The sequence below is a fragment of the Carassius auratus genome, unplaced genomic scaffold (assembly GCF_003368295.1).
Source record: "Carassius auratus strain Wakin unplaced genomic scaffold, ASM336829v1 scaf_tig00015414, whole genome shotgun sequence".
Taxonomy (NCBI): domain Eukaryota; kingdom Metazoa; phylum Chordata; class Actinopteri; order Cypriniformes; family Cyprinidae; genus Carassius; species Carassius auratus.
The window spans coordinates 1-52417 of NW_020524589.1; the positions used below are offsets into that span (position 1 = coordinate 1).

The window sequence follows — 52417 nt, forward strand, 5'->3', positions numbered from 1 at the left end:
TAGATAGATAGATAGATAGATAGATAGATAGATAGATAGATAGATAGATAGATAGATAGATATTTAGATAAATGTCATAATTGTTGGGGAGCTATACCACATAGCATTGTTGGTCTACCTACATGACAGAAAAGGTTTTTAAATAGTAATAGAACTGAAGCAGTTGCATTTAAAATATTGATTAATAATAATGATAATAAACAAAACTTATGTTTTCTGTTCAAGAATTTCATCCCCTCAAAAATATATGGAGTAACCAATTTATTATGATATCAGTACGTTTTTTTTTTCTTTATGACACCTAAGAATATAAAAAAATTCAGAAATTAAAAATCATGCTCAATGTACAAGAGGTGTATTTTGGAGTGTTTATGTATTTTGAATAAATTAATAGATAAAAAAAGTAAAATTGCAGTAAAATCTAAACTTTTAATTGTTACAAAATATTTAAAAAATACAATAATTTTATCGTTTGAAAATGGACAGAAGACTTTAATATTTAGAGACTTATACTTAAGAAATTTAATAATAAAATATTTGAGCAAATATAAATGAGCAACCTAAAATTTATTTCAAAAGTTAAAATTACAGTAAAATCTAAACTTTTAATTGTTACAAAATATTTAAAAAAATACAATAATTTTATAGTTTGAAAATGGACAGAAGACTTTAATATTTAGAGACTTATACTTAAGAAATATAATAATAAATATTTTGAGCAAATTTAAATGAGCAACCTAAAAGTTAATTTCATTTTAGTTCCATAATATCACATTGTATTTCCATTCACTCATAAATAAATGCACTTGACCCGACTAACATGGCCTGACTGACTTACAAAGCATCTTTGTTTATTTGTTCCTCAGGAGGTTCACGCACAAGCAATTCAAGGAGATGTTCAGGCCATCAGTCAACCCAGAGGTTACCACAGCCTCTTTGGCCGCATCGCCTGACATTGATAAAGACGGACACTGCAAGACACTACTCACCCTTTGCCAGATCACCACAGGACATGCTGGCCTGAGGAACATCAAACCGATTTATCAATGACCAGGAGGCCACTGAGCCGCCAAAACACTGGTGTTTGGCTCTTAGTCTGACCCCAGGGACAGTCTATTTGTGGGGATGTCTCATTTTAAAGACAAAATGAAGATGGTTTTCACCAGTGAAAGGAGGTCAAGCTTCTCTCTTTTCCCTCAGGCGCAAAGGAGGCCCACAGCAGAAGCCTTTTGCCATGCAGCGCGTATCAGATATGGCCCAAATGCCCAAAAAAATGTCAAAAAGATGAAAGAGGGCATGCACTTTTGAGTGAATATTCAGTAGAAAGCTGCCTTCCAATGGAGATACATACGTCTTTCTGCACTTTGGAAGTGTGCTGTTAAGTCAATACAGTGCCTCAGGTGGTCTCTTTTTTCACTCGATTATGGTTTATCTCTGTTCAGTCAACCAAATCCTTTCAGCCATACTTCAACTCCACTTTCAAAAACAAAATGCTTGGGGTGATTTATATCTTCTCAGTGGTTTCCCCCGATAGCAATTCTGGAATTACTCCATTACAATAAAAATGCATGCCTGGCCCATCGCCAGGAAACTTGATTACAATGACTCTGTGAATTATCATTGATGCTGGACTGAGTAAGCTACTTAATTCAGTCAGATTAGTAGATTAGCATGTGGGAAATTTGCCCACTCTGTGTAACTCTAGAGGAATTCATTTATTCATTATGCTTTCAGTTCCCCCAACGAAAATGGAAATGTTGACATCATTTAGACACCCTTATGTCGTTCCCAAACTTCTTTTATCTGCAGAACACAACAAATACATTTGAAGAATATCTTTGTGTTTTTGCCCATACATAATTCATAAACATGAATAATCAAGTCAACATATTCCAAGGTTGCACAGTTGCCAGATCTTGCATGAAACTCATCCTTCTCACACAATCAACACTCATTGGGTCTCATTCATGAAACATTCGTAAATATACGAGTAAACGTCAGATGTGATAGTGAAATGTGTGTGTGTTTTAATGAATTCCAATCAGTCGTAAATGGGACGCGCGTGCACGCTCACTCTCAATTACCATAAATCCCGCCTATTAAATCCGACTGACAACTATATATGAGCATCATATTATGACACCAAACGAAGGATTTCAACATGTCTTCTCAAAAGCGACTGAAAAAGAAACATTTCTCAGCTGCAGAAATTGAAGTTTTATTATCAGAAGTTCATTCAAAATGCCACATTTTATTTTCAAGCGTACTAGTGGCGTATCAGATCCTAAAAAAGGAAGTTTGGCAGCATATTACAGATCCTATTACTGGCCTCTCATAATAAAAGTTAAAAGAAAAAACGTATGTAATTAATATATATAATATTTTTTTCAAAATGCTGTGTAAATATGTACCCGATTAAGGTGAATTAAAATGCAGCCGTATTAATGAGCAAAACGTTCAGACGTTAAACGCACTATTTACGCGTGGCTGGGAGCAGGTGTAGATTTCTTTCGTACCAACTAACATTTGGAAAATACGAACGTTTTTAATGAATCCAAAAATTTACGCCAAAACCACTTTACACGCGATTTACACAAAAATTTGTTCTGCTCGTGTTTCATGAATGAGACCCCTTACGTAAATTTCAGCCCATTTGTGACCTCAACTTGAATATCTGTTGATATCTGCGCAGGTTGTAGCCCGGGAAGAAAACAAGCATCATTAGTATAAACGGGAGGAGAAAACCCAGGTGGTACTCCGGCAAAAAACAAAACTAAACAAACATGTAAACTGAGATATAGCTTACACTTCAAAAGGCATTAATAGTTTAATTTATTAAAAATGAGCACTGCAAGTTTCAAAATCAGGTGCCGTGCTGCTTTGTTTACTGCAGTTACAGGGTAAACGCTTATATTTCTGGTGGATCGACAAGATAATGAATTATAAAAATCTAAAGATATAGCCTACACTAAGATTTATTTTTTATATTCATTTATTTATTCTATTTTTGTTACTACATGACCAAAAGCAGATGAAACATTCAATAAAACATTTTCTTTTTTACTCCCACAGAAGATGTTTGGAGTACATCACAGAAGATGTTTGGCACTGTGGCACGGGCTTTCATTTTTTGGTGAACCATCCATTTGATATTTAGACAGGTGAAGCCCAAGGACAGTTTGACCCCATCACCTCATGTAACGGGTTCACATGGCAGCCATGCCTCTTAACGTAACTGAGACTTCAGCAATTACACTGGATCACCCTGCTGAGGATGTGATAAAGTGTAGGGTTACGGGTCTACGCTGCTGGCCCAGCAGCCGCCTCTAGTGTTACCCCTGCCCGGCAGCAGGATCCATAATCTTAACATTAATTATTCAATCAGCAAGACTTCACAGCCAGTACTAAGCAACAAGGAGAGTGGTGTGTGTGTGTGTGTGAGTGTGTTATGCAATACATTAAGCCTTCGGTGAGGTCACACACTTTGACTCCATGTAGCCGAGCAAAGTCAATGTGGTGTACTACATGCAATGTTTTCAGACTCTCTCGTAACATTTCTAATTACTATTTTCAAGAAGAAATACTCAAAAGTTTCCTATACTTTAGCCACTTTTGCTTGGAGCTCAAATAATAACAGTATGCGCTGAATCCAAATTGCAGGCTTGACTTAATCTAATGGTCTGTCTACTTCTGTAACACCCTGTCTGATGAGACTGTGGTAAGCTTTGGTAATGTGCAGTCACATTTATCACAGCACATGACATGGTAGCAGAAGTAAACTCATGTCCCACGTAGCTCAAGTTGGCCAAGAAAAGCTGCAACTGATGCATCAACAGATTCAAACCATTCGCCTCTCATCTTTTTAAGGCTTTCTCTTGATGGTTTGGCTGGCAAGTGCACTATGGTATAAATTAAGAAAGTCAAAATGAGAAAACCGCACATAAACACAAAGCCTTTGAGCTGAATCATTTTGAAAATATCATAAATACTGTGAACATAGCAAAAGCATACCATACTAACTATGCACTAAGCAGGCAGCATTTAAAGGCAACATTAGACATTCTCAACTCAAAAACTGGGTCAATGTATGATATTCTTTATATACATACATATACATATACAGAATGGCCAATCTTACCAAGATTGATAGCTGTTACTAAAAAGCATTTAACAAACATTCAGAAGGCTCGTTTACACCAAGAATGAAAAATACGTAGTAGATATTGATGCACCTCACTATGTTTTGGAAAAGAGCCATTATGAATATTAGCAGTACTTAATTTCACTCTGTGTAGGTTACTGTACATCACTGCAATGAACAGTGTGGGTTTAAGCTAGGTCTATCTTAAGCTTGGCTCAAGGTCATTTGGGGTTATGCTGGACAAAGCTGATCAATTATGACTCAGCAACTTGGCAGGCTGACTTTCCTGTAGCGGTAACACCAAAAGCTCAGTCACTGCTTCATTATACTTTAAAAACTGATGAAGGATACTGAACCTGATACTGACCGAATTACGTGTTTGATCAGTTTAAAAAGGCACAATAATAACCAGACTCCATTGTGGTGCATAGGCTCATATGTGAATAATAAACTGAAGTAAACCACATTCAGTGTGGTGATAGTACACTGATATGTCGTAACAACACAACATACACATGAAGCAGCAGAAGCGAGACAACACACTCGGTTACCTCAGAAACCGACCTCATTCAGAAAGTTCTGGGAACCTTCAGGGCTCCCATATATGGACAGCTCAAAAGCCAATAATTGCCACTTGTGTTGTAGCCCCTCGAGTATTTTTAGAAGGGGCCGATATCCTGAACATCTCGAGGTTGGGAAACTTAAAACATTTAATAACTGAGTCTGGTTAAAACATACATCATTACATCTGAAGAGAGTATCTGAAGACCACAGCTTTTCGTTGGCGAGACACTCATTTGGTGAGCGTTGCCCAAAATGTTTCTGTTTATTTTGAAAGATACAGGGAACCTAGAATTAGTGCACAAAAGTGTGTATGTGACTGGGTGCCGAGAGGGTTGAAAACGAGCAGATGCCATTCTTTCTGAGGAATGAGAGCAGAGGATAAGAAAATATCCGCTCCGGATAACAAGAATGACCAAAAGCTGTGTTTCTTTATTGTCATATGTTACTTCTCAACCCAACATTAGCTTCTAGTGGAGGGACTACATGCCAATCAAGTCTGCTGGCCGGAGAGTAAAAAGAAAGAAAGCAAATCTCTCAAAGGTATTGTCCTTGGGCCGTCGTCTGACCCTTTCAACTTGAGCCAACTGCATCCTGCGTCCTTGTTCCAAAAAACACAATGACTTTTTCCCCCGCTCAATATATGGGTAGAGGACTAGAGAAAAGGTCTCATTGAATTTCACACGGTGAATGTTCCCGAGGCCGCAGAACTCCATGACCGATGGGCTACTGCAGCAAACAATGGATGAGAGTGAAGAGAAATGCACTTTCAAGGGATTAAACAAGGAAAAGCCTCTCAATGGCAGCGAAGAGAAGAAAAGCAAATTATAAAGCTTATTGCTTCATCGCATGTAGCCAGTCGGACCTTGGCTGAAATGCTAATTGCCTTTCTTTTCAGCTTCGCACACTGAATCGGGAGTGTGTGCGCTTGAGAAAGGCAGGGCACTCACGATTCAGAGACAGACGCGCACACACACTCTAAAGATTTTAGGAGACTGTGTTGTACTCTTTTTTTTTTTGCAACATTGTTTTCTCTAGTTTTTCTTCTTTTCCCACTCTTTTTTTAAAACGCGGGTACTTCAGCCTTCCAGTAGACCGAATCAAGCCCCCATTCAGACAGATAGTTCTCTTTCTCCCTCGGTTTTCCCTCCCATTCCTCATTTAACGAGCGAGAGATGTGGGAAATTTCTGTCCTGGCCTCTTCAATCTGCTGAGTTTGGCAGCCGCAGGACAGATGGCTGGATTGAGGACAGAGCAAATCCCCGATCAAGTATAGCTCCCTCACTGACTCTGAATCAGTGGCTGCGGACCCACTGAGTCTGCAGTAAAGTTTGGGTTCCCACGTTATTGTCCACTGTATCCTTAAAAATGTACACCTGTTCATGTTAATACTAGATCCTATCCTAAATTCAATGGCTGAGTTCAATGAGTGTTCAGGAAACCTTTTTGACAACAATCATTATTTTCACACTATTCTTTAGTGATGCTAGTGATGCATAAATTATACGCTTACCTTAAACAAAAACGACACCAAAAACATAATATCTACAAAACTGACTAAAGCAGCCACAAACAAATTTTTGTTTTACATACATGGTATATTATTGAAATCTTCTCAACCTAACAATGGTAAACATGAAAAATGCCTTTAGATAGCAATAATACTAAATAGACTATGCAGGGACATTTAATGCTGCTTAATATTTTTGACCTCTTAACTCTAACCACCATTTTTGAATACAGACGTGAAAGTCCTAAATTGTTATAATTCATGTCTCATTTACATGGTAATGCAATGTCGGATTTTAAAATGGTTCTCACAGGATGAATTTTGAGGTTTTAAGCATTCAATGGATATATAATTCATGATGATTACTAAAATGTGACTGAGGGACGGGTGACAGATAAGAAGCTAAACGATACTAAACGATGCTAAAAATAACTAGATGGATAGAAGAAAGAAAGAAAGAATTCAAAATGAATGTTTTTAGTTTTTTTATAATCAAAGGAAGAAGTAAGACAATGGCGTGGAATCCTGTGTACACACTAGTATAGATCCTGATCAACAGGTGGGAGGTGGGAAACTGACACAGTCCCAGTTTGTTAAATTCCTCCACTTCAGAAATTCCTTCACCATGACGAACCAAAATGGGGTAAATACTTGCAAGCAAAGGGACAGAAAGCAAGCGAGAGTCTGGAGTGAGGGGGTTGGAGGGGGGCATGGGGGAACACAGATGAGGGTCAGCAGGACATCTCCCCTCAGGGCCCACTGAAGATAACAGACCTCCAGCCTTCAAACTGCTTTATCTTTTGTGAATCAACAAACCGCTTTATGTACAAATCCTCAAAATGTATGCATGATGGATTCAGAGTTACGAGCCGAGTATGGATGAGTACACACTGGCAACTAAAAATGATCCCTGACCAGCATGCATTGTGGCAGGCAAGCTGCTTCACCAGGCAATAGCAAGATAAGACAAGAGGCTCAAGGAAGGGAAACAGGGCTCTATAGATTTGTGGCCCCCTGGGTATTAGGATAAATGCTAAGGAGATAAACAGCCAGGAGGAGGGTCCTTATCGCCCCAACCACATCTCAAGAGGGAGTTATGTAATTACAAAAGTCCTTAAAGTAGTTTCTGAAAGTAAATAAATAAATAAATACAATTAATAAAAATGCTTTTTTCTAGAATTATATGAAATTATATAAAAACGCATAACCACAACATGTTTATTATATACGAAACACATAATAATACCTTAAAGATTTACACAGACATAAAAACTTTATAACAAGTATTAAATTCCAATTCTGATCATTTATCATTAGTCCATTAAAAGATGTAGAAAGAGATCGGTTTCATTTTAATCTGAAAAAAAATGTTAAACTCGTAAACCAAGCAATTGTGTTTTTGTCAGATTACCACAGTTTACCACAGTCAATGATGACATGTAAAGTTCAGATAAATTAGAATATTTTTTCAAACCAATAAGGTTCTCAAATTTTTGACCATAAAAAAACAACAAACAAAAAACACACACTAACTACTTGTTTGTCATAACTTGGCAGGTTGGCATTATTTTCCATTATATACAAAATTTGAATTGTCATTTTGTTTGGTGTCAATAATGGCACAGAAATTACACACGTCAGCCAATGTTTAGCAGAACTTTGACAATTAAACACATCAACCATTTATGCAGGGAGAAGTACAGATTTAATTTTCATTTGAAAAGTGAAAAAGAAAAGGCACAGGAACTTTTTAAGCCAAATGATGGTGACTGATTACACCATCAGACTTACTGGAACGGTCTCAACCCTACGAAGTGTCTCATATGACCACCACAAATCAATCAACATTAAACCTTGGATGGATCAGATCTTTTCTGTTTATTTTAGCCATTTATGTAACAAATGTAACACTATCTACTTTGAGGACAATTGGACCGAATTCCTCAAGAGAACATTCATCAGGCAGAAATCTTGGAAAAGGTCTACAGAATAGCTTGTGGTATGGATTAATGCCCCATGTATCCGTGTTGAATAAATCACATTTAACAGAAGCGAGCAATCAAGCTCTGCGGGGGAGAACACAGTGTTCATGCGTTAAGAGGGCACAGCGTGACTCCACACCATGAAACGGTTTTAAGGACCGACAGTGAAGGTCACAGTTCAAGTTCAATACCCCACAGAAAAAAGGATAAAGCTTTCCTTTTGATGCTTAAAGTTGTTCTATAGAACCATGTGCAATAGAGAATGCATGCACGAGTTACAGAGCGAGTTAAGGGTTTTCACGCTATATTCAATTTGAATAGGAATCAAGCTTGTGATGCAACATTTTGCTGAAAAATATTTAAGAACAAGCTTGCTTATACCACAAGTAATAAAACAAAGTAAGATCAAATGAAGAGAATTGAATTTAAAACGATATAGAGAAAGAAAGAAGAAACAAGAGAGACTGAGCCATATGTAGACCAGTACAAGAACAAAATCAATTTCAGAAAGGTCAAAGAGAAGTGAATGTTGACCAAAGACAAACTCATGAGCAAACGCCATGGCACAATTGTGGCAGATCATGACAAATAATGAGACCTCAGGAATGCTGCTGGATCTGACCATTGCTTCAGAATATCCTGCCATACTTCCATTTTCAGCTCCAGAATAAACAGATTCTGAAATACTGTGCGTAATTTGTCAGCGTACGGCTGAAGATGCATACCGATTAGCATACCAAAAAAGGTCAATGTCTGCCTTTTATATAACATGGCCTGAATCATGTAATGTAGCAAAATCAGTTATTCAGGACAGAAAAAATGGCATAAACTTTTATGTTTCACCTTACAAAATGGAAAACTAGAAAATGAAATGTTTATATATAGAGTGTATATAGAACAACAACAAAGAGCTTTTTATGATTTTGCATTTTTCTGCATAATACTGAACAAAACGCTTGGTTAGGTGGAGTTTAAATAAGCAATAGAACAAAAGACAAAAAATGGACGAGATGAATGGTTTCTCACTGAGAACGGAATTAGGCAATGTATGATTCTTTATATAAACATTTTGCATGAATGACATTGATGGATTGTTACGAGTCAAGTGGTCTACATTTATCAAAATTGAAATTGAATTTAGCCTTGTCTGCGAATGAACTACCAACCCACTCGTCGAAGACCAGTGACATACTCCCACTGTGTTTTTTACTGCTTTGGGTCTGGGGTCTTTGTGTAGCATTTACAGAAGTGAATTCAGTTTCTCCACATGCTCGGTGACATGCGCAGGGATTTTGTTTTCGCAGAGGCCCCAGGCTGGTGGGAACCCTGCTAATTCTGCTAAGAAGGTGTGAAATTAGAAAACTGATTAAAAGTGATGTAAACCTGAAAAAATGCCTCGTATTCACCCGGTTTTTGTTTCTAAATGGATTTTTAAACTGACATTAAAAAGACAGGACAGGTTTCAAACAAACATGAAACTAGCCATTTACAAAAGCACTTTGATTTATCTATTTAAATATGTTAAGAAAAAAAGGTGGATGCATTCAATGTTACAACAATGGAGAAATACTTTAAGATGTTTTAGGTTTCTCGATATCAAAAAAAAGTGAAAAGTTTTATTTAACAAAAGGCTGTTTAAGAGAAATGTAAAAATTTGTATCATCATACCATATTTAAAACACATACTTAAATACACATACTTAATACACATAGAAAACAGTAAATCTCCAAAATATCAAACAAATACTCTATACTGGAACATGTGCGGTTTGTTTTGTTTCAGCTCCAGCTTTTTTGTTTCAGCTTTTACAAGTATGACTTTAAATTCAACCATTTAACTGAAAGCTACTTAATAAAAGCAGTATATCCATGCAGTTTATGTTGGATTTGGAGATACCAAATTCTAAGAAAACGTATATTTTGATCAACAGAAACAATTACAATTCTCTAATATAATATAATATAATATAATATAATATAATATAATATAATATAATATAATATAATATAATATAATATAATATAATATAATATAATATAATATAATATAATAAGCTAACTGAGAACTTCATGTTTGCCATATGGTGATTTATATGCACAGAAACCAAGCAAGTACGTCTGCTTTAATTCAGTGTCTACTTTGATGTTTCACATATCTTTTGTGAAAACAAAATGACAAAATATGGGTGAAATAATGTTCTAGGATCATTCGACGCAACAGATATAATTATGTACCACAGACTTATTATTCTGACCTGTACTAATTAAAATATACAGTATAAATGAATAGGGGATCATACTAAATTATATTGTATTTTTTAATTATTAAAAACGTATTGATGACAAATTGGTAAACCTAGTGGTCTGAAGGATAGTGGCAAAGATTTGGTAAATATTTAATATGACAATTAATTAGTATTTTGGGGCTACACTGTGATCCTTAAACAGAGTATTTTAATGTCATCTAATGATTCTTGTTCTAAATATGTCTGACAAGGGTTTTTGGTATTCAAACTATCGTTACACTGAATTACATGTCCCCTTACAAGAACATATTAGTAACTAAAGTGTACATACTTTGTACACTACCTGTCCTATATCCTACACATACACAAAAAGTAAGTCGTGCCAACTGGTTTGCAATAAAACACTGCCTCAAGAAAATCTGCTCAACACAATTGTGCTTCAGACATACGGAAGAGACGGCTTCTGTTGTCGATGAACAGACTCAGCTGGTCAAGTACAAAGGGAGAGTGCATTAGGAAAGAGCCATTGGGAAAACAATTAAGACAACAAGGCTGTTTAATGAAAAACACAACTAAAACATGTTTCTCTGCCGCAGCATTGCAGTCAATTCGAACAACAGCCTTCCCCATAAAAGAAGACTTGGATAGGCTTGTGTGGTGAGGGAGGTAGCTTCTTCAGCTTTAATGTGTATTCTTTTGTCTTAAGTCCACCTGTCTCATCAAGCAGGACCCTGTGTGGTCCGTTTCCTTGTGGCATCAATCACAGAGCGCTCCATCTGTGAGCAGCGCCTTCGCACATCTCACTGGATTTACTGTTTATATTGCATCCTCTCTGTTTTCTCAACATGTAAGGCCCTATTTAAGGGGAGGTACAAAAACAGGGGCTACCACTGCAAATGTTACACCCAGCCGTGAATCACATGCACTGAATGATGCTCAACTGAAGCTGTATAAGGGGGGTGCAAGAAGATCATTCAATCCATTGAGTCCACAGTGAATCTATTCAGTAGATAAAGGGCGCCCCTAATGAATTAAACACGAAACAGTATAAAACAGACTACCAAAGATGCCAGTTGATGCATTAAAACAGAAGAAAGACTGGATAAAACCGTGTTGAATGTGTCTAGTTTACAATAACTATAATATTGGCCAGTGTGGGTAGTAAGAAAACTACGTCATTTTGATCTTTTGTCCAAATAGGCTACAGGTAATATTATTTCAATTGACTTATGCATAATTAAACTACAGATATATTTCACTGCATATTAATTGTTAGGCCTATAAGGCAATAGCACCCAATAATAGTTGTGGCCACGGAATTTTTTTTTTTTTTAGTCAAAACAGTATAAGATCACTCTTGCGTATAAACAAAGAATTATAATCCAAAAGTAGCCAGATTGTCCTATAAAATATGACGTCACTTGTTTGTTACTGGCAATTAGCACCAGATAACATTTCAGAACTATGACTAATTCACGTAGTGTTACATAAAACTGAGAGAGAGAAAAAAAAATAGTGACACTAAAGTGAGAAGAGCCCTCGTATCATTAAAACGGACGAGGAGAGAAATCACAGTTTGAGTTTCGGATGACAGGGGGCTTCGCGAGCGCGTCCCATCTCAAAGCCCCTGAGTGGGGAGGAGCCCCGCCGACTGTTGTTTTATCTCAGTGGGAGCGCGAGGAGAGACACAAAGCGCGCTGAAGACCCTCACAGTAACCATGGAAGCGCAGGAGAATGGCCTCCCATCCGCAACCGATAGGAATTGATTGAACGTTAACATGTTTATAAACGATTGTATCTGATGTGTTTATTATCACGGGAGGAAGAAAAGACTATCAAACCAATCTGTCATAATTGGCTCAAGGAGGCGCAAGAAAAGTGTACGCGAGTTTAAAGAGCAGTGCGTTCTGACCATAAAGCCAAAGCAAATAGGCCTATAGGAACAATTTTAAAATAGTTCAAATTAAATATTTTGCCCATTATAGGATACGGCTTATTAAGCGTCCATCAGGTAAAAACAAGAAAGAAACCCTGCAAACGTATAATTCCAATATCTCGTGTAGAATGAACAGTTGTAAACTGACCGTTACGCTTTGAAGCCCTTGTGTCGCGCTGACCGGGGAACCCCATTTCACCAAATTGTTGCACAAAACAAGTTATAAGGACATGCAGTGCGATATATAAGTTACTTACCTAACACTTTGTTGTAACACTTCAAGGCAAACGACAAAAGGTCCGGGGTAAATTAAACCGTTCAGCGCTGTGTCCGTCAATGTGATGATAAATACATCGTACTGCGCTTCGACTGATCCTGGACAGAAGTTGTTCTTGAACAGCTCAATCAGTTTGGGTAAGAGAGGGTTTTCTTACAGGGTGCTGCGTGGATTCTCCAGTCCATGCGGTGTGAGTGTGGATGCGCGTAGGCTACAGCTCGACATGCGCTGCCATGCAGTCCGTTAGGCGCTTGTCCCGTCTCAACTAGTGGATTTGGGTAGAGCCCTTGTCTTGTCTGAGCAGGGATGTGCTAATCTCATTAACCTCCGGGCTTGACAGATCGAGGGAACAGCTCCACCCAGCGATCTGTCTTCCTCAGGCGGAGAGGCTATTTGGGGAGGTAAATGCCATTTCTAAAATCAACCTGTGGCTCACCGCTACACTGCAGCTCTCTGATGATTCCCACAAACACCCATGATTAGACAGGACTTTCACTAGCCCACTTTAATACATCAGCCTTGATTTAATAGAGGCTGGTGTATTTTAAAACAGACGTTTAAGTCTAACCTATTTTTGATTTGGGCTACAGTGCACTGTATAAATGAGCCAACCCCCATATTTAATGATGTATTTTCTTAATGACCACTAACAAAATCCATAGACAAAATGGCAAAATTCAAATGCATTCAACATACACTTAATAAAAACAGAGAAATGTGTGTAAAAAATCCATTTAAAATACATATAAAGTATATGTATAAATAAATAAATTAGCCGATGTTGTTTAAATGAAGGATTGCAGAAACACCCTAGATTTAAATGGGTCATATGATTCTTTTTTTTAAGATCATTATTTTGTGTATTTGGTATAACAGATTATGCTGACATGCTTTAATGTTCAAAAAACATTATTTTCAAATACTGCACATACTGCACAGACTGCATAAATACTGCCCCGCCTCTCTCAAATGGTAGTTTTCTACAAAGTCCCTCCTTCTGACAAGTGCAGTCTGCTCGATTGGCCAACTGATCCATAGCATTGTGATTGGCTGAACACAGCAAGCACTCATTGGAAATTCAACACCTCTTTACATAATCGAGAGCATTATCTTTTAAAATAAATGTAAAGACCGTTAATAATTTCCTTAGTTTTACCATCAGTTCAAACCGAAAGAGGAACAGAGTGGTGTGACAGACACAGTGATGAAGCTCATATGTGTTTGGAGTACACAAGCCACGGACGGGATAGCTGACTCCACTGTGTGACCATCTCTCTCTTTCTCTCTCTTTCTCTTTCTCTCTCTCTCTCTCTCTCTCTCTCTCTCTCTTCTCTCTCACACACACACACACACACATGCACACACAAACACACACGTGCATACACATACACGCATTTGAACATTCAAATGCTTAAACTAATAACAAAAGATACATACAACTGATTCAGAAGCGCTAGATTGTCAGAACAAAGTCAGAATAACCTCCTCTCCTAGGTTCATAAAATGCATTGCTGTTCTGTTGTAAGTAATCTTAAAGATTCCGAAATGCATCTGCTTTCAGAAGGCCAAATAAAGTTATTTTGCCTTCACGAGTCTTAACTTTGATAAAGAATATCTCTTTGTATTTGATACATAGTCTTTCCAACTTTACAGATCTTTTTTTATGCACCAAGAGTAACACTCCAAAGAGAACAATTCAAATTTGATCAAATGACCCTTTTAATACAACAAATGCATAATTTTCCAGTACTTAGTATGTTCTCTGTATTTTAAAGTATACCGCACTGACCCTTCTTGGCACTAAGTGTACAAATTCATGACAACATCTACCCTGTTTAACTTCTGGACGATTACCTATTTAACTGCTCTGGTTTTTAATGGGAAGTGTTGCATAACACATGTCCACTGAAGGTTTTTCACCTTGGGAGAATGCATAACATCATTGTCATGTTGAAAAATGCCCAAGAATGCAGGGAATCAGGAGAGAGTTGCATCTTCTGTTTCAAGTTTTTGTATTGCCTCATACAGTGGTGTGTGAGTTCATAACAGCATTGATAATGCATAACTCTCTCACGTCTTCAGCCCTATTCTATATAAGAGCTTTACTACTGAACTTCACTGTGGGAACCAGGCACTTCTCAGTGTAGCCTACTCCTGCTCTAGAAACACCACAACGTTTTAGATCCTGTTAGATTCAAAATGACTGACATGGTCTCATGACATGAGAAAATATAGTAGACGTTACAGAGCACAACCTTGTTTTGAACTTGAGGGAGTCTGTTTGTAGAATGACATTTATGAAACATAAAATAATTACTTACCTGTGGATTTCTCTATTTGATAACCATGTTGCAGCCTTCCTCTGTCATTCATATTGATTCACAATTACTGCCTTGAGCTGGGACTCAACATAAACCAGCATCTCTGGGAGACCCTCAACTGTCCTACACTGGTGGAAACAGAACATCTTGATGGACGTGTGCTCATCACTGATAGCTTTTCTACAACCAGCAGAAAAAGCTTTGTCCAGAAAAGAGCCCCTTCCGGAAGAATCTCAAAGAAAGAAGCCCCAACACAGAGTCTTTACAGTGGGACCTACTGTACAGTAAATACTGTACATAGTTTGTAGAGTATGTTTTTAGCACATTGCTATGTGGTTGTTTGGAAGTTTTTGGTGATTATCAGTGCACTGATTTCAGATGTTGTATGCAGTTCTTAAGCACATTGCAACATGGTTGTTGGTTGGTAGTTTCGTGTGTCCTGGCATGTATTTGCAAAGGTTTCTGATCAGATGTTAGTGTTTTGCTATGCAGTACTCTTCTGTTTTTAGTGTGTTGCTACATTGATGTTAGGGTGTTTTGAGTGGTTGGTTGACTTTGGTTGCTTTTGAAGAGTTAATTTAGGGTAGGTTAGGGTCACATGGTTTGCAGCTTGACATGCTGTGAGGGCTCGTGTGCATCAGCGATGTTGAGCTACGCCACTGGTACTTCACATTTACTGCTAGGGTCACTCATAGTGGACAGATCTCAGCTTAGATGCTAGTCGAAGACAAACCACCTGATTTTGGGCAGTAGCAAATCAGTCCTTCAGGTAAGACCCTCAGCAAGCTATACTGGGGAAGAGATGAAAACTGATCAGAGCTGGGTTTCCCAAAAGCATTGTAAACTTAAGTAAATTGTAGACCCATTGAAACCAATGCACAGTTAACTTACAGTGGCATGCAAAAGTTTGGAAACCCCTTGAAGAATCTGTGAAAATGTGAATGATTTTAACAAAATAAGAGAGATCATACAAAATGCATGTTGTTTTTTATTCAGTACTGTCCTGAGTAAAATATTTTACATAAATTATGTAGTCCACTAGACAAAAAAAATAATAATAATTTTTTTTTTTTTTTTTTTTTTTGTGATTTTTGTTCATAATTCCCTTGTTTGTTCGAAACAGTTAAACTGAGCTCTGTTCCTCAGAAAAATCCTCCACGTCCTGTGGAATCTTTAGTTTTCCAGCATCTTTTGCATATTTGAACCCTTTCCAGCAGTGACTCTATGATTTTAAGATCCATCTTTTTTACACTGAGGAAAACTGAGGCACTATTAAAAGATTCAAACATTCACTGATGCCCAGAAGGAAACACAATGAATTAAGACACGGTCTGTGATAACTTTTTGAATTTGAAGATCAAGGTAAATTGTACAAAATTTGTCTTCAACAAAATAAGGAAAATCTTTAAATTTTTATCCTGTTCAAAAGTTTTTATATTGTGTAATATTTCCTTTTGGAGCATCAGTGAATGTTTGCATCTGTCTATAAGCACTTTTTTCATTACATTAATTTATCACATTATACATATATCATTATTAATAGTGTTATGCTCAGTATGCACATTGAACAAATTGACATGGAATAATAATAATAATTTACTTTTTTCACTGAAATAATAAGAGGGTCATTCCTGGTATGCGGTAACATTTTGGCTTCATAAATGTTGGGAAAAAAGTAACATGATTTTTATGTTTTTTGAATTCACCTACATTGTTCAGACTCTGGCCATGAACATATTCCACCCTATTAGGGACATATAGATAGATAGTTACCACAACATGTTAAGAATGTAAATGTTACACAATAATAAGCTTTTCTTGGATAGTATGTCCCTTATGCCATCTTATTATTTATTTATTTTATTTGAAAAACAATAACAAAACAATTATTGATGGATAGAATATGTCTTAATAATTAAGAACAGGTACTTTTTGTGCCAATTTATGCTAACAGGGTTCTAAATAATAATAAAAAAAAATTGCTCAAAAATATATATATGCTGTTAGTGCTCCTCACCTCACAAAATTAGACAAAAGTATGCCAAACATTTAGCATTGCCATGAAATTATTATGTAAAATGACTTGTCTAACAGGGTGGAAAGGAGCACATAACAGGATGGAACACCAATGTTAACAGGTTCGTTATTAGAATTGTGGAAATTCCCTGTGGGACATTTTGAGCTTAATTAGCCATAGCTCATTAAGTGATCAACATTTTGCTAGCTAACCTTCTACAGATTAACATAAGTTTATAACTATGTCAGATTTGTTTTTAAATTTTTGATAAGACAAACATTGTCCATAATATAGCCTAACAGGGTGGAACTTAAAGAGTGGGACAAGCAGGATAACATTTCAATAACTACAAAAAAAGTTAGGAGGGAGAGTTGAAGCTTACCTCAGTTTGTACAGATGAATTCCAGTGGGAAAAATAAATTATGTCACTTATATAAAATGGTCTCAATGAAATTGCAGTCAGTTTTTGGAAGGTGACAAAGTTGGTACTAACAGGGTGGAAAATGATTTCAGGGACACAATTATTGAAGAACATTGTAAAAAAAATAACCATATTTTCAAATGATTTATATGTATGATTAGAGACAGTTTAGCCTAGTCTATAACATAATTAAAACATTTAAAAAAAAAACATTTTATGGTTTATATTTTCTTGTGGAAGTTGACTACTTTGCAATGAGGACATAATAAAATGTAATGCATATATCAATGAAAAGGTATGTCAAATACAAAATAATATTTATAATTTCTATTATCCCCTTTTAAGTGTTAAAGAAGACCTAAATATACAATTTAAATCATATCTAATAAATATGTGATTAATTTGAGAGAAAATATGATTAAATAAATAATTGGGACATAAAAGTCACTGTATAACAGGAATAACCCAAGAATAAGAATAATCATCATCTTTATACGTACCCGAAGTTGTTGATGATGTAAGGGAAACGCAGAGCGATGTCGATGATGTCAGTGCGTGCTCACGCTGTCTCTGTGTTGACGTGGCTTCTCAGTCTGTCTCCAGTAATCCAGCAGTTGAAGTAATGAGGCACATAGCGGAAACTGGAGAATGCTATAATCACTAAAGTCAAGCGGACCACATTCGTTTCTCAGGTAAACCGCACCAAAATGATAAACAGAAGATTATCTAGTTTATTACCTGAAATCGAAATGGATAGTAAATCACCGTTTGTTGATCTAAAGTTGGTTAGCATCATTAGCACGAGATCATTGACCCTGTTTACCAAAGATGATTTCAGGGTGCTAAGTATTGTTGAATAACAGGGTGATATGTTTACAGGAATTGCGTTTCTATTACTATTTCGTTTATTTATTCTGATGATATATTAAAGTTCTGTTGCGTAACGCTGGCTAAAATAAAATGCTAACTGAGCTACTTAGCCTTTTTTTATAAACCTTATAAAGTGATTTTATTCAGTACTCCGAAGTTAGCTGTTTAGCGTTTACTTCGTGTGCTTAAAAACTGTTAGGTCAGATGTCTTGGTTGTTTTCTTGAAGATAAAACGTGTATGTTAATCGTTTGAAGTCATGTTTACATGCTAATACATGTGTAACGTTAGCTGCTAGTCAGCGCTACCTGCGAGTGTCAGGCCACGTAAGAAATCCAGTTCACATGGAAAAACTGGTTAATATTTTTTGCGGTTTCAACATAAATTAGCTAGTAAAAATTCCTAAAATAGCTTCTGTCAACGTCGTCCAAGGTTGAATTTGGTTTTATCAGCAGTGCTAGCTGTTAGACACTGCAGAGTATGCCAAATAAGATATCCGTGCTTATCCAATTTTTCCTAACCTCAGCTATTTCCAAGTAACGTTAACCTCATAACCACCAAACAGAGTTTGTGAAGCACACACATGTCCAACAAAAACTTAGTTCATCTGCCTTTTGTTCCTTTTACAGTGAAAAATGACAGGAAGGAACCAGCACAATGGTTTCCAGTTTGCAACCACAGTGCAGCCTCCCACAGGTGGTCACATGTCTGCTTTTGGACACAACTCAGAGACTGACTACTCCGAGGAGGATGGAGAGACCTTTGAGCTGCGTTCCAGAGGCAGGGAGAGGCATCGCAGGAGCACATCTACAGATCGCAAGGACGATATTGTCTACTTGATACGGGACATAAAAGAGGGAGATACGCTGATCAGTATTTCTCTGCAATATTTCTGTACTGTAAGTCAGAGTTCCCTTGTTGTTTTTCTGTTTCAGTATGTTTATAGAAATGCAACAGGCATGACCATGAAATCTTATGTGAATGTAAAGTATATTGTTGTATAACATTATACTTGAAATCTAGAATAATAATTTTATTAATTCAACGTAAAAATGTAATTTCTAAAGGGACAGGTTTAGTCCAAAAATGAAAATGTTGTCATTGCTCACCCTCATGTTGTTCCAAACCTGTAAGACCCTGATTCATCTTAGAAACACGAATTAAGATATTTTTGATAAAATTTAAGAGCTTTCTGACCCTCCATAGACAGCAAGGGTACTACCACAGTCAAGGCACAAAACCATAGTAAGGACATCAGTGGTTCAACCGTAATTTTAGGAAGCTACAAGAATACTTTTTGTGCCCTAAGAAAACAAAAATAATGACTTTATTAAACAATTATTTTCCTCCGAGTTACTCTGGCACCATTTTGGAGAGTACGATGATGATATTTTGGTTTCCTCTGAATGTAAACAAAGTGCAGCACATGCGTGTTTTGTGTCAGTTCTACGTCATCAGACTATACCTGGAAAAATAATGATCTGATTAAACACTTACGTATCAAGTTTTGGCAATTTCTGCATAGTGCAGATGATATTTAATTCGTAAAAGTTGAAACTTCGGTATTAAGAGATCATACGGCTATAATGATTAAAATCAACAAAGGTGGTCCTAAAACAAACTATTTGAAATTAAATGAAACCTTGTTAAGAGAATGAACGGTTATTGTACCAATGTCCTTACTACGTTTCTGTGCCTTGACCGTGGTAGGACCGTGCTGTCTGTGAAGGGTCATATTCTTGGATTTCATAAAAAATATCTAAATTTATGTTCTGAAGATAAATGAAGGTTTGGTTGAACTATCCCTTTAAATCCCCCCCCCCCCCCCCCCCCCCGCAGTCACAAATTTTGTCCCTTAAAACTTGTCTTCGATAATCAAAGTTATGTCTTTTGTGTTACTTTTTAAATATGGGCTGAGCTTGCTTTTTTGTTTTTTAACTTAAAGTTATATTTTTAGCAAACGTGAAAGCCCTTTCACACCAAAAAGTGAAAGGAATAAGCCTCGGGCTGAAGGAAAAAATCCACGTCCGTACTGTAGAACACAAGTTGTTTCAACACACTTTAGCAATATTAATATTAATAAAAACAAAAACAATGATGCATAAATGTTAGTTTATCTAAATTTTTTGCTTATTATGGTTGAATTGGAATATTGAAGGTCAGCAGCAAAGACAGTGGTTAATAAAATGGGATTAAATACATAAGATATTGGTGTTAACATTTTATTTGGCAGTTTTGCGTCATAGTCATTACTTGTAATGCGTTACCCCCAACACTGATTGTAACTTTACACCTTTACGTCATTGAGGAGAGGTGGATCTATGAATATGCAAACTATTTCCATCTCCACTCGTTCACACAAGCCAAAACCTACTTCATTTTCCCTTAGTTAGAAAAAGTAATAAATGCTGTGGTAAACGTTACACAGTGGCAATCTTGGACTAATGGTTATCGCTGTCGTTCATTGCAGTTTTGAGAATTAATTAATGTATTTCAATTATAGCCTAGAAGGTGCTCTCCCCTAATAATCACAGAAAAGTTGTCACTGGTCTTACTTAGTTCTGAACCTCACAACGTTCCATTGTAATCCGTAAAGCTATACACTGTACATTATTGATTTTCATTCTTGTTATCTCAGGTTGCAGACATAAAGCGGGCCAACAACCTTCTAACTGAACAGGACTTCTTTGCTCTGCGTTCCATAAAGATCCCTGTGAGAAAGTTCAGCTCATTCACAGAAACCCACAATACCACTGCCCACAAAAGCAGCTCACCAGGCTGCACTCGTCGAATCTCAGAGATCATGATTTCTGGAGCTTCCTTAGATTCCACATCCTCTTCCTCATCTGTGGACAGTGTGGAGTGCTTCCTGCAGGAGAAGGACAAGGACATTCAACTTCTCATCAAGTCATCTGACCCTTCCAGGAGCGGCCTGAACGAGGTTGTGTCCTCGCTGGAGCAGCCGCTTTTGGGAGACCCTGAGCGGAGACCCGCCCAAAAGAAAGACCCATACTATGGCGCTGACTGGGGAATGAGATGGTGGACCGCAGTTGCCATCATGTTGGTCGTGGGCATAGTTACACCTGTTTTTTACCTGTTATACTATGAAGTTTTGATAAAAGCAGATGTTAGCAACCATACTACCATTGACTCTATCAGGCCTAGACCAACACAGGCAGCTGCTGCTGAGCCTCATGGGTTACCACGGACCAGTGCTGCCTCTCACCTACAGCCTGCTCCTAAACAGCAACATTTTAAGCATGAACAGGAAACATAACGGGGCACTTAAAATCACCAGGAATTGATTTGGAGAGATTAATGGAAGGTAGAAGCGGAACCACATTTTAAGTTAAATTAACTGAAACACGTGAGAGAATCGAGTAATCATGAAATGATTCCAGTCCTGTCAGCAATTGTCCTTGATGCATTTTGCAGTTGATTGCTGGTTTTGTTTTGTGTGTGTCCCTCATGAGCCAGTGTATCTCTGTACCTTTATTAAGCTCGTAGTTTGCATCAATGGCAAACAGATGATATGTTGTGTAGGATATTTGCTGCCACTGTCTGGTTGTCAGGGAAATAAACATGGTAATTTATTTTAGAAAATGTAGAATCCAGATTCAGTATTGCAAATGATGGTATAAAAAAAAAATTTGAAAAGTTGCTGGTTTTAATTTTTTTTTTTTTTTTTACTTTGCTTGTGAAAAAGAAAAAACTTAATGGAACCATAATGGATTCCTGTTTTTTGTTTCTTCTAGCAAGAGCACAGGGATGATTTGTAAAAGATTCTCAGACATGTTAGATTCCATTGAAGTAGCAGAGATGTAAGCATTTCTATGAAACATGGAGTACACTAATGACATTTGAACAGTATGTGCCTTCATCCTGTAGATGCAGGTTGAAAATAAAGGAATTATTTTAGTATCAGAATCTCCTAATTTTTAAGCTTTGAATTTTATAATCATTTATATTAAATGATACCATTATAGACAATCTATATAATTAATCTGAATCTTATTTTTATACCTATGAAACTGCTCTTTGAAGACATGAAGTGTATCAATTAAATCTAGTGCCTTTATATAGTACATACCTATTAATACATAATTCTTCTGCATGCTATGATTTAATGTTTTTTTTTTTTAATTGAGGGTATTTATTTATTATTTTTTTTTGCTAGTAAGTGGCTTCATCCATGTTGTCATCACTTCCTCCCCCGTAATCATCACCATCTTCAAAGTAGCTTGCTATGTAGTCATTTTCCTATGAGGAAAAAGAAAAAATTATTTGAACATGCATATGTTATTGATTATTCAAACATGACTGTCATGTACTAAAATACTCTGTGCTGTCAAATCAGTTGCTTTTAGCTTTGCACAGACACATTTCGTTTTAAACATTCACTATTTAAATGGATCATTGGATGCCCAATTTCCACAAGCTGATATGCTTCTTTAGGGTCTTAATGAAAAGTTTGTAACATAGTTTGGCTAAAATTTCTCAGTGGTAGAGTAATACAACGCCATTTATACCCGGTCATAAACAGCTCAATCTACTGTATGCAGTTTTACTGCATTCCACTTTAAATGCAAATGAGCTCTGCTGACCCCGCCCCTCTCTTTCAAGCCACTCTCAGAGAGGCGGTTTACTTTAACTGCAGTCGTCATAGAACTCCCTAATTCGCACATTATTAGGAAAGGTGATTTGCAAAGATGCATTAAAAATAAAAAAACCTTACACACGAACAGAGACAAATTTACGTAGATCGGGGGTGCATTCACTTCAGAAACAAATGTAATCCACTGCAGCTTCAGGCTCTGATGTCGGGAGTAAATGTGTGTGTGTGTTTTTATATATATATATACAGTGTTGGGTATAGTTACTTTGGAAAGTAGTTAGTTAGGTTACAACGTTACCATCAATTAAAAGTAATCAGTTATGATACAGCGTTACCTATTCATAAAAGTAACGCGTTAGAGTACTCATGCGTTACCAAAAATTAAAAGCCGTTTGCAGCGGCTCACACATGACAGACACAGCCCCCGGCCCCTTTAAATGCACCTAGAAGTCGTGACTCCCGACAATGAATAACGTCAGTCATCCGACTAAATTAACACTGCAGGATAACAATAACAGGAAAGACAGTCAGCAATCGGCTATTCCACATGGCGTTTTATTTATTTATTATCACAGAACATATTATTAATCAAAATTCGCACCTAACGTTACCCAGCCCGGGTAGCCTAGGCTACTGTATATTATGAGCACCAAAAGATAACTCCTGATTTTTCTTTAACTTTAAATAATGCAGTTAACAAAGTACAAGTATGCTTACTTGTAAACACAACCTTAAACAGGCTTGCAGATTTAAATCCATTCAGAAATGATGAACAACCAGCCAGCCAATGATCTAACAGAAATTAACAGCTGCCTGTCAAACAAAAATGATAACAAACCGAATTAAATCCTTCATTGCCACACAGGCAAATGACAAATCGCTTAATAGCCGAACTAATTATTATTAAAGTGTCACTCACAGTCACAAGCCTAAATTCGCTTTAACACAGTCCTCTTACATTTACTCTTCAAAGTAGTGATTAAAACGTAGCGTTAAATTTGAGGTAGAATTTTTGGCGGTCGACAGAAGCTTTTCACCAAAGCAGAGTGTGCATTTTACCGTTATGTTATTTTCTTTTTCGTTGACAAATTGAAAATAATGTGCGTACTTTTATAAACCAAACGCTGTCCTCTCTGCTATCTTGCCGGGAGTTCAAAAAAAAACACACACACAGGGTCAGGCGCAGGGCACAGACGCATCACAGCCATTGACTTTACGATCACAGAGCTTCGGCTCCGCTGATATTGTACATCCGCAGGTGGCACAGTAGACCTAGGACTACTGTCTGACAAAAAGCAGGCTGCAGTCGGGATTTTCCTTTCCTTAAAATAACGGATTACTTTTTTTAAAAAAATAACGAAGTTACTGATTACTTACGCACGAAACTAAGCGTTAAGTTACAAATTTCAGGAAAAAAGTAATTAGAGTACTCTAACGCGTTACTTTGTAACGCGTTACCCACAACACTGTATATATATATATATATATATATATATATATATATATATATATATATATATAGATAGATAGATAGATAGATAGATAGATAGATAGATAGATAGATAGACACACACACACAAGGCGGGTCTAAGGTAAGATGCTAGTCAAGTCTGCTGAAACGCCACTGTCAAGTAAACGCTGCTCTGCAAATCACGCACATGATGGAATTTACCGCTGATTAGAGACCTGTCTTTCCTGACAAGATGCACATAAATTATTGGTGGATATATATTGTGCACCCCTAATTTAACTAGATAAAAAAAAAAAAAAAGGCTGGTTAGATTTTGAGCATTATAGGGTGAATATGTACACACAATGCAAACACACATTTCAGTTCAAGCATCTTGTAAAAGTGCATTTCGCATCCGGTGACTCCTTTAAAGAGCCAGTAAGATGAAAATTCTAAGCTTCCTATCACTGTTTATAATACAATACACCTGTACAATAGGTTTAAATCCATCAAAGGTTAAAAAACATTGTCATTTTGTCAAAATATCATTTTAAAATTACCTCAATTCTCAGAGATCCCCAAACGGTTCGCGCAAAGCTGTTCAAAAGATTCAGTTTCCTTAAACCCCACCTTTCGGTAGCATACTGTGTTCTGATTGGTCAACTGACATAGTCAGGTTTGATTGGTTGTTCCGCACACAACTTCATTTTAAACAATGCATTAGCATCTTTTTGGGGTGAATTAGGTCTTATTCCTCTCATCGCGAAGCAAACAGTAAAATAAAAAACTTGAACAGTCTCGCTGCTTTTTCTTCTGTGTGGTCGTATTCAAGCCGCGCGCTTCAGTTTGAATCTGAATAACGCGTTCAGCGCGGGGGCGTGTTCACATTAGATATAATGAAGGGAGACGTGAAAAACGTACATCACGTTGTTTTCATATGGATTACTTTATCACAGAAAATCTGTTAGCAGCACTTATTTAGTTTTAAAGAAGACATGTCAAGCTTTCTATAGATATCGCTCTCATGTCTCTTCGTTGAGTATTCACGGAGTTACACTTCATTTTAATGACGTGTTTGTACATGAAGATCAGTGCAGAAAAAAAGGCTGCAGACAGCACACATACTGATAAGACGCTCGGGAGAAAACAGACACATAACTTCATAATCATACTTCGCTTTGTGATTCGGAGATGCTCGTTGGTCTAAACAAGGTTGGTAATGAACCCTCTTTTATGGCCATTAAAACTTTGAAAATCCCGCCTTGTACTCACCGAGATTAGAAAAGCAGTCATCAGTGAAATGTTGTGAACACAACAAAAGGGATTTGTTGTACTGCTCTGGTATTGTGGTAAAAATGAATTTTAGCCATTGGTTCTTCTGATCTTCATTCTTTGGCAGTGAATATGCTAGTGGATCTGTCGTAGAGTCAGTTGGTTGTTCTTGGAGATAGCGGGTTAACTCCGTGTCAGCGCACGCTCTGATCGGTAAAGGGGCAGAGATTTCAGACCTCCGTTTATTAAGGAGATGTGTCACAAAACTCATCATCCGCGCCACAGTTTTTTGAGCAAATTTCAAAGCCGCACCCGTCTGTTCTAGAAAGGATGCAGCAAAGATATTTAATGCTAATGTATGAGGCATAGGCCTACGCTGAGTTTCATTTACGATGAGATGCGCTCTAGTTCACAGTGCAGTGCAAGTGAACGCGGCGCGCTGGTGCTTCCATGTCACGGTTATCATTGTCTGCTATATTTGCTTTTTATTTATTAAAATACATGCAATTGGTTGATGAAACATTTATTAAAATTAAGATAAAATTTGTACAAAACGAAATTCGTTTTTAAGAAAGGTTTTCTACAAAGCAAAATTTAATGAAGTGGTAAATATGTCTGACGATTTACAAAACTTCATTAAGTGGTAAAAACCATGTTTCCCGATATATTGCGGATCTTATGATCCTATCTAAAAATGAAAATAATTTTTGATAAAAAATGTTTGTAAAAAATATTTTATTAACACGGTTTTGCCGGTTATAGAGTTCTAATGACGGTGTTCAACTATAACCGCCGGTCTCACGGTTATATACTAACCGTCACACCCCTACTCCTAGTGACGTACATAGAGATGGGCAAAAGATTTGAAATTTATAACGACTCGTTTCAGCGATTCAGAGTCGACTCCTTACTTTAGAAGCCAATAACTTTATAAATCGTGTACTTTTTGGTTTAATTACTTTGCACATTGTTTACACTGATGGACAGCTACATCATACACTGTAATACGGGTAATTTTTGATTTCCCATCTGTGTGGCTCTTTAAGTGTTATAGTTAGATTAAGGTTTCACTTAAAATACATTTTGGTTAAATTTTCATGTACAACATGTGACAGATGGATTTGAGAAGGAATGGTTAAACCTTAAAAACCTTTTACCTCTTCAAGCTCTTCATCATATTCTGCTTCAATTTCTTCTTCTTCCCCTTCTTCCCCATCTTCCTTCTTCCCTCCCTCTGCTTCATCCTCCTCATCTGATTTTACGTCTCCCTTCTTTTCAAGTTCCTGAAAAACAAGCGCAAATGAGACAACATCATATTCCAAATATATATAATGCAGTTAATTTAATAAGTTTAGTATGTGATGATCTACAACATGAACGTACATCAAGTTTATTCAACACTTCCACCTTGTCCTTACTTGAGATCTTTGCATTTTTCGTAGTATCTGTAAATATTTAAATCATTTACAGGTTATAAAAAAAATGCTGTTTGTTTAGTGATGGGTTTCTGAATATTTGAAATGACCTCTTTTCTTTTTAATAATCTTCTTTTGTGGCTTCAGCTCCTTTGGAAGACGGTTCCAATCTACAAAGGAAGTTTATAATTTGTCTGAAATTAGCCAATTTAAATAATAATCACAAGTTATTCCTGTATTACCTGGTGTCCAGTTATCATCTTCAATTCTTTTAATTTCTCTTGTGTATTTCTCCTTATACCTCTCCACATCTGTGAATTATACTGATGAGCACATTGGCAAACACTTAAAAAAAAGAAAAAGATCACTTCTAAATCTCTGACTTTTCATATTTTACTTTTAGATTAGATTAGGTTCAACTTTAGTGTCATTATGCAGAGTACAAGTACAGAGCTAATGAAATGCAGTTAGCATCTAACCAGAAGTGCAAGAATATAGTGTTTTATATACATAATAATGCAGAGTAAGGGTAGCTATGATTTACAGAATGTACAGTGGAGTTGCTATATACAGTATTAAGCAGAGTATGTTCAGAATATAAATAAGAATGCAATGTAGGATAATTATATATACACACATTATGAACAGCAGCATGTAGGGTTTTATGTACATTATGAACAGCAGCAATAATAAATACAGTTGAATGAGTGCACAAGATTGTACACTCAACCAACTATATGTAATATTGTAAAAAAAATAATAAAACAATCAAATAACATGTCACAACTATTTTCAAGATTATACTTTCCCTAATCAGTTATACTATTTCACTTAAACGTAGTTAAATAGATTTAATGTCTTCAGGCCACTGTTAAAACACAACATTGCCCTCAGTGCTCTCACTCATAGTCATCCACTTTTACAATATGATTATCTCAGAAATACTAATACCCCAAGTACGAAGCAATAGGTATTATATGTTACCAAAATTAAATAAAGGCTACTACTCACCTCCCTTTCCTGCATGGGGTTTTATGTTAAATGGGAGATCTTTCATTCGTCCTCTCATCTCTTGTTTCAAAGCTCTCATATAATCTTCATCCTCTCCAGCTTTCAAAGGCACTGGTTTATATTCAATTTGCTGAAAACGAGCGCAGAATTATATACCAGATGATGTGGTGCATAGGCTATGAAGAAGAAGACAACTCACTGGGAAGAGTGGAGTTGGCCCTCTTTGGGTTTCTGGCATGGACCCTCTGGAGAGACCCAGGGCCTCGATGTTGAAAGTGAATGCTGCTATTCCTCTGCCTTTTCCAGCCATTTTGGCCAGTCAGATATTCCTTATATTTCCTGTGTGATCGAATTGCTGATAACATATCAACTGGCCAAAGTATAAAAATATTGACGTTGTTTTCGGACATAATTACTGGTGGCGTTGTAAACGCATTGCGTCGTGGTAAATCACGTGACGCGCGTTCTTTTTTTGGCGTCATGTTTTGTTAAACCTAAAACGCGCCATTTTTTTATCAAATGCCATCGCTAATAATATTTGGTAATAGACTTCGCTGGAGGAAGATTATCTTTGGACAATTAACGTTACTTCAAAATCTCAACGTTATCATGTTGCTTCAGTAGACGGGAAATCATTTCGTATGGATTATTTTTATAAGATTTTGGAAATGAGGATCCACTGCGTTTGAAACATGTAAGTTACGTTACGTGGGTGAGAAAATAATTGGCAACATCCAGCATTTCTTTAAAACTGTACCATTAAGGCAGCTGGACGCGTTGGAGCAACAGTTATTTGAGGTGCAATTGCTTACCTTGTGCTATCACGGCCTTTGAACTAATATAAAATGAGTACCTGCCTGTATGCAATTAAATAGTATTTTAGATTGTTAATATGCATGACTTGGGTGGTGCCTATTGCCGCATTGACCAATAGTATTTCGACTCTCCAGCACGTCATGTCGTTACTGTCGATGACGTGCTGCGCTTGCGGAACAGGGTTCAGCGTCCTTTCTGCAGCTGCAGCAGCTAGGATTTGAAACCAAAATTATAGGTTAACAGCCATATATTTAATCTTTTATGCAATAATAACCTCTTGAATGTATTGGAGATGTCTGCGACTGACTGGTACGCGCATAAGTCGCTGGAAAATGGCATGTTTTGGATCCAGGAGCGGTTTTATGAATCGGGGAACAGGGCGAATATCTGGCTCATACGCGGGTCCCATCAGGACGTGGTCATAGATACCGGACTGGGTTTACGGAGTCTGCCCGAATACATCAATAGTAAAGGGCTGCTAGGGGACGATTCAAAGCGCAAGAACCCGCTTTTAGCTATTGGCACGCATGTGCATTTTGATCATTCGGGTGGGCTGCATCAGTTTCAACAGGTGGGCGTGCACAAGGCGGAGGTGGATGCTCTGGCTAATGGGGACAACTTCGAGACAGTGACGTGGTTATCTGACCGCGAGATCGTGGAGGATCCATCGCCTGGATGGCGAGCAAGACAGTACAGAGTCAAGGCGGTCACACCAACACATATATTACAAGAAGGTGGGCTATTATACAGTTTGCATGACTATAATATTATTGTAATGCATACAACACTAAATATGTGTGTGTGTGTGTATATATATATCTTTGAAGAAACACTATTGCATAAATTACTCCAGAATACCGATGCATACGGAATTGCATGACTTCATTCTGGACAGCCTTGCATAATATCTTTGAAGAGCTCTTGAAAAAGATCGAAACAAATCAGATCATGATTGACTCACCAGAGGCATGTCAGTGGTTAGTGAAAAGCAAGCCCACTGTCTAATGTGGCTTCATTTCCTTGATGGTAAAAACACCATTATAGTGGACTATTGGCAGAAACTCAGCAAAATCAGAGTACATCATACGTGACTTCCTCCCCATAACTCTCTGTGAATGGACTGTTTTGCAGTGTGTTGTGCTACTGCATATGGATAGATATTCAATAGATGTTCAGTTCAGATGTTCATGTTTTTTTCATGTCAGTGCATCTCCAGATGTTAAGGTGACACACAGAATGTCTACAGTGTGTATTGTGTTGTATTGTACATGTTTAAATAAAAAAATAAATGAAATTAAATTCATGCATTTAGCAGACGCTTTTATCCAAAGCGACTTACAGTGCATTCAGGCTATCATTTTTTTTTTTTTTAAGTATATATAGTTAAATTTAAATACAGTTAAAAATGTATGCTTAGCTGAAAACATTTAATCAGTAAGAAAGTAGTCTTTGTGAATGCAGTCAAAATAAATTATTATATCTGGATTCTTATCCAGTAATTGACTGTAAAAGTCATGGAAATGATATCTCAGCTGTACTAATTATAAATGAACCCTTACCTCTGCATAATATACCTCACAAATCCTTCTCTGCTTCATAACTTGTGCATCAGTCGATACAGCTTCTGCTGTGTCAGTGCTGCAATGCAGTGACAATATCCAGTTCCCACATTTCCTTCCTTTCCTCCTTCTCCAGGCGACGTTATCAACCTTGGAGACCGACAGCTTACTGTTCTCCACATGCCGGGCCATTCCAGAGGCAGCATTTGTCTCCATGACAAGGAGAACAAAATTCTGTTCAGTGGAGACGTGGTCTATGATGGATCCATGATTGATTGGCTTCCCTACAGCCGGATAAACGATTACATTCGTAGCTGCGAAAGGCTGGTTAAGATGGTCGATAAAGAGGAGATTGACCAGGTCATGCCTGGCCATTATAACACTTTTGGGAGCAAGCGTCTACACCGGTTAGCCTCCAACTACATCGCTAGTGCCGGCGCCTGCCACAGAGCCTCCACCTGCTTGGTGAAGTCCTTAGCCAGCCTGGCACTTCGAGCCTCCAACTCGAGAAGTGCCTGCTAGTAGTGATGGAAAGGACTACTATGCAACAACATGTCATTGCAGACCTCAATATATGAAAACACTGAGCAATACAGTGTGCTAATGATATACAGGATACAATTTGATAATATTATTTGTGATCAAGGATTAAAATAATGAAAAAAAGCTGCATAATATCCATCAAAGCATCAAGAAGAATAGTAAACATTGTCATGTTTTAAAGGTGCTGTTTGTAATTTTCAACAATAATGTGTAGAGATATCTAAAGGACTAAAATAAATAAATAAATAACTAGTTAATAACCAAGTTAAGTGCAAATCCAGCACCACGGCCCGTTTCATTGGTCAACTCAATCAGACAGACTTTACTGATGCAATTTAGAGTTAAAAAAAAAAAAGATCATGTATTGGTGCAGTTTAGATTGTGACAAAGTTAATTAATAATATATTATAATAATACATTATAATGATATTAGTATTATAATAATTATTTTATCTTATTGCTTTTGCTTCAGTTTTCATTTTTCTTTTAGGTACCAGTACTATTGTACCATTTTTAATTATTATTATTATTATTATTATTATTATTATTATTTTATTTATAACTCAATTGGGAAAAAAAAAACTATATATATATATATATATATATATATAATGGTTTTGGACTCCATATTCCAGGATCAAATGTTTGGAGAAACTTCTTATTTTGACTCAGTATTATTTTTTTAATTCCATTTTGGTCACTAATGATGTGGAAATTACACACTGCACCTTTCATAAAGATTATCATCATACAAAGGTTTCCACAGGTAAAGATTTGGTATGTCTAGAGATAAATAAATAAAAAATCCCTCGTAAAACACATTGTAGCAGACATAATCTTCCAGTCACCTCTTAACGTAATCTGATCTGTTTCAGATGAATTGGCTTTGAAGAGAAAGCGATGAATTGAAAAAAAAAAATGGGAGACAAGATATATTAGTAGCCAACTGTTGACTTGTTCTCTATGGCAGTATCTGCATGAGATATTGATGTAGCACAGCATGGATCCAGCGTCATTCTATTATTCTATAGGCTCACAGTGAACTGTGTTGTGTGTGTGTGACCGAAGTGCGTTTTCTAGAGTACAAACAAAATCATGATCTTTCAGCGGCAGTCATATTAGTCCAGAAAACTGACTAGCCTTTACTGAAAGATGCTGAACAATGATTTTTGTTTGGTTTAGTTTCATAACACTGCCTCCATACTAGTAGTTGCTGTGTGCTTCTTTGCAAACTGCACAATGACTTTGATTCATTTGTATTAGTAATTTTTATATTGAAGCACATAAGTCAACGTGGGTGACCGTAGGTAGTTCGTGAAAGCCAAATGTTGTTTTTCCCTCTCAATAATTCACTGCCTTAGTTTAATCTGACAATAATTCAAAGGGCCTCCTCTTTAGTGTTCAAAAACATATTTTGTGAGTTTATGAAAGGAAATGATGTATAAAATGAGATGATGGTGGAGCTGTGAGAATGGCTAACATCAAGTCACTCATTTAAGTTGCCAAACTACAAATATGCTGCTTGACATTTTTTATGTAATTTTCATAATGCTGACATGTGTTTGTGTGAATGTGATGGGTAGCGATATAATATATCTATTCTGAATCTACAGTTGAAGTGAGCATGTACAGTATATGTGCACTATGTTTCTGCTCAGGGATCCCTTGAATCCAGGCAAAATGAGCAGAACTAACGCTATATTTAGTGCATCTTGGAGAGTAAACAAACAAATATCTCACAATGCCTTGATAACAACTGTTTTAATGCCCAGGCACCTGTTTAACAATATACTCACTTTCAATTCTGTATACATTGAGTCTTTGTGTTATTCTTCTCTTTCTGTGTTTGTTGATATTATTTAATTTGTAGTTCTGCAATGTGTCAAGAGAGAATTTCACTATTCTATTGGTGTTTAATACCCCTGTGAGCAAAAGTATTACAACCACAAGATGGAGACATTGACCCTGTTATGCCAGCACGTTTCCAGTCACATTGGAAATACAGAGCTGAAGTAGAGGAGCATCAAACTAAAGTCAGTGATATTTGGCAAAAGTCCCTCCTTTTTAAAATTCCCCAAAGAAGTTGGCACTTCCTTCGTTTTAAAAACTTGACATTTTCTCACATATCGCTAACCGCAAGCCTTATCCCCTTAGGCTAGTCATGATGGATTGGATGTGGCATTAATTTCCTTACAAATCTCTTGAAATATTTTTTGGGCCAAGTTTTGTTCTGGCAGTGTGTCTTTTGAAATACATACGTTTGGCAGTCACAGATCTGGTTGAAATTCCTAAGTACTGTTTGACACGGCTTTCAGTCAGGGTGAATTGATGGCTGCTGACAGATGGCTAATTATATCCAGGGGACTATTTGTCTGACTTGACCTACAAGACGTGGTTACTGTTATTTTTAAAGGTGATAGGGCTCCAATGAAATGATGGAGTTTCCATGAGAAAAACGGAACCGGCTCTGTTCGCAAACAAGCTTGATTAGATTTTGGTCAGCTTACATGACGGACTTAGAAATGGATTTTTGTCCTTTTGGCTTGAATTCTCATACTGTGGATATTCCGCGTGGTTTACATCAAAGACAGTGGAGATTTGCTGTAATATTTCAGCGTGGTATTGATTTTGTATGGAATAGCCGCAGCAGGCTTTTTGCGTGAGTCATATGTAGGCCGATTCCTGGACCTAGAAAACAATGAAAAGTATTATTGACCCTAAAGTTGACAACTGAACTAAAACCGTAAACATGGAAAGGAAAGACCAAACAAATGTTGCATTGTTTCTAAACATCTCTTCATGGACCTACAATTGAACTATAATGTCGTCTTGCATTAGTGAATGTGATCGAGAGCCTGTAACTAACGTGCCAGATTTCGTCAACTTTTCTCCCCTCCCGCTGGCTGTTTTTCCCTCTAACCCCACTTCAGTAACAAGACATTGTATCCCGCAGGCAGCCAGACGGACATTTGATGCGTGGTCGCCGCCGGGGAAGCGTTGTTTGACATTCAGCTGCTCCCTACATTATCTGCTAATTGACAGCCCCTATCTGCCCTCCGGCGAGCCAAGATGACACGTGTGGGAAGGACCGAGTTGAGGGGGGAATAGGGAAGTGCCAATCACCACCAGATTATCATGAGCGAAAGGATGGTAATGGAGCCTTAAACTGACCTGGCTGCTGCAGGTTTTGTGGGTTAATGGTTGATGGTGCAACAACACCAATATGATGACCTCTTCTTCCAAAGTACTACACAAATACTTTGTCTTTCAGATCTGAGATGTGATTGAGGTCTACGAGACCGTAAGGTGTTCTGTTTGTCATTTTAAAGTCTGCATGAAATGAAAATTCACCCTATCTATTATATAAACACATACTATTGATCTAAATGATTACTCTATGCAAATGTTTTATTTATTTTTTTCCTCGCAGATATTCCAGTAAAACTACAGACTTCTCTCTGGTGACATATGACAGACTTCAGTCTGCTTAAACCCGTCCCTTTCTTACAAATGATTGCAAGCTCACATTCAGATATGGCTCCATCCAACTCAGGAATATGCCTGCCCGACGTTTCTTTTTCATTTTTCCATATTCTGCTTCACTCAGCTGTATTTCCAAGAATGTTTGTAACGGTATGAGATTTTCATGGTATGAAAATCGTCTCAGAAAATATCAAGGTATATATTAAACAATAATTCTTATCAGTAACAATGACGAATAAGAACAAGTTATCTGAGTGGACAAATCCTTTATTATAACAAACTTGAAACCATTTTAATGAAAGTAGTGAAGTCTCCTTTCTGAAATAATTTAATTTTAAAAACAATAAAAAATAAAGCACTTTATGTATACATATCATATATTAACATTTTAATTAATGTTTTAAAATGTTATCAAATTAATATTAAACAACTTTTATTTTTGGAAAAGCACAACAGAGGTAGGCTAAGTAAAAACATGGAGAAACATGATATTCCTTTAAAATAACGTTAACATAAATTCATTATTAAAAATAATGCTGTTATTCTAACTTTGAAGTAGGCTACACTGAACAATGCTAATATGTTTGTCATAATTTCAAGTTAAATCAAACTTATTTTAAACAAGTTGAAACGGACCTTTGAGTTTCAGATTTGATGTTATTTTCTCAAATAAAACTGGGAAATTTGTATTGAAGTTTTCTTTCAGAGTAGTTCTGGTGATGTTCATGTTTATGTAACTTTTAGAGTCATGCCTACTCCAGTGTGTAGCTAGTTGATAAAACAGCGCCACTCAGAGACATGCAGAAACAAGCAATTATTTATATAGGAGTCTCTTCACGCTTTTAATATTCAAAGACACATATCATATCTACTTTTGACTTATCCATCCATGCACGTTATACTGTAAATTCCATGTTCATGACTTCACCGGGATTCCCTCTGCATCACAGAAATCATACAGCCTTAATTTATAACTTTTTATAAATTTAACACACTATTATCTGCACGCAGGGATGGTGTCTGCAAATATGAATGAAGATGTTGGATGTAGGCTATTGCCTGGTTTTGCATTGCAAAAAGTTGTTTTGAGTTTTTTTTTTCTCATACTTTTTTTTGACCTACTATAGTTGTGCAACACCTATGAACATCCAACACCCTTTTTGCTACTGCAACTATTTAGTACTGACTGCAGAATTCTGGCAGGCATTCACCACACCATAGAGCATAAACGTCAAAATTCAGACAAAATACAGTCCTGGGCTTCTTTCATCTCCCCACAAAAAAAAAAAAAAAGGTTTACAGTATGATAACTACATACGTTCAAACTGTGATAAACCATCATAAAGTTATATATAGTTACAACCCTATTCACAAATCAAAAATTATCTGTCGCGTCCTTGCTTTAATTGCAACTTTACATTTCCGAAATTGCATGTGATCACCCTCTTTGTGACCGTTGCACACTCTTGCTTTGAGGTGGGCCAGGATGCTTAACTATTTGTGCTATCATATATTTAGTTAACACAATTTAGTGGTAATACAATTATCATGAAACTTCTCTGAGAGCATTTTGACATATACTTCAGCTCGCCAGCAGTTAGCATGATGAAACTTTCCCAGATAAGTTTTGTATTTTAATATATTGAAAGACCGTCTAACAAATTCGAGCAGTGCTTTGAGCAGTGCTCCCATTTTTATGTAGAAACTACAAGTGTAGTCTATTTGTGAGGTGTTGTGGGGAGATTAAAGAAGCCCTGGATTGTATTTTGTCTGAATTTTGACGTTTATGCTCTATGGTGTGGTGAGTGTCTGCCAGAACTCATGCAGGTTGCACACCTATAGTAGGTTTAACAGCAATAGGTCAAAAATCAGTTAATACACTGAAATACGGAATTCTCTGAACTCAAGTCTAATCTTTGGATAGTTTATTTATTTTTATAATATGGGTTAGTTGGACTTTATGCAACCTAAATATAAAGGCCTTCCTTAAAAGTGATTTCTGATAATTGTTTTGCTTTGGACTGTTACCCAGTAGTCTATGTGGCATTGTGTCAAAGGACAACTTAATGGGATTTGGGCACCTTTTGGGATATTGGTTTGTTGTGTCAGAACTGAGCTGTCCAGAATAGTTCACTGAGAAAAACAGACCACTCAATGCCATTTCTCTTTCCAAAGTCAAGATGAAAGCTGGGACAGTGAGGATTTTGAAATGTTGCTTTTGGTGAATGAAATGGGAAACTGGTGAATTCAACTGGCCTTCACTAATATTGAGATACTGAACTGTCATATGGATATGCAAGCAAAGTATGCCCAATAAGCCCAGTTTCCAGCCGCAACCTGCAGGACACCTATAGAGCGAACAATGCCAGACATAGTCATTGCAGTAGTCTGGCTATCCTGGAATGGAATTGTTTTCCTTCTCTTGTGTGACTATAGTGAGGGAGGCATAAACTGTTGATGTGGTTAAACAGAGCTTTGGGTTCAGGCAGCAGATTTGGAAAGTCGGGTATTGGGTGACGCAAGGATTTCTGTCAAACAGACTTGAGTAGTCTGACAGTTTGTGACAAGAAACTTCCAGTCTGGTGGTTTTAGCCTGGATTCTCTTTAGCTCCGCTCCAGAAGTTAGGAGTGTGAACATGTCATGAAAAGGGTACAAGGGATCCTGCTTCATGCTGCTGCACTTCCATTTGTTCTTCTCGGTGTAGAGCTCTTAACAACAGGCCTCTGCAATTAACTAGGACATTTCTATTTGCTACAGATCACGTCTGTTCTTTTGTTCAGTTTTGTTTGTAAAGTGTTTTTCAGTCCACATTGTTGTTACATCCTTTATACACCCTCATGTCTTTCCAAACCTGGATGTATTTTAAAGAACGATGACCAAACAGTTCTCAAATTTATCTTATTTTACGTTCCACATAGTCATACAGGTGAGTAAACAATGCAATTTTTTGGGTGAAATATTAATTTAAGCAGCTTTACTGGAAATTGTTTCAGCTCTGAACTGGTTAAATATATATTGTTTTTGAATGTCTGGAATGGGAAATGGTTTGCTTTTCATTCGTCTCTAATGTAATGCTTTACACTATTTGATTAAAATGGCAAGGGGCATTGATGTATTTGGACCACAACAGTACCACTTAACCACCCAGTGAACTGAAACTCAAGGCCCTTCCAAGTTTTGGCTTCTTACCGAATCAAACTGATCCCTCTAAACCTTTTTTATGAACAGATTTATCAGTTGTCTTACAATTTATAGTGTATTTATTGATGGGACGATTTTAACTGAAAGTGAAATGGCATGAAAATAGACAAGCCTCATTATGAACAATAAATTCAGAAGCAATAAGTTCGGAAACATTCTCTGGCAAATCACACTCTATACCATCACTGTGAAAAAGTAATTTCCCTCAACCAACCACCCAGACACAGCTGAACAATGAGACTAGAGGATTAAACAGTCATTCTCTCTTGGAGTGAAGAACAAAGGGAAAAGGGGAAATATGGTTTGTTTAAGCTGCCCACAATTTCGTTTTGTGGATTTTTCTGACATGATTTCCATAAGGGGAGATTTTTCTTTCAAGATACCATTTCTACTGTCGCCATCAGACATCACGTCATCTTGTTTCTGGAGTACAAAACCTTTTTTTCCCCCTCTTCGGTGTCTGATTAAATCTTTGCTTTATTGTGGAGGGATCTGTACATTTGGAAACCACAGGGGAATGTTAGAAGTTACTAATTTAAGTATGTTTTTGCTCTTTTCTCTTTAGAAGATTACTCAAAAGAAAAAAAAGAGGAGAGAAGTACAATATTGGCTTTGAGTCTGGTACAGTCTGGCTCCATAGCAGCCCAAATGGCTCATTTTATTCACAAGATGAGGAAACGCGTCTCTCTGAAATTGGGACATCACATGGAGAAAAAAAAGCCTTTGGTCAGTGCCCTGTGGAGTCTAAATGACAATTTTCCGTTTTATTTCCATTGAGTTACCACAATATTTATTTTGTAAAGTCTCTGGAACCAGTGACACTGAGTTTCAGGCAGAGTCCGGGAACTATTTATTATGTTTACATTTTCTTTCATAACTACTACAACTGCAAAAATATACCTACAATGAGAGTAACACTCCAAAATCAGTGTATATTTACCTTATTTAATTTTTTTTGTACTTTTAATATTTGTAATACTACTATAGTATTCATGTTACCATGGTTTTCTCCCATACATGGCTGTAATTATTTAGTTATCTTTGAAGCCCCAATGAAACTGAAATGGGGGCTCTTGCTGGACGTTTTGGTGTCATTCTTTATTCATGACAGTGTTTTGGGGCAGAATTATGAGAGAGCCCACACTCTTGGTTGAAAAGCAACCCCACACATGGATGGACACATGGTAGCGTTTACCTTTTCTTCTCCGAACAATCAATTTTCCATACATCCCAAACAGTCGGATGGGAGCTTCATCAAAGAAAATAGTGTCTTTTGCTGTCCAATCCTTGTACCTCCTGCAGAATTTCAGTCTGTCCTTGAGGTTTTTCTCGGAGAGAAGTGGCTTCTTTGCTGCCCTTCTTGACACCAGGCCGCCGTCCAAAAGTCTTGGCCTCACTGTGTATGCAGATGCTCTCACACCAACCTGCTGCCATTCCTGAGCAAGCACTGCACTGCTGGAGACACAGTTCTGTAGCTGGCTCCTCAGGAGGAGATGGTCCTGGCACTTAAACTTCTCTCCTTGAAGTTCATGATGATCTGGTAAATGGTTCTTTCAGGTGCAATATTCTTTGTAGCAGTTTCCTTGCATGTGAGGCCATTTTGATGCATAGTGATGAAAGCTGCACGTGTTTCTTTGGAAGTAACCATTGCTAATAAGAACACAATGATTGGAAGCACTTCTTCCCTAATTTTATAACAATCAGTCTGCTCTTATAATCTAATTAGCATGATAGTAATTTTACCTGACTAGCACTCATTCACACTTTCACATAGGATCACACTGGCAATCTGGGTGTTCTGGAGAAGTCCAGAACGCCTTTCCATTGGCCTGGATGGTTCATCATCGAAGAAAAAGTGTCAGATTAAGTGACGTTGACAGCCAATAAAAGGGACGCCACACTAATCCCCTGCTGAAAAAAAAAATTGAAACCTTCTAGTTATATTGGTTATAATTAAAATTTTATTGGAAACTGTAATGGTGCCTGTTGGTCTCAACTGGTAATTGGTCGCCTTCTGTTGGTGGCTTTTGTTAAAGCCACTTAATCATAATGTAATATGTCCCAAAACACACTTCAGGAAACCATTATTTAATGGTTAAAAGTTGATGGTTTGTAATGTTTGTAATGGTATTTGTAGTGGAAATCATTTGAATTTCTGTGGTGGTCTCTGTTGTGTTTGTCAGCAGGGTCACCATGGGTTTTGTGATGTTATTTGCCATAGATGCGATAGGATTGCTGTAATATTGTGCTACTGCTTGTAGTTGTGTGGGCCTGTTTGGGAGAAAATCCAGGGCCGTTTTTACCTCCCAGTCCATCCCTACTTCACATGTGCTGCTGATATGATTGGTCAGTTAATGTTAGCTGGTCATTTTGTGTCAGAAAAAAAAAAAAAACAGTGATTCTTTTTTTTTTTTTTTTTTTGGCCAATGAAGTCTTTAGCAATTATTTAAAATGCATCTGATCTCTCTACACAATAATCTAGAAACAATTTGAATGAACACTGTAAGAGCTTAAGCAGCCAACTTTACAAAACACAAAATTTATGTCACTGCAACAACTATTAGCCATGACTGTAGTATGCTTATATGGGAATATTATGTTCATTATGAATTTTATAGATTATATATGAGATACACTCTAATCAAGGAACCTGTCAGCAACAGGAGCATTTACTATTTATGTATATCACTGAAGTCATTTAATTTTAATTTATCACGACTAATCCCCAACTGTAAACTGATGCTTCATTGATTACATACTGACATACAGGACAAGTAATTTTCAACAGTTGCTCTGTTGCTTCCAGTGTAGCCTCTAGCTTTTGTGACGGAAAATGACAATGGAAATGTCTGATGTAGACATGGTGGTATTAATATTAAAAGGTTAGTTCACCCAAACATGAACATTCTGTCTTAATTACTCACTCTCACGTCGTTCAAAAAAGACCTTCATTCATCTTTGGCAATGAACTAAGAGAGATGGGCATTCTAAGTCAGAACACTGGCTCCTGCGTCAGCAGCACCCCATGCATGCATCGTAGTATTGGGAATGCATGTCAAAGACTGACACATGGAGAACAAAGTGTTGAACGAATGTGAAAGTAGTTGTATATGTTTTCATTGCAGACAAAAAGTATTATCGTAGCTTATTGACATTACGGTTGGGGTTGATCCACTGATGTCATACGGACTATTTTAACGATTTCCTTACTAGTTTTCTGGGCCTTGAATGTGGTAGTTGCCTTGCTGCCTATGGAGGTTAAGAAAGCTCTTAGATTTTATAAAAAATGTCTTAATTTGTGTTCTTAAAGGTATTATAGGTTTGGAATGATATGAGGCTGAGTAAGTAATGACAATGACAGGTTTAGGATGATGATGATGACGATGATGATGATGATGATGATGATTTTTTTTTTTAAGTACAATTTTTAAAAAGTCAATGTTGAACTTTAAAGGTGCTGTAAGAACTTTTGTAAAAAAAAATATTTTTTACATATTTGTTAAACCTGTCATTATGTCCTGACAGTAGAATATGAGACAGATAATATGTGAAAAAAATTAAGCTTAACTGCTAGAGCGTCAAAAGTTCCCTACTGCAGCTTTAAGCGGAAAAAAAACCTACACTAATAAATGCTGGGTTAGATAACACCCAACTTGGGTTGTTTGTAAACCAAGCACTGAGTACATTTTGAACAGAACACATGCTGGGTTATTTCAACGTTTTACCCACCATGCTAGGTTGTTTAATTTAATTCATCTATTGTTTAAAAATTATAATATTGCTGACTTAAAGTGAGTTGAAAATTAAAAATCACACACAGAATTACTTTAGGCATCAGCAATAATCAAAAGATGAACATTTATTATTAAGCAAGAACACCCATGGACAAAATACAGGACAAATTGCAATTATTTGGGTGAAAACAGAATAGTTTACAATATTACAAACATCTAAACTCATTTAACAAGCAATTTAGAAATGAAAAAAGGCACATTTACAAGTAGCATTTTAATTTAAGTGTATTTAGCTGTTCTCTGTAATAAATTTTTACAGAAATAGTGCTCATTCTTGTGCCGGTGATGGGCTGCTGTTCTCGAGGGAACTGCAAACTTTAGACCACGGCCTAAAGATTCACTCGTAGCTGAGAGTGAGACTGAAACCTGCAAAAAATCAAACAGTACTGAGAACATATTTTAACATCAAATTCAATTATACTCAGTATTATAACAAAAAAATCAATTTATGTTATGCAAGGCAAAGGGGTTTCCAGCATGAAACAGCCACTGCTTACACAGCTGCCTGACATCTCTCCCTATTGTTGCATTGCATAAAAAAATATAATTTACACCACATTAAAGACTTTATAAATGAAATAAAATGTATACAAACCTTTATTTCCCCAAAAGAGTACACCAAATCGTCAGGGACAGCGCTAAGAAATGCTCTCTCCTGTGATCTTAAAAAGCTCATGCTTTTAGCAGCTGCGTTGTTGAAATGTTTCATCGGAGACAGGGTCAACCCAGTGGTTAGGTAGAAAAAAATAACCTAGCATTAAAATGACCCAGCACCTATGCAAAAATATTATAAACAACCCAATACAATGACCCAACAAGCTGAACCCAGCATCTGGGGTTTTAGAGTGTAATTTTCTGAATTCTCATTTTTGCATGAACTATGCCTTTTAGACTGCTGTGGAGAATCTCTTTTGGACATCTAGATTCACTAGGGGTAGTTTATAGTTAATATAATAGTTTTATGGTGTGCATTAAACAAAATAACATTGGAAAAAAAGAAAATGATATAAGTAGTCCATATGTCAGACACTGGGTGGGTAAATAATATGATGTGAAGGTGTTCAGGGCCCAAATGTTCGCTGGACATAATCACAGTTGGGCTGTGGATCAACCTCTGCTGCCAGACACTGTCTTCTCCTGAGCGGACACATTTCAGTAGTAAAAATAATGAGTTACTAGTCTGGCATCTCTCTTGAGAAGCAGGGCTGAGAGAGGGCACGAGAGGGAAGACCTGTCCACATGAAACCCATCACAAAGCCCTGCAGAGAAACCATGCATGCAAATATGAGATCTTCCAGAGCTTGATCACAAACCTGAAAGTTTTCATCTCTCGTTCTCTCTCTCTTTTTAAACCTGTTCTTCTTCCCATTCTGCTCATTAAAGCAGATCTGTGAACTCTGACAGGAAAAACACAGAAAGTGAGAACAAGCGTTCAGTCGACATTTCAGATTTTTGAGAATTTCCCTAAAAATATGCTTTTAATGGATAGACTAGCGTGTCATACACTCTCCTTAACAGCACCTCAGCTGCATAACACAGACCATGTCTTTGGAGTAATTCAATGTGTCATCCATTTCTGTGCAGCCAGCTGATAGGGGGCAAAGAGCTAATGATTAATACAGTGATATAATGGGCAGAAAAAAAAGATGGCAAGTTCACCATGGAGGCGTCTCCTGAACCTGACCGATAGCAGCAGGGTGCAGGCAGATAAACAGGAAACAAACCCCCTCAAATCCACTTTCAGTAAGATGCGTGGAACAGGATAGGCCATGCCAATAAATAACGATGCTTTATTGCTCTCTGATTGGCTATGGTAAATATAACGGCGTATCTCTAGCTAACAGCGCGGCCACAGGTATTTTCGGCTAAATTTGACAGGTCTAAAGACGAGACCCGTTGGATTACAGGTTGTATAATGTCGTTACATCATCACTGCAATACTAACTTGGTGAAACTTTGTTTAAAAAGTGCCTAGAAAACAAGACAAAGCAGACAGAGGTGAGGAGATGATTTGTCTTTATGCTAAATACAAATATCTGAACGATTATACAGCCTTTATGCTCACGCTAGTTGTCAGTGGAAATGGTACTGGGATGAAAAACTTGTAAGTGCTAAGTATTAGCAGCTGGCCAACTGCACAAGAACAATGCGCTTTTACCTGAGCGTACACCTGCTATTTGTTATGCCTAAAATGTGGGTAAAGACTAACAGAAATGAAGTCTATTGTGTGTTTCACAAAAGCATGATGCACTCTGTTGTATACAAGCAATCGTAATTATAGTCGGCATTTATACGGTAACGGAGCAAGCACAGTGGGATTCAGAACATAAAACCATCAGTACGACCCTCATTAGCACTGCCGTTTTTCTTTCAAATTGCCTCTGTGCATGAGGCCGATGATCGCTTCCATATGGCTTTGGTCATCTCTAATAAATAGCATCGCATTTCTCTGGCTCGGAGCGATCCAAATTTAACAGAAACCTCAAGTACGCCTCTAATACGCTCGACATGTACAGGATTTCCTCCCATTTATCGAAGGGTTGCAGGCTGGAGTGTTTTCATTGCTGCTCTTATATGTATTTGGAAGGGGTTGATGGTAGTTATTGTGGATCATGGGCCCAGATTCACTTCCTCTGTCATTGGGCTGCAGTTTCCATTACTCAAATGGAAGAAGCAGTAAAGGGGCCAGTGTGTAGACGTGTGGTCCGCTGGCTGATGAACGGGTTGCTGCCACTACACTAAGGCCTCAGCAGATGAGGGCCCTTCGAGAACATTCATTGTGCAGAATGTGGAAGATAAATGGTTATGATTCAAAAAGGCCAAATGGGCATGATGCTCTTAGAGAATAGACAGTAAAGACTTGTTATAAAAGATTTCCATTTTCAGTATATGCTGTTTTGAACTTTCTGTTCTGTTAAAAAAAAATGAATAAAAATATTAAGCAGCACAACTGTTTTCGACATTGATAATAAGATATGTTTCTTCAGGATCAGACCAGCATTGGAATGAAGGCTGGAGTAAAAATTTCTGAAAATTCTATAATGCTTTGTCATATAACAGTTAATGTTATTTTATATGGTGCTAAATTCAATTGTAGCATTTAAAACTATACTGTTCTTCGTGTTTTTATTGTTTTCAAAATATAGAATTGTAATATCGTTGCATCCCTAATTCATATCTAAATCTGGACAGTCTAGCAGAGTTGCCCCTTCCATTTTGTTTTCTAACTGGAAATTTTGTCCTCAACCCACCCATATGGCCCTTCTATGTCCAGTAGGGTGCAAAAAGGAGCAAATTAACACCCGTCGTGTTATGATTGGGCAGGGCGGTATTTCGAGTTTGTACGATATAGGGCTGCAACAAACGATTGTTTTGATAATCGATTAATATAATGATTATCAGTACGATTAATCGACTAATTATCGATTATTTCACTGAATAATCAGAAGACTTTGATTATTCAGCTTTTGCAATTAGTTAAAATATTGGGTTACACGTAACAAATAAAGGTAATTCAGCTTTTGAAAATCATATTATGTAATTACAATTATTATACAATTAATTTATAAAAAATTATACAAATACAATAAAAAGATTTTATCATTAACTAGGTTGACAAGTTGTGACTCTAACTGAAAGCGACTCAAACATCCACAACGCTCTAATCAGATGCGTTTTAGACTTCTGCTTTCACACCATGGTCAGTTTTTGTTGCGGTTATTTCGATTTTGAGATTAAAACGTGCAGCATATATTTACATAATCATAATTTTTGGTTTAGTGAATTGAACTTCTGCCTTAAAAAGCGTTATTTTTGTTTTAAAATTGTAATGTTACAATCTTAGAATGTCATGTGATTATTAGCCCCTTCTTTGAACATAATGGATAGCATAGCCTAGTTTTACTATATCTGTTTTCATTGCCTTGGGCAGGATGTTACAGAAATAGTAATAATAATAATAATAATAATAATAATAATAATAATAATAATAATAATATATGTATGTGTGTGTGTGTGTGTGTCTGTGTGTGTGTGTGTGTGTAATGAAATATATCTTTTTGAATCCAAATGTAGAGAAGGCCGATATATATATATACCATATATTGCATATTAGCCAAATATTGGCAATATCGCCCAACCCTTGTTATGAATATTACGTAGAAAATCTGTCAATAAAACAGAATATCAGTGCAGCTACTATAAATGTCTGCAGTCTGACTCCACTGTTTCATTAATTACACTGTTAGATGCTGCAGTAGGACTGGCGCTTTGTTTCAGATCTTTGCCAGATGGGCGCATGACACCCTACATTCTGTCAGAATGGCTCATGTCTTTGGCTCACAGAAACCTGGAAGGCCCAGGCAGATGTCCATCAAAGTGACAGGGCCTGGCGCTTCCAGGTACAGGATCATGGGTAATGCGAGAGCAGGCGGCAGTCGAGGCTTTACCCAGAGCCACAGCAACACCATGTCCAAGTGTTAGCAGATGATGCACATTTCAGACACGTTAATTCAAGCCGTCAGTTCAGCCATGAAACCATTTCTTCCTTCCTTCTTTTGCTGCCCTGCCACTCAGACAGCCAAGGGCTCATCTTCAACACAAAGGGCGGGGGAACACTCCACAATAGAAACCTTGAGGGATCGGGGTGAGGAGGCACACAGGGTTACAGTCTGTAGGGACGACAAAGGGGATTTACCAATTTAAGTGCTTTTTTTTTTTTTTTTTACATCATTATTACTATGATAGATTCCTCTAGAAACAAACTAGCATTATGTTTGGTGCAAATTGTGGTCCATGATAATAGATAGTACAGTACATGAATGCTATAGCTCAGTTACTAAATGGTTTAACTTCAGGACACAAGTTTTTGCATTATTAAGTGGCAATCTAACAATGCTGAATTTATTTAATAAAATATCTAGTTTGATTGGACACATTTTGTTTGTTTGTAGTCTCCCACCAATTGACAACCACTGATGAGGCAGTTGGTGAGGAAAAGAGTACAACCACTTGAACACATCTTTCATACACTTAAGTGTTGACTAAATACATTTTCTTAATAAAGAGAGTGTATTTTAAAAGCGCATTTTTGTTCATATTCATTGTGTCCCAAAATAGTTGGGGATACTTAGTTGATCTTAAGTTTATCTTAAAAAGTACTAAAGAATAATTTATAGTATGTTAAGTACAAAATTAGTGCGTAAAAATTGAGCACTTTAGGTCCAATATTGAAGTGTATTTTTATTTATTTTCTTACCTGGGGAAGTCAGCGTTTATCTAGTTAAATGGGCCAAACACAAATCTTAAGATTAGTACAGTTTCTGAAGATTTTAGTAAATTTGTTGCATTGATTTATTCATGTTTGATCATTTTCCAGTATAAGCATTAAAAGTGATTTGCAAATTGACCTGAACAACTGATGATAATACACCATACAATAGCTTGCCAGCCAGACTACTGAGTATTGCCATGGAAGCAAACATATAGACAATATTCATGGCAAGATCTATATATGTGCCCATTAGACTATGGAATATCATAAAAAATAAAAGATGGGCCTGACGAAAGCGTATTCTATGACCATTAAACACCGGGTGTAACATATATACTTGATGTGGAAACTGTAATGGTTTCATGTGAAAATAAAAAGGTTTGGGACCATAATAGTTGTGGTGCTGTTTCAAAGCTTCCTTTAAAGTCAAATATGGTGAAGGCTTTTAAATTGGCGTAACTGTCCACCACAGTTGTCCTTCCTCGCTCAGGACAATATATTTTGCAGGTGTTGTTCTGGCATATTAGTGGGTCACTGCCATTCTTTAGCACCCAGGATTGTCATTCAGTGTGCGTGTTATACATACTGAAGTATTTATTACCAAATTACGATATGTTATTGTGGTAAACCTACATAATGGGATGGAAAGGGTATGTTATAATTCTTTTCATGGAATGACTTCAAAGTACTCAGAGCTCTTGTGCAGCAGTTAGGAAATTATGGGGGACTTTATGAGACTTAGAATAAGTAGTGCACCTGGTTTAGTTTCTATACATCTCGCTTGCTCTCGCGCTTAAATGCACAACGGGAGCATGAGCACAAGCTAATCGCTGTCTTTCCATGAACACCTGGATTTGATCTGATCCAGATGTTGCTGTCAGTTAAGCTCTTTATGAGCACTAAAACAAAATGTAGAAAAGAAAACATTTGTAGATTAATACAATTTGTAATCTCCACCAACTGTAAATGTATCTTGGCAGTTTAATTTACACTTTTGTGCATAATACACAACTTGAATGAAAGCAAATTAATTTAATTTCAAATTATACTTAAGAAAAAAACAAACTTGCCCCATGCAAAAATAAATAGTGAATAAGTATTTTTGCTTAAATACAGTACAGTACGTATGTATGTATATATACATACATATGTACTGTACTGTATTTAAGCAAAATGTATATATACACCGAGAGAGGTTATAACATTTAAAAGAATAAAGCTAATGTAATGCATAATATAAATAAGTATTATTAATTATTAGTAATAAAAATAAAACCATAAATAATAAATGAGTTGGTGTTTTAATATGTAATAAAGGTTTTTTAATGCTACAATCAAGAAATCATTTCACAATAAATATCTAATATATTTTGGGATTTTGTATCGTTCCTGTAACACCAATGGAGCCCACTTCTACCACAGAACACTTCTGCAACTTTTTCTTCTGCATTTCTGGGACAAAAAAAAAAACCTATAAGGTCCTGGTATCCAAACTTGAAATGTCATAATTTCACTGCTTTTTCTTAACATGTTAGGTATGCATGTTAATATGTATTATCTATATCAGATAATCCTTAAAAATAAAATAAAATAACCTTTATGTAAACATTTTGAATTCATGCCTACTGCTTCTGCACATTTGACCTTTCCAAGTATGTCAGGCATCATTTAATACTCAAAAAATTGTGAACTCTTGTCTTTCAACTATAACAGAAATATCTTATCATTATGGTGTGTTTATTTGTGTATTGTATGTCTGCATTCAGCATGGTAAACACAAGGGGGTGCCCTTATCCTTTCACTGCGAGGGCAGCGAGGTTCGCATATGCTGTAGATAAATGCACACAGAAGGACAGGGTAAGAAAGTAAAGATTGTGTGCAGATGTCATGTGCGTTTTGAGCACAGTTCAGTCATCACACTACATTTATCAGCTATATGACAGCACATGAGTGCCACAATGTACATGCCAACAGTCATGTCAGCTCTCGAGATCCTTACCCGCATATATAGACGTTGGCTTTTACAGTCTCTCGTTCTCTGTTGTTTTCCCCCTCAGTCTCTCCTTCTCAGAAAACCACGCTGAAATGTATTATGGGAGAAAACGGAACAAAAAAAGGAGAAGCAAAGTCTTGCTCTAGAGCTTTAACACTTGTTCAGTCCTCTGGCAGTAGAAGATTTGATGTTTAATGCCAGCGATTTCCCCCCTTTGTGAATTAATTAGTCTCTGCCAGCGTCGGCCACATTTGTCATTTGAATTTATGCTAATGAGGGCTGAGGGGTCCTGGTGGACCTGATAGGCCAGAGAAGCTGTCTCAGTCTCAGTCTCAGGCTTACAAGGCTTCTTCCCTCCTTCTCTATCTCTCTCTTTCTCTCGTTTTCTCATCTTATCTTCCCCCAATCCCCAGCTGCTTGGACTCCCTGACCTGTCACTCCAGTGGGGGCTTCTGGTGTCCTATGCTGATAAGGTGGCTAATTATCTCCGTGTGGGAAAGTGGATTTAGGGGCCACACACTCTCTCACTGTCTTCCGGTCACACTGAAAGCAAACCTGGCATGACGATTCAAACTGATCACATCCGTGTCTCTAGCTTTACAGTTTAGCCAAATTGATCATCCAGAATGTACAACAACACTGCTGATTCCACAAAACAAGTATGCATATTTAACTTCACAAGGAGCCTTATATCGTATTGCATGCTTTGGTGCATTCTAATTACTAATTTCAAGTCCATTAAGGAGCAATTAACATTTCATTAAACATGTATTGCATGCATGTGTAATGATAATTATTTAACATTTAGCTATATTAATTGTATTTATTTTTAAATCAAAAGAAGTCTCTGTAACAGTTTACAATAAGGTCCCATTTGTTAACTATATTTACTGCATTAACTAATAATGAGCAATACATTGTTACAGTTTTTATTAATCTTTGCCAATGCTAATTAATAAACATACAGCTGTTCATCTTAGTTAATGTTAGCTCAGGTCCATTAAATAACACTAACAGATACAACTTTTGATTTGAATAATATATTATTAAATGTTAAATTAATATTAACTAAGATTACTAAATTATTTAGAAGTATTTTTCATTTAATTAATATTTACAAATGGAATCTTATTGTAAAGTGTTACAAAAGTCTTATATTTTTCATGATCAAAAGTACAGTAATATTGTTTAAAAATAATAATAAAATAGCAATTTTCTCTTTTTAAAATATTTGAAAGTATATTTTATTTCTGACTGTGTGATGGCAAATCTGATTACTTGGATTGATTTTGATCTGTCGGAAGTCATCCTAATAGACTGATTTGACTCTCCAGAAATATTTCTTATCACTTTTGAAAACAGTGCTTTTGAAATAGAAATCTTTTATAAATGTCTTTTCAGTCACTTCATACATCATTGATAAATAAAAGTAGTAATTTCTTTAAAAAGACACTTAGAACTTGTGTACAAGCTGTAATAGATAAACAGCTTACTATTTGATTGATTTCAGGAGGTCAAATTCAGGCGAGGTCAAATTCACTAAAATAGACACCAGTCACTATTATTATTTATTATTATTATTATTATTATTATTATTATTATTATTATTATGAAATATTCAACTGCTATTATTATGTTGATCATTGGGGTCTCTTAGGGTAAAGTCAGTCTCAAAAGAACAAGAGGCTGAACTATTGCTTAGGATAAAACGTCCGTCTTGTCTGTATGTAACTGCCCAGATCATCATTTTTTTTTTTTTTTTGTCAGCTTGGAGGAAATTATGTTTTATTATGCTTGGCTCTTGATATGTTTAAGCTATATCCTTTACGTTTTTATTTCAACATCTAAGTGATAGATTACAGATTTTCTGTTTCTGTAAAATGATTTAAGAGCACTTGGCAGACCAAGTGAGTGACTGCCGTCATTTATTTTACATAGGGCCACTTCTTTAAATGGTAAATGTCGACTTTTGGAAAGGGCAGATTGGATTGACAATGGACAGAAAGGCGTGAAATTGCAGAATTCAATACCACAGATGTCTTTTCTTGAACACATGAATGAACTTTTTTTTTTTTATCGTTTTGGGTCCAGCATGTTATAGCAGGCGGTTTATAAATAGAGATGAGAGAAAAGAGCGCTTGAAAATGAAGTCGCTATGTCTTACTGCGCCACACATTTTCCTTTGACTTTCTCTCTTTCTCTCTCCAGCGCAAGTAAAAGGGCTCGCTAAAAGTCCACGGTACATCTTGGCAGCGATTTTTGCGCCAGCCTGAGCATTGCACTCTCTCAGTCTTTCCATTTAGAGGGCCAGACATAAGCACTTTGCTGCTTCTCTGTCTCTGTAATTTTTCAGACTCATTGCTGGGGAGAGGCTATCTATCCCACGTAAAACTTTGTGTGTTTCTTATTTTGACATGAACTTTTGCTTCAAGTGGGAGTCAGATGGCTTAGAAGGAATATTTTTAGACAGTCCAGTTGGCAACAGCAGCGATTCACTGTACTTTCCTCTTCTGCAGTGAGTGCCTTCCCTGGTAAGAGTTAGAAACTGTCTAGCACCAACGTCTCCGAGTTCTGAGAGGAGATGGGGATGTGAAATTCAAGAGCGCGTTCTCTGAAGTCACAAAATACTTTGGAGAATTGTGAAAGATTTGAAATTTCACGAAATGTTTCATAACATTTCTACACACGTTAATGTCTGTAACTTACATCATGATTAGTTGTAAGCGAGGGGTCGGCAACATTTGGTGCATGAAGTACCATTTTTTTATTTCTCTGTACCAATAAGCCCCCCCCCACTCCATATTTATACAGTGCACCACAATTCTTCAATGTTCAGATACGAATCTGTATTTGATGATCACAGGAACTTTTACAAGTTGTTTTTTTTAAACTTTTCAAAATCGTAAAGGTTTCTTTATTTTAATGTTTAAATTAGACTTTGAATAACAGATTTATAATGTGATCCCACTGAACACTACTGTATGTGTGCCAAGGCCAAAGGCATTAAAACTGTTCAGTTTAATCACCGTTTTATATTAATGTGTTGCTTTAATTTACGCACATACCCAGAACTCAGATAGCATAACACAAACACAGATATTTAGGAGCACAGAAAGTTGTCAACTCTGCCCTGCGACATTTATCAATAATAATAATAATAATAAGCTAAAATTTCCATCTTACCTCGCTCTCTTTTATTCGTGTTCTGCTTCTGTGAACGGTAAACCTCTCATGTTGATTGGATTTGCCATTTCAATTATTTGTACAATTTTTACATCAGTATGATTTTTTTATTTTTGTATTTTTTTTGGTCGTGTGTCAGTGATTATCCATCTGTGTGCCATTTGTTGTAAACCCCTGGTGTAAGATATACTTTATTAAATTAATACTACATTTTTGCATCAAAAGTTTATACTGACTGAGCTGAAATTAAAACTGTTATCAAGGTTTTCACAAAAATGTTAAGCAGCTGAACTGTTTTCAGCATTGATAATAATATGAAATGTTTCTGGTAATGTATTGTTACAGAGAAGGCCCACTGAGAGGACAGTAAGATCTTGTTAACACTCCCAAACTGCCGCAGTTGGCGGCTAAGACCCATATCCAGCTTTCCATACATGCGTGCCACAGCAATAAGCACACCTCCCACTGTGCTTCACAGGGAGCCCTTCGCTCTTCTCCTCGTAGCTTTTTAATTGTTGGGGAAAATCAA

At 36.8% G+C, this 52417-nt stretch overlaps 3 protein-coding genes across 3 annotated transcripts; 2 read left to right on the forward strand and 1 right to left on the reverse strand.

Annotated features, from left to right (window-relative positions):
* The first annotated feature begins 17953 nt into the window (after positions 1–17953).
* On the forward strand, positions 17954–22201 carry LOC113074833 (lysM and putative peptidoglycan-binding domain-containing protein 3-like). Its single transcript, XM_026247569.1, has 3 exons — positions 17954–18104; positions 18910–19179; positions 20919–22201. Exons 2-3 carry the CDS (start codon positions 18916–18918, stop codon positions 21555–21557), a joined length of 903 nt encoding a protein of 300 aa, XP_026103354.1. The 5' UTR covers positions 17954–18104; positions 18910–18915; the 3' UTR covers positions 21558–22201.
* Positions 22202–22354: 153 nt separating this feature from the next.
* LOC113074836 (DNA-directed RNA polymerase III subunit RPC7-like) lies at positions 22355–28925 on the reverse strand. Its single transcript, XM_026247571.1, has 8 exons — positions 28856–28925; positions 28243–28382; positions 28044–28173; positions 27275–27343; positions 27143–27202; positions 27001–27062; positions 26775–26900; positions 22355–22540 (listed from the first exon to the last, which is right to left on the reverse strand). Exons 2-8 carry the CDS (start codon positions 28351–28353, stop codon positions 22454–22456), a joined length of 645 nt encoding a protein of 214 aa, XP_026103356.1. The 5' UTR covers positions 28354–28382; positions 28856–28925; the 3' UTR covers positions 22355–22453.
* A 99-nt stretch (positions 28926–29024) lies between these two features.
* LOC113074834 (metallo-beta-lactamase domain-containing protein 2-like) lies at positions 29025–31303 on the forward strand. The gene is made up of 2 exons (XM_026247570.1): positions 29025–29593; positions 30555–31303. The coding sequence occupies exons 1-2, from the start codon at positions 29152–29154 to the stop codon at positions 30938–30940; spliced, it is 828 nt and encodes a 275-aa protein (XP_026103355.1). The 5' UTR covers positions 29025–29151; the 3' UTR covers positions 30941–31303.
* The last annotated feature ends 21114 nt before the right edge of the window (positions 31304–52417 follow it).

Bases quoted from the DNA above. Each gene is read 5' to 3' on its own strand.
- LOC113074834 (XM_026247570.1), top strand. From the start codon at position 29,152: ATGTCTGCGACTGACTGGTACGCGCATAAGTCGCTGGAAAATGGCATG. The intron at 29,594-30,554 runs GTGGGCTATTAT...CTCCTTCTCCAG, and splicing joins AACACATATATTACAAGAAG to GCGACGTTATCAACCTTGGA.
- LOC113074836 (XM_026247571.1), bottom strand. From the start codon at position 28,353: ATGGCTGGAAAAGGCAGAGGAATAGCAGCATTCACTTTCAACATCGAG. The intron at 28,174-28,242 runs GTGAGTTGTCTT...GCTCGTTTTCAG, and splicing joins GGCCAACTCCACTCTTCCCA to CAAATTGAATATAAACCAGT. The intron at 27,203-27,274 runs GTAATACAGGAA...CTTCCTTTGTAG, and splicing joins AGATGATAACTGGACACCAG to ATTGGAACCGTCTTCCAAAG.
- LOC113074833 (XM_026247569.1), top strand. From the start codon at position 18,916: ATGACAGGAAGGAACCAGCACAATGGTTTCCAGTTTGCAACCACAGTG. The intron at 19,180-20,918 runs GTAAGTCAGAGT...TTGTTATCTCAG, and splicing joins CTCTGCAATATTTCTGTACT to GTTGCAGACATAAAGCGGGC.